This window comes from Netta rufina (genome assembly GCF_964035555.1).
Source record: "Netta rufina genome assembly, chromosome: 1".
Lineage (NCBI taxonomy): Eukaryota > Metazoa > Chordata > Aves > Anseriformes > Anatidae > Netta > Netta rufina.
Genome location: NC_140123.1, coordinates 2,336,177 through 2,407,615, shown reverse-complemented (window position 1 = coordinate 2,407,615; position 71,439 = coordinate 2,336,177). Strand labels below are relative to the sequence as shown.

General features: G+C 47.9%; 2 protein-coding genes across 2 annotated transcripts in view; one reads left to right on the top strand and one right to left on the bottom strand.

The window, feature by feature from the left end:
• MOGAT2 (monoacylglycerol O-acyltransferase 2) overlaps nucleotides 1–4,196 on the bottom strand; it is a gene marked incomplete at both ends in the record, with an annotated part of 16,814 nt that extends 12,618 nt beyond the window's left edge. Inside the window, 1 exon segment of the mRNA XM_084306062.1 lies at nucleotides 4,103–4,196. Coding sequence (XP_084162188.1) covers nucleotides 4,103–4,196 — 94 coding nt within the window.
• A 10,637-nt stretch (nucleotides 4,197–14,833) lies between these two features.
• Nucleotides 14,834–50,010, top strand: MAP6 (microtubule associated protein 6; the record flags this gene model as incomplete). Its single annotated transcript, XM_084288225.1, has 4 exons — nucleotides 14,834–15,585; nucleotides 35,738–35,951; nucleotides 37,116–37,312; nucleotides 49,941–50,010. 4 exons carry the CDS (start codon nucleotides 14,834–14,836, stop codon nucleotides 50,008–50,010), a joined length of 1,233 nt encoding a protein of 410 aa, XP_084144351.1.
• Nucleotides 50,011–71,439: the final 21,429 nt, after the last annotated feature.

The window sequence follows — 71,439 nt, the reverse complement described above, 5'->3', positions numbered from 1 at the left end:
TTTGAATGGGAAGGAAAAAAGCAAGCACCTGGGTGCAGAGCATGGGGAAGCACTGCAGAGCTCTGCACAGTTCCTCAAAGCTCCAGGTCGGGACAAACTGCTGCTGCTGGTGCCACTCCTTTGAAAAGTCACAACCACAATCTCGATAACTCTCAAGGAAAACAGCATCCAACATAAAAGGAAGCTCCAAGGTCCAGACGACGCACAAGCGCTGCTCGGGGAGGTCGCAGGCTGTGCTGCGCCTACCAGCCAGGTCATCACATCTGCTGCAAAGCTGTGCAATGCCTGATTCTCCTTTTATCACGCCGTGCAAAGCTCAAAGTATGCCCTGCACGGTGGAGGAGTGGCTGCGGTCCAGCTCCAGGCACTTATCATCCAAGTTCAGCTTTATCTTGCAGCATATAGTAATTAATTTCTCCCTCGGTTCATCTGTGATGCAACGTTTTTTGGCAGGGCGGGATTTGCACGCGGTGACCTTCACTCAACATTAAGTGCTTGTAAAATCTGATGGCGTTCTGCTTGCTGCAAGAGAGGCACCCATTCCTGTGCCAGCACGGACCCGACTTGCTAACAGACACCCGCATGTCCTCTCCTCAAACTCTTCAACATGAGCAGAGCATCCCCGATCCACAAGGCACTGAAAAATAACATCCCACGGGAGAAAGGGCCAAATCCTGCAACCATTTGAGTTAAGGGCTAGAGATAAGGATCGTGCTGCAGGACCGAGATTTATTTAGGTTCCTACAGATCCCCAGGCTTTCCTGACTCAAGGAAGATGAGGAAATCCACGGGTTTCTTGCCTGCCCTTCCCTCGACCAGCAGCCACTTCAGAGCTGCGCAGATGACAGCCGTATTTTCCTTGGCATCTGCTTTCCCACAAACAACTGTCATTTTCTGGGCTCCCTGCCAGGCGTACACTTTAAAGGATATAACGAACATGGCATTAGGCCCTCGGCCAGGGAATCTCAGCAGATATCTCCCTTCTGGGGCCAAACTGCAGCCGACATACCACCCGCCGTGCCCACGCAGCAGTCCAAAAAGGGCCATCAGGTCTCAGGAAAGCTTCTGGAAGCGATGGCAGCCTGCATGGTGATGGGGATGGGGAGAAACGTGCAAATCCCCAGGTCATTTGAAACCAGTCTTTGAGCCACATCAGGTGCTGCAAATCCAGCAAGGATGGGGACTGCAGGTGCATCAGGCTCACACATAGCAGTGGGATGTGGATATAACATTGCCTTTACATTTTTTTTTTTTTTAAGGGGAAGGGAGGGGAATATTATTTCCAGTATTCGGCCATAGCATCCCTACAATACCCACCTCTCTGCCCCATAGCCCCCTTGTTTGCCAGCCCCAAGCTCCAACCTTTCAGGCCGCCTGGCTTATGTCTTTATGAGACTTTCGAGGAAGGCATCGTCACGGGTCTGAGGGCACCGTGTCCTTGCAATCACATCAGTTTGGTTATCTGGAAATGGCCAGATAATCCTAGGCTGGGCTGAGACTGTCTATAGCCCTATCTGCACTGCCGTGGAGAGCGAGGAGACACCCCTTCAACCTAAAACCAAAGGGCCCTTGGCAAGGAGAGCTCCACGTGGACCCTAAACCTCACATTTTCCGTTCAGGCCAGGCGCCAGGAGGTTTCTCTGCCCTTGTCCATGGCGAGGTGTGTGGATATTTTGTTCTCCAGGACCTGGCATCTCGCATCTCCATGGCCAGAGGGGAGGCAGCAAAGAGAAGGCACATCCACATGGACCTGATGGCCTTCCTGGCTGCCCTCGCAGGCCGGGCACTTTACTGAGAAGGTTTCCCTCAAAGAAAGGGGCCTCCTGAAGGAAAAATGAAGTTTTTGGTGGTGGGCATCCTGGGTTAAGTAGATTTAATGTGAGCTGCAAGTCCCTCTCCAAAGGGAACCAAAAACCAGAGGAGGATGCTCTGCAGGGTTTATCTGCTGAGCAGAGGGGTGCAGAGGTTTCAGGATGCATCTATAAAGGGAGATGAGATGCTACAGAGGTGGAAAAGAACTGGATGGAAAAGGTCTGGGCATGCACTGCTGCTGGCTTGGCAGAGAGGTGAACCCTGCTGCACCAAAACCATGGGTATGCCACATATAACACACATATGTGCCATGGGCTCCACGTGAGCCCTGAGCTATAAGCACATGGAAGACTTTTTTGGCCAAGTCAACACAGGAACCACCTCCCATTAAAGAGTTGCTGGGCCCGACACTGCTGCTCACCCAGAATTTGCTCATTCAGCCTCAAATAAGGGGAACAGCTGCCTTCAGAAAGAGATTTTGGGCATCGCAGCAGCCCCAGAGCAGGTCAGACTCACGCTGCAGCTGCCAGGAGGATTTGCAAGATGCTCGTTGTGGTCCTCAGTGCCAGCCCAGAGCTCTCAGCACAGACGAGCCGAGGCTGTGGGCTACTCTCAGCCACCAAGGGGCTGACACACACTGGCACTGCATGCCCTTTGAGCCAGCTTCACCGACTGGAAGGGTTCAAAGGCTGGCTGTGCTGTGCTGGCTCTGGAAAGACAGCGGGCACAGGACTCCTGCCCCTGCCAGGGGCTGGTTAGAGTGATGGCATTAGCTGGATAGCGTGATGGGTTAGCGTTACCCATCCTTGCACCACAAAATCCCCTTCCAGCAACCATCAGCATCCAAAATAGATGCGGAGAAAGAGAAATGAGCCCCTCGTGGGGATGCATTTGCACAGCCATGGCAACTGCAGCCCACAGCGGTGCAGCCGAAGGGCGATCTCCAGCCAAAGGGCTGCAGAAATGTCTGGCAGCAGGCGGCTGTGTGTTTTCGAGAGCCCTTTTCTGGCTGCAGAAGGAAGCATGGAGCTCCTTTTCCTGCAGGAGGCAAAACCTGCATTTCAAGCAGCTCCACATTACCCTCTGACCACAAAGGGTTTCTCCTTTCTGCCCATCTTTTGGCTTTCAGCTGGCTCCAGCAGTCATCTCCATCACTGAAAAGCCAAGTGCCAGCCTGCTTCTGGTACCAAGGAGGGGCAAACCTACCGTGCAAGTTGTTTTGCTGGAAAATAATCATTAATACTCCTTAAGCCCTGGCTGCATCCATGCTGGAACACAGGGACATGTTTCTGCATCCCTTAACATCACGGCCACATCTCCACTGCCTCCCATCCCTGCCAGGCACCATGGAAGGAAACCTGGGAATAGGGTAGGGAAAGAGCCAAAATGCACCCCAAAATGTCCCCAGTCTGGTTGATCACATCCAGGGCTTCATGTTCCTTTCCAGATCTCCAACATCCACATCTCCTTCTGCAGGGTGGTTTCCAGTGTAGAATCTCGTAGAGTGTTGCTCAGCAGGGGCCAAGCCTTTGCCACAAAGCAGGCAAGCAGCCACACTGCCTGGACCAGTATGGTTGGACCAGGAGGTCTTGGAGGTCTTTTCCAACCTTACTGATTCTCTGATTGCCTGGTCCATCCTATCCATAACTGCACATCTCTCATTTCCAACAGCAACCGATGCCCTCCACACAGCAGTGAGTTTGTCAGGGGCCCAGGTTGCTGTTGTGTTTCCTCTCCAATCTGCCTGGGTTTTCCCCCAAAACTGCTCTTTTGGGGCAGGCAGCAGGGTCTGCACAAAGTGGGGTTGCAAAGTGGAGTCCCCATGTTCTTTCCATTGCACCACCCCTCGGGCAGAGGAATGGCATTTCTCATGACTAATGTCATTTCTTGTGACTAATGCTGAGTGGGGAAGCACTTTAGACCAGGAAAACATGAAACCCAAGGAGTAGGAGAAGCTGAAACCCCCACAAGGCTGCATAAGGCCTGAAGATATACCCAAGCACAGACACACAGCCTGGGGCCACCCTGCTGTGATCGGTGGTGGGAAGAGACAAAAATGATGAGGAGAAAGGAGATGCTTTGGTGAGATGGAGCCACCCATGCTGAAAAACAGAAGCATGTGTGTAGCATCTCCTGCTAGCCACTGGCCCTAACATGGCTTGCGAATCACTGCAGGCTCCCTAAATGCCCCTCTAATGCCTCTCTCCTTCAATCCCAGACCCTCAGTCTTCTTGGGTTGGGGAAAAACCTGCTCTGGTTCCTCAGAGAGGGAAAAGTAGCTGCCTCTTACCTAGACCCAGGAAGCTGAAGACCCACTGGACCACCGACGCGGTCTGAAGCCTTCTCTGCAGCGGCAGAGAGAGCGGAGCGAACTCGATCTTCATCTTGGCTCTGCGTGTGCACCTCAGAAGGAGAAGGAAGCTCGGCAAGTGGCGAATGCAAAGTGCAAAGTCACCCGTCAATATTTACCCAGTCTTACAGTATAGGGGGTTGTGCAACGTGCAATGGCACGGGGAGGAGAGGGACGGTGCTGGGAGGTGTCACCAGCTTTGTGCCAATGTGAAAGTCACCACGTGGTTAGACGGTGAGGGTTTCAAGCTTTCCCCACCCCAATCTAGGATTTAAACTCCTGTCAGGACCAAATTCTGCCTTCATGTGCCTGTCACCTTCAAATTTCACCATATTTAGGTGCTTCCAGGGATCATCAGACACTTGTGCATGTGAGCCAGGCACGACCACAAGTGCTTTATTGCCCCCTTGCCTACAAGCCCCCCGTGCATGGCAGGTGGGGACAAGAAGAAGGGCCAAGCAAGGACAGGACACTTGTATTTGCTGATGATACGGAGCTGAAGGGACCACGTGCAAGTCTCCTCCAGCACTACAGCTTTGGAAAAGGAAAATCCAACCACCCTTCTTGCTGAAGCAACTGCAGGAGAGAGCAAGAGAGAGATGTAAGGAAGAAGGCTATGGGAGCAGTATTGACTGAGGAGGGAGGAAAAATGCTTTTCTGAGGAGTGGCTTTATGATTCAAAATATGTAGTGTGTAGATAAAGCTCAAGGCTGTGCCTGCTGGGCGTGCAAAGGGCTGGGTGGGTTTCAGTGTGAGCCATGGAGGCGTGCAAACAGTGCACGGGTGTTTCACTGGGGTGCACGAGCAGGCTTACGCCTCTGCCAGAGGATGGATGGAGGATGGGGATGGATGGATGGGTGGATGGATGGATGGATGGGTGGATGGATGGATTGGTGGATGAAGGGATGAAGGGATGGATGGAGGGATGGAGGGATGATAAAGGGGTGGGTGAATGAATGAGTGGGTGATTGGGTGGGTGAAAAGGTGGATGGACAGGTGGGTGGGTGGATGGATGAGGCAGATAGGTGTCCATGTGTATCCTTGCATAGCCTTACATGGCTGTATGAGAAAGGAAACACAACCTCCTTTTTGCATTTCTGCCTCCAAGCAGGTACACACGCTGCACCTTTGACAAGACATGTGCATCAAACTCCGCCCTACAATTTTTTGCGTGGAAAAAAATCAGAAATTTGGGAAAAAAAAAAAAAAAAAAAAAAAAAAAAAAAAAAAAAAAAAGAGTCCTTATAGAACTGACAAGCTGCTCAGGTAAACAAAGAAATCATCTCATGGGAGGACCAAGAAAACCAAGGGTCTTGTTGTAACCAGGATACAGAGTAATACAGCTAATAGACTGAACTAAACAATAAGCTGATCTGCTACGAAAGCACCGGCGTACATACAAAGGCGTTGCCTGCTTGTCTAAGGGGCACTTCAAATCCCCAAGCTCACCGTGCCCAGGAATTATGGAACAAAAGTAAAAACAACCCTTGGCAAAAGCAAATCAGAGGTGCTAGCCAACAAATAATCCTCCCCTTTGTCAGGCCCTAGGAACATGCCAAGCTATACGGAATTTACAGCTTTTAGACTCCATTTTCCCGAGTTGTTACAAACCACACCGCTCTGGTAAAACCCCAAGGGCTCCTTTCCAAAAAACACCGGTTGCTTTCATTGAGCTAAATCTGGCCCAGGTGCCGTTTGCATCCCTCCCCTTCCCCATCCTTTGTCTCCAGGGCCTGTCTGCTTTGGAAAGCAAAGGAGGCTTTTAACCCGTTTGGCTCTGTTGCTTGGAGACGGGATGTTTCCTGGTGAGAAACCACCAGCGATTCCCAAAACGCCCTGCAGAGAGCTGCAGGTCCAGGGCTTTTGGTCCTCCTGCACTGTGTGTGCCCCATCGTGACTGGGGAGGTTCAAGGGGGGACCAAGGAGGGGACAGTCCTTGCAGTCCTGCTAGTGGGAAGGGTCCCACTCGAGCCCCAAGGGACACCCAGACAGCTGGGAAGGGTTTTCTGCTCCCAGATGTTTCGGGCTAAACCCCAAAGCTGTTGTGCCCCTGATTCCCTAAGCAGCTCTTTGCTTGTGGCTTATTATTGCAAGAAAAAAAAAAAAAAAAAAAAAAAAAAAACATTTTGGATTTATTGATGTACAAGGCGGCTCCTTGGAAAAGCTGACCAAAGAGTGAAGCAAGGCTCAGCTGGGTAATAAATATTTATGTCCTGCTCTGCCTTGGGCATGTCATTTGCTTTTGGTATCTCTGTTTCCTTAAATCAGGAGAGAAAAATACTTATGAAGGCCTTCAAAATCTTCAGCTTAAATTAGAAAGGGATCAGAGATTCCCAGACAGCCAGGAGGAGGCAAGAGAGATGCAGCTTTTTGCTGTACTCAGGCTACCTCCAGGCCTATGAAGGGGCTATTTTGGCCCATGTTAGCACCCCAAGCAACATCCAGGCCTATGAAGGGCTTATTTTCTCCCACGTTAGCACCTCAGGCTACATCCAGGCCTATAAAAAGGCTATTTTGGCCCATGTTAGCACCTCAGGCTACACCCAGGCCTATGAAAGGCCTATTTTGGATTGCATTAGCAGCTCAGGCTGCATCTAGCCCTATGAAAAGCCTATTTTGGCCCACATTAGTACCTCAGGCTACAATAAAGCCTGTGAAAGGCCTATTTTGGTCCATGTTAACACTTCAGGCTACATCCAGGCCCAAGACTCTCCTCTCTCTGCAGGGAGACACCTCCGAAATTCTCATCCTGCTTTTTATCAGTCCCCTTGTCCTGCTCTGCCTCTCTCGTCTTGCTCTCCCTTCCTGTTGCTGTATTATTTCTGACAGGAGAATGGAAGATGGGGGCGACAAATGAAAAAGGCACTTTTACGAGCTCTGCACTGCTTTATGGAGAGGTCCTGGTCCCATCGTGGCTCCCCTATCCTGGCTAAAGGGTCTTGCTGCCACTGGAGTCCCCTTCACAACTCTTAGTAGCCACGGGATCATCTCTGAGGAAAAAAAAAGATATAGCAACAACAACAAAAAAATAAGACTTTGTGATGAAGCTGGGCTGGTGTGAAACCCCTCAGAAAGGAGCCATGCTTAATACAGAGCATGTATTAAGAGCAACCTTACCTCAGGTCTGCCCCTGCAGTGCCACAATCCTCTTGTCCCTGCTCAGTGGGAAGAGATGATAGGGGAGGAGAAGGGTAATCTTTTATTTGGCAATGAGAAGATGCAGATTTACTCCCTGGATTTCTGTGTAACTTCCAGCAACTTTCCCTTCCTACACTTGGGTGATGATTTGCTGTTCAAGAGCAATTATAATGGTGGGAAAACTTCACTGGCCCTCAGATGAATCTCCAGCCTCTCCAGTACCACCCACAAGTAATCCCTACAAGTCCCATGGTAGCATCTCCTGGGGAATTTTGCTGCTGTTTAATTTACACTTATTAGAAGGGCTTTTAAACCTCAATTTTCTCAGTTTTTATAAGTTTCTCACCACTTCTCCTTACTTCCTGACATACTCGGGTACTTGCACTCATGTTCTATGATATATCTTCAATCACGTTCTCCTTGGCCCTTTCCTGCTCAGGTATTTATAGCCATTTATCCGATCTCCTATGGCTTATGTTTCATCTGAGAACATAGATTCCTTTAATTCCCTCAATAGGTCGTCCTCTGTAATCCCTTTATCAGCGGCCCTTGCAATTTCAGTTGATCAATGTCCACCTCCGAGTACGAGAAGGAACCCTTAAAGCCCTGAGTCACCGCGCTGCGGGCTTTGCAAGTCACCGAGCTTTGCAGATCAGCACAGCAGGGCGTCCCCACGAGATTGCATGGCCAGAAGAGAGCAGGTTCCACGTGGAGACCTGGCTGTGCTCCAGGATCAGGGCTGAGGAGGACTTGCAGGGGTGTGTGCAAGGAGCAAGGCAGTGGCACATACGGGAGGCTCCACTGCTGTCCTGCTCTGCTCTGCTAATAGGAGCTGGGTACAACCCCTGTTTGAGCCTCTTCTGGAAAGTCCAGCACATGTAGGCCCCTCAGTCACACAGGAGGAGCTAGAAGCTCTCTACAGATCACTGTCCTTCTCTTCTAGCCATAGGCAACCCTCTTTTCTTCTCCGAAGACCCTCAGTCATCCATACGGACTCCTAGGTCCTCCCACCAGCCTAATTTCCCCTCCAGTGGGAGGCCAAGACATCAGGAGGAAGCTGAGGACAACCTTTTAGCAACTATCCAGTGGTTCCTCTGAGTCCCATCCCTTCTTGGCCCATCACTATACCAGCAGTAAATGCATCTTCCTTCTGAGGCCCTCCTTGCTGGGGAGCCCCCCACTCACCAAGCTCATGGGACACCGTTGCATTGAGCTTGTTCTTTGTCTATCCCCAGCTCTGGGTGGGACTGAACCCCACTTCTCCCTGCTGCTATTGATTTAATGCAGATCCTTTCAATAAACAGTCTTTCAGACATTACACCCTCCTCTACCTGGTGCAAAATCTCCATCAAAACATCAAAATATGGAATTATTCTCTTTATGCAGCTCTCTGATATGGATTTCCTTCGGCTGCCATCCCCATTCGGCCTTGAAGCACCCCCCCAACATATAGGAATCATAAACAAAGTTGACAAGGAGAACAAGAACTCCCCCGGCAGATCCTCATTCACAGCAGTTGTGTGTGATTAGAAAATGATTTAAGAAGTGAGACGCCACCAAAAAGTCCTCTGTAAGTGGCCACCTGCTGTGCTGTCATATTCCCTTGTCCCTGGTGGCACTTGCTGGGGACAGGAGCAATTCAGCAGTGTCACTGCTGCGGAGACAGAGCCTGCAAAGCTGTGTGGGTGCCTAGGACAGCCCTGCTGTGGCAGGGACACGGAGGCAGCAGAGCCATTTTGCACAAATAGGGGTAAAGAGAGCTTGCTGCATCTCACCAGGGTCGTGTGGAGCTGAATGCTCTTCTCTGGGGGCGTCCAGGTGTGGTCCAGGTCTAACCTCACAGCTGGGGTCTCACCAGCTTCAGCCAGCAAAGCTGATGTCTGGGGTCCCTCTGTAAGAGCAAAGAAAGACTCCTAAGGAAGTCTTTTTACAGCCCTGCCTTGTTCTGGTGTTTAATTATTTATTTATTTTCCCATTTTCACTTCATGACACCTCTTATTGTAGATCTCCCGTGAGCAATGGTCTGAGCTGCCATCTCCTTCCTGGAGATGCTGCTGGAGAGGTTGGTGATCCCCAGGTGCCTCCTTTTGAGACGGCTACTGCTGCTTTTTCCTTTTATTTTATTTTATTTTATTTTATTTTATTTTATTTTATTTTATTTTATTTTATTTTATTTTATTTTATTTTATTTTATTTTATTTTATTTTATTTTATTTTATTTTATTTTATTTTAAATAAAACTATCTTCCCCTTGTATAAGGTCTTGCACTGAGCTTTGTTGCCCTGCTCCTACAATGCCATATCATTACTTCTTGGAATTACTGGGGGATATGCGTGTGCATGGGGAGGAAACATGCACGGACAGCACGTGATGAGATGTCAGCCGGTGATCTGAGACAAGAAGCCGAGCCCTCTTCACTGCCATCTCCAACAGGGAAAAAATGGAAATCTGGGTGAGTTTTCACAGTGGCAGCAGAAGCAGCTTCAGACCTGCCCCAGGCTGGACACCAGTAGCTGGAATTCGACTGAAAGTCATCCTGGCTTCATCTGAGGAGAGGATTCACCAAGTCCCCCATTAATCAGCTCCCAAACCGTGCCCATCAGCATTACACAGGGGTGTCTGGAGCTGTTCCTTACCTCTGCACCAGGGGATGCCAGCAGCACAGACAGGACCCAGGACCACTGCCTGATTTTGGGTGCTACAAAATTTGGGGTTCTCTCCATTTTGCACCCCTCCATGGTACTCTTAGTGTCATGCACGCTTTGCTGAGCGATGCAGATGCAGAGCGATGGCCGTGCCCTTGGCCATCCCCAAGCTCTACGTCCCACCACGCAGCAGCACATTTGGCTGTGGCTGTTTCCCAGAAGAGGCTGGGGACGGGGAAAGCTGTCCCTGCTCTCTGCCATGGTGGCTGTGATTTAAACGCAGAGACATTTTTATTTATTTTACTTCCATGCTCTCTGAGAGAGGTTTGTAGCCAGCAACTCAATCGGGCTGATTAGAACTAATGGATTTTACTTGACGTAAGCGATTAAATTATTTCCATGGCTGATTCCTGAAAGTGAATGAGTAGCCATGCTCCGGGATTTATATATAACTGTATAGTTCACTTCAGGAGACACCAAGCATTTTTTTTTTTTTCGTTCTGCAGTTCCTTGCTTCATGCAGGTCTGCCTGGTATCTGCAGAGCCTCCTGACGCTGCAAAACCTCCCAGAGCAGCTCTGCCCATGTCTCAGCTTACGAAAAGAAGGAGATGGGTGGTGCATGACTGAGCATTTTCATGTGAGGCGAGCCCAGAAAGAGGTTCAAAATCACCCCAGATGCTGTGCACATGCAAATCCCCAGGTCCCAAAGGGATGCGAGGCGTTGTGCAGAACCCCAGTGAGCAAGCGTGCTGGATGCAGGGCTGGGAACACTGCAGCTGCAAAACCGGAGTTCGTGTGGGCTTGCAGCCACCAGAAGCACACCAATGCATCACCTTGGGCACGGAGCTGCTGCCACATTGGTGCAACTCCTCGAGCTGAGCCAGGCTGGGTTCGGTGCTGCAAATACAGGCATAGACTGGCCTGAAGGCAGACACTGCCCCCAGAGCTGGCAGGGTGAGAGACTGGGATGGGAATGGGTCTTAAAAATATTTCTTCCTGCTCCATGATACACTAAAGGCCATTAAGCACACTGATAACCCGTAGTGCAACAAACCCAGCACAGCAGCGTGGATGGAGTTCAGGATGCTTTCCGCGGAGCGTGTTCGCTGTGGGTATCATATCTCAGCCCAAGATGCATTTTACACCCTAATAAATCACCACAGCAGGCTTCAGGTAAATGGAATTAAAGAGAACATTTAAAAATAAGCACATCTTTGAGGTTCAGCAGCCGACAAGCTCGATCCCTTTGCAATCTTGACGACCTTGGGTGGGTTTTCCCATCATAGGGTGATGCTTTTCCGCTTTGCCTTGCTGCTGTTCCAATCTATTTCTTTAAAACTACAGTGCATCAGCTGCAAAAAGCCTTTTGGCATCATACCCTGCAGAAAGCAGTAGGTAAAAAAAGAGAAAAAAGGCAGGACTTGGGCCAGGCAGTCCAATGCCAGCAGTTTCGGGATAAATCTCCCACCACTGCTGCATGGCCTGGACGAGCCGATGGCTTCATCTTGTGCAAAAGGAAAATGCAGCATAGGGAAAGCTGCTTGCAAAGGTGTCATGGCTCCCTCCTGGGCTTGCCTTTATCATAGTGGGTTTAAGAGGAAAAATCAGACTAAACTGTGATTAGCATTTCTGTTGGGGTTACAAAGGAGCACATACCACGCTTATTATAAATGCAACACATGGGGCATTAAAAAAAAAATTGCGATTCCCACCCGAATGCTGAAGAGCTGCCTAAATCTTTAATGACGATCACCTCTTCTAATTGCACCGGTTGCAAAAGCAAGGACGATATAACCCTGGTGGTTAAAGCAATGCTTGTGCATAGACAACTCTATCTGTAAATAATACTGCATTTTTTTTTCAAGGGCAGCTCCTCCATTCAGCCAGCCCTAACAGTGAGGGTTCCGATGCCATCTGTAAAGCAGGTGATATCTATTTACCTACAGGCAAGAATGAAATTAAGCAAATCACAGCAAAGATGGGAAAATAATAATAATACTAAAAACAAACCCTCAGGGCCTGAATCGGTAAGGGTTTGCAAAGCGTTGAAGTAAAGAAACAATCCCAGCACGAGTAATCCTGCCTTTCACTGCGCTCCCAGCAGCTGCAGGTGCTGTCTGCTGGGGATCAGCTTTCTGACTGCAATGCACTATTCAGATGTGAGGGTCTCAGAGGGGTACGGGGTGGGATTTGGGGTTTTGAGTCCATGCCGGGAATTTGGAGGAGCCATTGGTTGGCCTTGCAGCAAATGTGGTTTTGGAAGGGGTGTTTTGCTTTGGTTTTGCAGCTGTAACACTGCAATGAAACATGGAAAAGTTGTCAGGCAAAAGAAAGTAATTATGTGTGTGTGCATTCATGTGTCTCTGCATACATGTGTGTGTGTGTTCAGCTTTATCTGTAAAAAACTGACAGGGAGGGGAAATTGATTCAGCAACCTGCCAATGCAGCTCGTTAAAGATTTGTGCACTTGTGTGCATCTGTATGCACTTATTTGCACGCATGTCTGCACGTGTGTCTTTGAGCACCCATGTATGTGCACATCTGTGTGTGTGCAAGTACCTCCATGTATGAGTGTGTGTATTTATGTAGGCATGAATGTGCATGTAAGGCATGTGTGCATGCCTACACACGTGTGTGCATGCAAGTATCTGTGTGTGTGTGCATGTGTGTCCATCTATGTGCAAGTACGTGTGTGCATGTGTCTGTATGTGAGCATGTGTGTATGTCTGAGTCCAAATCTGTGTGCAAGCACGTGTGCATGCATCTGTGTGTGCATGCACATGTCTCTGTATGTATGTATTGCATATGTGTTTATCTGTGCCAGTGTGTATATGACTATGTGTGGATGCATGTGCATATGCTCCTGTTTTCCTGTGTGAGTGCATGAGTGTGCACTTGTGCCTGTGTGCATTATTATGTCTGTGCATATGCATGTGTGCACGTATGTGTGCATGCATATGTACATGCGTGTACAAGTGTGTGCCCACATGTGTGTGTATGTGCACATGTGGGTGTGTGCCTGACTGTGCATGTCAGTGCATATGTGTGACTGTATGCGTGTGCAAATGTGTTCATGTTTGCATCCCTGTGTATGTGGGTGCATGTGATTGTGCACTTGAATGAACGTCTTGCATGTGTCTGTGTGCACATGTATCCAAATAAAAGTGTGCATGCATGTGCATGTGTGTATGTAGGTGTGTGTGATTGTGTGCACATTTGTATCCATGTGTTTGCACAAGTATACGTGCAAACTTGATCTGTGTACATGTGCATATGCATATGTGTGTGCATGTGTATGCTTCCATAGGCAAGTTTGTGTGCATGTGTGTGCATATATGTGAATTCATGTGGGTGCATAGGTATATGCACGTGCGTAGGTGTGCGCAGGTGTAAGTGTGCATGCGTGTGTGTGCAGACATGAGTGCTGCTGTATATGCATATAGACAGATATGTGCAGTTATGTGTGCATGCGTATATGTGTGCATACATTTGTAAACACGTGTATGTGAATGTGTGCATGCATCTGTGTACATGCATGTGCTTGCACATGTGCACTTGTGTACATATGCATTCATTTGCATCCATCGTGCACATACATGTCTGCATGTGAGTGTATATGCATGGTTTTGCATATGCATACCTGTGCAGGTGTGTGAATGATTGCTCATGTGTGCAAATATGAGCGTGCATGTGCATGAACACAGGAGAGTGTGAGTGTGTGCATGTATGTTTGTGCAATAAGCCTGTGTGTGTGGATGTCTTCCACATATGTATGTCTTTCACGTATGTGTGCAAGTGTGTGTGCCTGCATGTGTGTGTATATGCATGTGGGTATGCATTCATGCACATGCACATATGGTTGTGCAAATGTGCACACAGGTGTAAGAAGCATATGTGTGCACATTGCATTTGTTTGCATTTTTGTGTGTGCACATGCTTGCACGTGTATGGGTGCAGGTGTGTTTGCATGTATGTGAGTGTGCAAGTGCAAATATACACATGCACGTCTGTCTGGTCACACGTCTTGTTCACACGTGTGCCTCTTTGTTGCCTATATGTGTGCATGCATGTGCACAGGAATGAGTGCTCACTTGTATGTGCACATGAGCATAGCCATGTGCAGGTATCTGTGCATGTGTGAGTGTGCATGTGTGTGTAGGGATGTGCATGCGTGCATGTGTGTATGTGTCCTCGTGTGTGTATGTGTTCATGTGTGTGAAAGTGTGTGAATGTGTGCATGTATGTTATGTGTGCACGTGTGTGCATGTGTGTGCACGTGCTTGTGTGTGAAAGTGTGTGCATGTGCGTTAATGCCTGTGCACGTGTGTTCATGTGTGTACATGTCTTTGTGTGTGCACATGTGTGCAAGGGTGCAGGTGTGTTCATGTGCATGAATGTGTTGCATGTCTTGCTTGTGTGATCGTGTGTGTTCGCGTGTGTGCATGTGCGCACGTTTGTTTCTGTGTGCCCGTGTTTGTGCATGCGTTGCATGTGTGTGCACGTGTGTTCACGCGTGCACACGCGTGTTCCCGTGCACGCACACGTGCATTTCCATGCACACACACCCGCCCATCTCCCTGCACACCCTTACACCCCTCTCCCCCCCACGCTCTCCATTTCTCCCCCCCTCCTTGCACACCCGGCCGTGCACGCGCCCCCTCCAGGTGCACGCGCGCAGGTACACCCCTCCCCCTCCCCAAAACCCCTCCCCCTCCCCAAACAGACCCCTCCCTCTCCCCCTTTCCCCCCCCCTCCCCGCGGGCGGGGCGCGTTGCGCTGCGCTGCGCTGCGCGGTGCCTGCGCTGCGCTGCGCCTCCCCGGGCGCGTCCCCCCTTTTCCTCGTCCCCTCTCCCGGTCCCTTGTCCCCGTCCCCTCCTGCGGCCACCATGGCGTGGCCCTGCATCACCCGCGCCTGCTGCATCGCCCGTTTCTGGAACCAGCTGGACAAGGCGGACATCGCCGTGCCCTTGGTCTTCACCAAATACTCGGAGGCCACCGAGCAGCAGCAGCATCCTCAGCATCCCCAGCACCCCCAGCAGCAGCAGCAGCAGCCCCAGCCCGTGGTCCCCGCTCCCCCCCAGCGCCCCTCGGTCCCCATCGCCACCCAACCCGGTGCTGATGCTGCTGCTGCGGGAGGAGGTGGGGAAGCGGCTCCCGGCTCGGCACGGCCCGGCCCGGCCCCGCACGCTTCTCCCCCCGCCGATTCGGTGATGCGGCACGACTACAAACCCTGGAAGGTGCAGCGGCCGGAGCCCAGCTGCAAGCCCAAGAGCGAGTATCAGCCTTCGGATGCTCCCTTCGAGAAGGAGACGCAGTACCAGAAGGATTTCCGCGCTTGGCCCATCCCCAAAAGAGGGGATCACCCCTGGATCCCCAAAGCCGGACCCTCGCCGGTCCTCGGTCCGGAGCGAGCATCCCCGGAGAAACCGGCTCTGGAGAAGAGGAGGAAGAAGGAGGAAGACCCCGAAGCCGAGGAAGAGCATCCCAAAGCCGGGGCCGGGAGGGAGAAGGGCCGGCAGAAGGGCGAGGAGCCCGGGGGGCAGCAGGCGGAGGCGGGCAGGGGCAGGGCGGCTGCCGATGCCCTCAACAGGCAGATCAAGGAGGAGGTGGTGGCGGCGGGGGTCAGCTCGTCCTACAGGTGAGACCCCCCCCCTTGCCATCCCTGCCCACCCGGTGGGATGGGGGAATGACACCACGAAGCTTTGCGAGGCCGGATTTTGGGGGTGCCGATGGGGTACGGGTGGGTGCTGTGCAGGGCGGGGGAATGTGCGGGGTCTTTGGGGAGGGGAGGTTCACAGCTCCGGGTGGGGTTGCAGCCCCAATTTGCCACCCTGAAATTCTTAATTCCCGAAATTCCCACTCCTGAAATTCCCATCCCAAATTTCCCACTCCTGAAATTCCCACCCCAAAATTCCCACCCACAAAATTCCCACCCCCAAACTCGCCCCCTGCCACCAGCTCGGCTATCACGGGGAGCTTTGGGCCTTTTCACCCCAGCACCCAAATCTCTGCTGGGCCTTCCCCGTGCCCAGAAACCCGCTGTGACTCCACCAGCACCGATCCCACTCCCGATGGGACCGGTGGCATCCCCGAGACAAAGCATCCCGGGGACGCGGCGGGATGCGGGTGACGCGCGTCCTTGGGTGGGGCAGCCTTCGGATGCTGCCATATTTAACGCGCCATGGGGTAGCACAGCCCCTTATCCCCCCTTTAATCCCCTCCCTGGGTCCGGGTGCCCAGATTTCACCCTAGGAAGGGACCCCCTTTTGGGATCCTCGGCGCCAAACCCCTCGCCGCTGCGTTTCTGGATGCGTCGGGAATGCAAAACAAAAAGTGGCGGGGCGGCTGCTGCCCTGCCACAGATCTTTGCAAGGGCGTTTTGTGTTTTCCAGAGCTTTCTTTGGCAGAGCCCACCGCCGCCGAGAGTGGGGTGGCGATGGCAGAGAGCGGGGCTGGGGGGGCTGGCTGGGAGCAAAGCCTCACTGCGGTCCTGTCGCTTCTCCCCGTGCCTACGTGCGTGCCGTGGTGGGGATGGTGTTAGGAGAAAGCTCGCTTTTCTTCCCTGGGGAGGGTTAGGGAGCAGGCTGTGCATCAAACAGGTAGTAAATCCATGCGGATTTCAAACTCTCTGGCCAGGAAATGGCTCAAAAATTGAGATTTGGATTATTTTTGGGGCTGTAGGCTGGGGCCAGGCCTGGCTCTCCCCGGGGATGCTGTGGGCGCAGGTTCATCCAGCTGCTGGCGGTCCTCTGAGACACTAGGGATTTTGGGGTTCTCTGTTTTTGCTAAGGCTAAACCCTTTTGTGGGGAAAAGGGTTTTCCAAGCGCGACACGCAGTCCTTTAACCCTGTGATGTTCGACTTGGGGCGTTTTTGTCTGCTCGTCTTACAGGGTGTAGGTTTTTCGGTGCTGGAGGCTATCCAGGAGCTGGAGAGCTGCTGTGCCGCTCTCTTCCACTGGTGCAAAGGGTAATTAGGGTTATTTCCCCTAAATCTTTGGATGCTGATTTTCCTTCCCCTCCATGCAGCCATTGTCACAGCAGAACAGGCTGGGCTGCATATCGTCCCCTAAAAAAAAGGCTCAGGGCAGTGCAGGTGTTGGACTCAAGGGAAACCTGAAGGCTTCAGCCTTCCCCATGTCACTCCTCAGCTTTCAAGACACCCCCAGGGCTTCTCCTTCCCCCCGGCTTCCCCTTTTTTTTCCTTCCTTGCAGCTCATTGCAGGAGGAGTTGTTTGCTCTGCCACTCAGCCCTGGGCCGTAAGCGCCTCTTCATCAATGCATTAGCGATGTTGTGGCTAATTGGTCTCATTTTCTGCTCAATTTAGGCATCTTTTAAGTGTTGCTTATTGTCTGGGTTCTCCTTAAAAGCCCAATTCCCCAAATCCTTGTTACTATTGAGAGCCTTGCTGCTCCCAGGAGCCCCTACGGGGTGAGCCTTGAACCTCTCCAAGGCTGGAGACTCCCCAAACCTATTTGGGCAACCTTTTGGGCCACCCGGCAGCCAAAACCATCCCCTAATGACCAGGGAGCAGCAAGGATGGCTAACACGGGGCTTGTCCTCTGTGCCCTTTGCCATGCTCGTGCAATCACCAGCACGGGGAGCAGGGGGAGATTTCCTTACAGCCCATTGCCACCGCTGCAGATCAGCGTCATGGGATGCTGGGAAGCAGCTCAGGGGTGGTGAAGCCAAGGAGTGTTATTCTGATGGTTTTAAAACCACATCAAAAACACAAATTCCCCATGTTTTTTAGTGTGTGAGCCCAGGTGATTTCAGCAAGGCTGGAGCTGCTGTGGTAGGGCTGCACGCATCTGCAGGAGCCTCAACGTGCCCCGGGGATACTGCAGAACAGCAAGGGAAATGCTGGGAGGATGGGCTCAATCCTAAAGGTTTCCATGTGTGGAGTGACTCTTGGGGCAACGAATGGGATGGAGCCCTTGGGATCAAGGTTTGGAGGTGGTCGAGTTGTGCACGATGGCATCTGCTGGCCAGTTGGTGCCTTATGGCTGCTCCTCTTCTGCAGTGCCCCTGTTTGGTGTCCTGTTTTCTTCCTGAGGAGCTGGAAGCCACCGCTGTGGCCTGTTGTGCTTTGGTGTGATGCGGGTTCCAGCACCAAGGTGCTTCTTGCCCCCAGTGTCCGTCCCCAAAATATTGGCCACCCAAGCAATGCTACGGGGACAGTTTGCGTCTCCCTTCACCACCCTCTTCTCTGCTCCTTGTGGTGGCCTGTGGACCTTGAGGGACCACGTAAGGACCAGGGCATCCTTCAGCAGCTGGGACAACTAGGGTTAGGTGGCTGATAGGATTTTTAGGTGGACAGATGGGAGCCAGGACCTGGCCTGAGGACAACTCCTGGAAAGGGCCCCATCCTTGTTGCTGGATCAAGCCCTTTCTTGTTCAGCTGTCTGGTGTCTAGGAGGATCTGGTGGCATCATGACGGGGTTTCATCTGCATTGGGTATAAAGTGGCCCTGGTGACTGCAGTGCTTGAGCTTGGGAGTGGGCTTTGTCCTCTGAGCTCTTCTGGGTGGAGCAAAGCAGGGATGGAGGTGATGGGGAAGAAGACGATGGGAATGAAGATGATTGGGATGGAAACAATGGGGATGGAGATGATGGGGATGAAGATGATGGATATGGAGATGATTGGGATGGAGGTGATGGGGATGAAGATGATGGGGATGAAGACGATGGGGATGAAGACGATGGGGATGGAGACAATGGGGATGGAGACGATGGGGATGGAGGTGATGGGGATGAAGACAATGGGAATGAAGATGATTGGGATGGAGACGATGGGGATGGAGACGATGGGGATGGAGACGATGGGGATGGAGGTGATGGGGATGAAGGTGATGGAGATGAATGAACTCCCAGGCTGGAGCTGACCCTGGGGGTCTGGGAGCGGGGCCAGGAGATGACCAGATGTGCAGACAGTGGTGTTTTCTGGGGAGAGTGCAATGCTTTGAAGTGTGTTTGGCAAAAAAAAAAAAGCACAAAGGAATGAAGGTTTCCCATTTTTTTTTGCAAAACGATGGAAAAATGTTAAAGCTAGATGTATTCTGTTTTGTTTTGTTTTCCTCCGTCTTGCTTTCTTCTCTTAACTTCTTATTTTCATGAAAAAAAAAAAAAAGAAAAGAAAAAGATGTAATAGGTAAAGGGAAAATATCACCCCTTTTGCAGAAATTAGAAATATTGCTCCCTTTGTGTTGAAACGAGTAATAAGGCAATGAATTTTCCCCAGAGAAGTGATATTGAGAAACCTCGTTTTCAAGTTCTTCACCAGAAAGATCTCTTTTTTTTTTTGACCAAAGCAATTATTATTTTTTTTTTCCTCCAATTTCTTTTCCTATCAGAGGAAATAAAACAAGGGAGGCTTCAACGGCCAAATTGGAACTGCCTCTGGTATTAATGAATTGCCTGTTGCTAATGTGCTGCCATTCATCTCAAGCCCTGGAGGTGCTAAGGATGTGGAGCAAAGGGGAGATCGCAGAAGCTGTGGAGATGAATGACTCAGTCCTGGGCACCTGCTGGGTCTTTTTCTGAGAAAGGGGAGATAATTCGGAGAGGGATGGCCACACGGGAGGGCTGGAGCAGGCTGTGTGGGGATGGGGAATCCATACTGCATCATTATAGTAGTGGAAATATGGGACTGAAGGACCTCCCAAGACCATGTGGTCCAAATCCCAGTCCTGAGGAAGGAGATGATGTTTCTAGACCATGCCAGGCTGATTTTTATCCCATCTTTTATTGAAAATCTCCCTTGGAGAACATGCTCTACCATGGTGAGCTGCTCAGCAATGCTGTTCACACAAGTTTGGTTGGAAATTTGCCTTTGTCTTCTGAGATTTCTGATCAGATCCATGGGCTATGTCTACATTAATAAATTAAACAGTGCCAGGACACATTCCTGGACACAGGGACGTGATCACCTGCACCCTTCTCCCATGTGTGTTTCCTAGGCTGGGTGTGGGATGGGGTACGAGCCAAAAACTGCTTCCAACACACAGCTTGGGTGCAACCACCTTGTTTTGGGGGGTTAAAAAGTTTAATCATGTAAAGGCTGTCCCAGTTTTTCCCATTTTTCTGAGCAGTATTTCCCCTGTTTCTGCTCTGTTACATCACCTCTGCAGGGACCTCTTGGCACGTAGGACTGGTTGGGATGCTCTGGACCAGTAAATCAAATCATATGCATGATGTTCGGTCTTTTTCAGTAACACAGGGTGCCACTCTCAGAAATTAGGGGTTTTTACTTGCACGACTCCAGCTTGAACATTGTGCCAAGACCTGGTGGTTCGCAGGCATCATCTCATCTCCAGTCTGAGGATGGTGATGGCCATGGTTATGGTTTGTTTTTCTGTCAGCACTGGGTTATTTAGTGCTTTTCTTCTCTCTGGGGGTCCCTGCCCAGTATCCCTTAGTCCATCAGGTTGCTTGGATCTGCAGCTAGCAAGCCAAAGCCTTTTAGATTCTGCTATATTCCCTGAACCAGCCCTTCCCCTCCAACTCTTTCTGAATTAAATCAGCATTTTTAGGTGCAGACGTGGGGTGTTGTTCATGGGTTTGGCGAGGAGATCCCCATCTCCACCTCACGTTTGTGCTATCAGTCACCACAAGAGAGGCACCTCTTATCACCAGGACATCCACATCATTCTTTTAGGCAGTCCCAGCCACAAAGCTGCCATCCCATAGCAAGAAATCCTGGTGTTTAGTACTACTACTACCTCTTCACCCCATTTCGAACACAGCAGTCAAGGTCAATCCCTTTCTTCCTCCGTGATATCCCCATCCTCCTCCACGTTGGCGCTGCCTACAGCGTTGTGTCATCAGGAGGTCTCATCACTATTGCCCTACTTTTTTTTTTTTTTTTTTTTTTTTTTTTTGTGCTGAAGTCAACCTTAAAAATGTTAAACACTGCTAACCTCCTTCCAGGCTGCAGCTCAGCCTCCCAGCACTTCGCATTTCCCTCTCCCACTTTCCCTTTCTTGCTGATGTTCACGTTCACGGGCTTAATTAAGAATTTCCCACGTGGCCCAGGATCGAAGCCTTCGGATAGATTTCCACATTCCCTTTGTCTGCTAGGTCGGTTCTTGCAGCAGAGGATGTGCCAGGCACCCCTGCTGCCCTCCCAGCCGTGGCTGTGTCTGATCAGACCACCAGCCTCTCCCGCAGATGCTGCAGGGCAAACCCCAATTTCACTCAGCAGCCTCAAGCTGCTGCTGTGAAATAAACAATAAATAAAGCTAAGAGGAGAGGGATCATCTAATTCAGACAGCAGGACTATCCCCGTCCTTCGTTTGCCAGATAAATCACAAAGAGCTGCTGTAAATTTGTCTTCTCTCACATTTAGAGCACGACCTCTGCTTTTCCTGTCTCCTAAAACCTTCGCTTTCTGAGTGCTCCTGCACTCCATCCTACATCAATCTTGCTTTTCTTTGCCCTTAGCTGAACGCATTCGTGGCTCTCCCTGGTGCTGATAGCTCCAGGTGAGCCTTGTGCTGTGCTGGGCTGAGTTCGGATGGGTTTGGGAAACCCTCAGAGGCTGGAAGCTGGATTTCTGTTGATTTATAACTCAGCGTCCTGAATATCCTTCAGATGTCCTCTCTCTCTGGGTGTATTTATACACACACACGTGTACAGGAGTGTTCAGCAAGGTGCTGCTTTCACCTCTACCTGCTCTCCCCTCCCCGCATCCAACACTGCAGGTGCTGGGTAGCAAACACGTTTTGCTTTTAATTAATAGCTCCTTTTTTTAATTAATAGCATCCTTTTGGATGCAGCCCACCTCCTGCACAGCACCATCCCTCCCCATGTCCATCAGCATTTACACGTTTTTCCCCCCAGCCCCACCAGGTGATATTTGGGGAGCAAACGCAAATTTCAGGCTGAGATGCTCCCCGAGGTCGCTGGCACCATGCTGATGTTGGGCTGCTTTGCTTTTCTGGCTCTTTAATAGGGCTGTGCAGGTGCTTTTCTGCTTATCTTGCTCAAAAGGGGAAAAAAATGAAGGTGTTTAAGGAAGACAGTGGCATTTTGGCAAAGAGCTATATATTAATTGCAAACAGCAGGGCTTCTACTCCTAGAAATCAATAGGGCTCTTCCCCAGAGCTCAAGGGTTGGTGCTGGGTCTTAGCTCAGCCCAAAGCCTGGATCAGGCCCCCTTGCTCTCCCCAGAGCCCTGCAGGACCAGCGTGTCCTCTTGCAGATCCCCTCTGCCTGCAGGTTTGGCAGGGAATTCAATCCTCGTGCCCTTGAATTGATGGCTCAGATTTCCTTCTCCACCCTCATCCCAACCCTGCTGCATTTACAAATGATATTCTTCTTGTGGGGGTGCTCTGTGCAAGGGCTAGCTGTCAATTAAATAATGTTCATATGCAATTAGTCATTAGATAGGCTTTTTCTTCCACTTTGTCCTTTTTCTCCTAATTTCTTCTCATAAATCCAGCTAGGGGGGTACTGTAGCTGCACAAATGGAGGGGAAGATGGGCTGAGAGCTCATTTCCCAAATAAAGGGATCAAGCATATTTCTCCTAAGACGAGCAGACACCTTAAGAAGAATGCATTTATGGGAGACAGAACAGTTTGGGTTTAGGCAGAAATCCAGTTAAACCATCTAAAACTTGGCCTTGAAAACATTGGAGCTGGCCAGGCCAGGATGTTGCAGTGAAAAAATGTCAAATTTAGGGTTATTCCGATATGGGGTGAGGAAGCCCTTTGGGACCAGCCCTGATTGCTGAACCTCAGGCTTTTCTTTTGCCTTTTCTCATGAAGGTGGCCACGTTTCTGCTCTGGGACAAGCAGCTGTGCCTAAAAGAAACTTGTGCATCCTGCTTGGATAGGCTGGAAACACAGGCAGGGCCCCAAATCCCAACTTGTCCCATTCCCAGATTTGGGAAGCAGTGGGACCCAAGGTTGGTTCATTGCAGAGGCGTTGAAGGAGAAGCTGCAGGTGCCAATTCCCAGCAAAACGGGGGTCCTTTCCCCAGCCCACGTCCCCTGGTGGGCTGTGGAGCTCCAGCAAGCCAGAGCCTTGGGTGGGAGGTTGCAAAGATGCTCAGTGCCTTGCAGGCTTTTTTTGCAGCTTGAGCAATGCTTTGCTGCCAGTGCAACAGAGCAAGCTCTGTATTAGTGGAGTTATTTCATCTAAGGGGGTGATTAGATGCAAAAGTCTGATTTTTTATTTATTTTTTTCCCATTTCTTGCTGTGTTTGTGGATTTTTGAGCTCTTCCCCAGACCTGTTTGCCACGATTCTCCTTCATGTTTGTCCTGGGTTTGCTAACTAACCTGCTGATGCTTGTCAATGGAGGAAAAGCAGATTTCTCATCTCTGGCCAGCTGTGATTTGCCTCTCCCTGATCACTGCAAGGGCTGGAAACCCACAGAAACCACAGGCACCTCTGGTCTTCCAGTGTCTTTTCAGACACACCTAGCAGCCTTTCAGGGGTGCCATACACATCACCGTCTTGTTCACAGCCTGCTGGGGATGTTGTTCCCATGCAGGATCTGGAAATCAGGCTTTTGGCTATGTCACGCTGATGTTTGAAGGTTGGGAAGTCAAACGGGATGATCAGTGAAACCCTAAGGGAGTGATGATGTGGTGCTTCTGCACAGTGCTTCTGGCATGATGCAAAATAGGAGAAAACATCTGTTTTATATTGTTTTTATGCCATGGAAAGGGCTAGCATGTCTAGAAGTGGTCTGCTTCTGCACAGGCTGCTTTCATATCCTCTTTGCTCCAGGCACTGAAATGCATAGAGGATGCATTTTATTTTAAGTGCTCAACATGCAGGCAAACAGTTCTGGTTGTTTTAACTTGATCCTAGATTTGGATTTCAGCAGAAGGTGAAACGAGGGGAATCACTCTGGCCTTGGTTGTTATGTTCTTCCTCCCTATGCTGTGTTTGGAGACATGGAGACACCCCTCGGGAGGGTGGAGAGGTGCTGCAGGTGTGCCCAGAGCTCGTGCAGGAGCAAATGAGCACCCCATGAGGCAAAAGCATGCTCAGAAAACGTGAAAAAATAGGAAAATAGTGCATAATTCTCAGCGTAAGACCATATGGAAAGGGAAGATATTTATTCACATCACTGATGTGCAGCACATAGGGTAAGGGACACCCGCCACTGAGTCCTTATTTTGCCTCTTGTTTTCCCCTGGCTGGCAACAGCAAACTCATTTTTGGACAGATCTTTGATATTGTTTAGATGATAACAGTTGCTGTGTGTGGGCCTTTGCTATAGTCTGTCGTTCCCAGTGGGCTAACAGAAAAAAGGCTGGCATATGTAATGTGCTGCAACCCTGATGCTCTCCTCCTGCTGCGGGAGCGCAGACCTTCTGGGTTGGCTCGCGGCATGGTGAAGGGAAGGGGCTGCTTCATCCCTTCTGAACAGGGTGTAACCAGCCTTAAATAACCCCCAAGGAGCTTAAATTTGCAGTACTGCCTCCCTCCTGCCTTTGTAACTGATTCCTTCCTGCAGTCAGGAGATGTGCTCTTGAGCTGAGGCCATCGCTTGTGCTTGGTGAAATCATTTTGTGTGCTGGAATCGGAGTTCAAAGAGGTCTTGGTGTACTGGAGACAGAGCCTGAAATCAATAGGAGAGGAGAGGGTATGACATAAAGGCAGAAACCAGCAGTAATACTGGTACAGGTGGGAGGAGCCGGTGCCGGAGCAATCCTGCAGGGAATCACAAATTAGATGTCAGTAATGTTATCGCGTTGAAAAATAGCACGCCTAGAAAACAGTAGTAATGATAAAAAAGACTCTTCTTGCAAATAATGTACTGGGCTGTGGATAGAGGAACGTGACGTGTAAGATATAATATCTCCATGTGGGGAAAGTCTTACACAGATTTCAGCTCTGTATTTTGGCAGAGGACACCCATCATATTGGTCAGGAGGGCAGAAAGCATGGAGACTGCAGAAAGCAGGAAAGTCCTGAATTATTTTGGGTAGAAAGCAGAGCACCAGAGCAGCAGGTCACTGCTTTGAGTATACAAAATATAGCCATCTGTTGGGGTGCTTGGACCTGCTGTAATCAGCATCCAGAGGAGCAGGGCTTAAATGCTGAATGCTAAAAACATACTAAGAGATTTGCTGGAGCAAGCCCAAGGTCTGAGAGGTGTTGCACATCTCTGGAGAAGCCAGCAGGACATCTCTACAGTCCATCTCTTTGACTCCAGGAAAAAAAAAAAAAGTCATTACCATTCATTCCCTGCATTGATTTTCTGTCTGCAGTGACCTTGGTGCTGCTTGCTTTTTTTTTTTATGCTCCCCAAGGCACGGGTTGGATCGAGCAATTATAGTTTTAATAAAAGGTGCCTGGGTGTACACACGATGATATTTGATTCATATTATCTTGAGGGCTTCTGCTGCTCCTCCACCACTTCCCCACTACCCTCTGTCCTCCCTGCCTTGCTCCTGCTCCTTTACCCCAGGCTGGGGTACAGCTCTTGAAGTCTTGTCCCATGCTGGACCTTGTGTTTCCACAACTAAATAGCCAATAACCCATTAGTGGGCTTGAAACGTGTTGGGTTACATAGCTGGGGATCTGAAGTGAAAAACATTATTGCTCAATGGCAGGGGTTAATATGGGACCATTGCCTCTAGCTGAAAACCGCTGCATGGGGAGAGCCTGCATGGAAAACCACACAATTTCTGCACATGAGAGCATGCCCATGCTAAGCTCCTGGAAATCAATGGAAAAAGCCCTGTAGTTGGGGCAGGATCAGGGTTTGGTCCAACAGAGCAGAAGGAGCATCAATTGTAGGCAGGAATTGGCCTTTTTAACCCAACGTGACAGCTTCAGGGCAGTCATTTTTCCCCACCCTCCTTCGGGCTGATTTTTCTCCTGGCTGGAACGTAAGTTATATGCAATATTTAATTATTAGTTAATATAAACATTTTATGAACTGTTACAAACGGTGAATTATTTATGGGAGGGGAAGGAGTGCTTTTCCCGAGCCTTTCTGCTCTGTCGGATGCAATAAATATCAATCTAGGAGTGTGTTTAAAACGTGCATGCCCTGCCTGCGAGACAAGAGCGGTGCCTTTGTCTCATCTCTCAATTAAGTACCTGCTTAATACGCTTGTCCCTAGCATGTTTTATTTCTCGATTAAGCTTGGAACATCTCCAAAAGAAGAAGTATTTGCAGATCATCTCATTTCCAAACGGGTGTTATTTACCCAATGGATACAAATGGCTCCAAGAGGCTGTAAACTTTTGCTGTGTGCACCAGAGTGCTTAGTAATAACCAGTCCCCCTTCCAGTTCTTTGCAGATGAGCTGTAAAACTTGGGCTTTTAATTTATGTTATTCCCCAAATTTACTGCCTGGGAGGGTTTTATTTTTGTATTTGCTTTAGGAGGGGAATTACAGTGCCCGCATCCATGTGCTAGCAGCCAGGTGTCTGGCAGGTAGGGCTGGGACTGCTGATGCTTGCAGAGAGCATCTCGTGGGCATGCATTTTTATTCAGTTCCACATTTACAACATCCTTTTTGGCAAGCAGATTTACAAAGGTATTTTTTAAGGCTATTCTAGTGGAGCAGGCATGAGCCTGAGCTGCTCTGGGAGCTCTGGACACACAAGCATCATCCCAGCACCGTGTCAAAGCCCCATTTGCAACCTCCAGGGAGGTACCAAGAGACCCCAGGACATCAGCACCTTGGGTGATAACATCCCATGGTCTTCCAAAACCATGTCAATACAAAATGCTCATGAAATTGAGAACAGAATCTAAGTCTTCCATTTTTTTGGGGCGTTTCTTTCCAGCCTGTGCATCTCATGGGGCTTTGTTTTCAGCGCACAGCAATCCTAAATCTCCTCCTCTGGCACATGCAGCTGTGTCGTGTTTCATGGTGGAGACGCACACACCCTGGGATTTTCTTTCATCTCTTCTTGGTTTTAGCTCCCTGGTGCGTGTTGCATCTGGAGATTGAAATTCACGTTTGTGCTTGGCTTTCTTCTCCAAAGGGAGTAAATCCCACACCTCGCCTGCTGCTCCTTGCTGCATGCTGTGCCTCCAGCATGCAGGCACTCTGATTTTGTGGGTCTGTGATGGCAGTGGTGCATTTACACCAGTATTTTGGCATTTACCCCAAAAGCAGTGCTGGCAGTGATGCTTTTCATCAGTCACTGCATGTAAGCGCCTTCGAAGGGAAGACACGACCCATTTTGTCTACGCTTTGCCTTCACAGCTTTCCACTCCTTGTGCTGCAAGCACTGGAGAAAGCCTTGAAAGCAAGCAATTAATTATAAAATAACCTTTTTTTTCCAGAGCCTGCTTCCTCATCTGAAGCTTTCCCAGCCCTCCTTACACTCTTTTATTTCATGACAGCTTTTGCCGTACCAGCAGTGACCAGTAATTACTTCGTGCACTTACATCGGTCCGTGTTTTAGTTAATTAGGAGGAGATTTTGCAAGGCAGCCATCTGCTCCTCTGCCCTGTGCTGTCTCTTTTCCAGACTCCCCCGAGATGGCTCTGATGGTCCCAGCACTTATGGGTTTGGTGCCACGGGACTCGTGCAGTTGTTTGGGCGCCCGAGCCGTCCCCGCTTCATCATTAGTGACGCCCAAGTGATGCTGATGGTTTCCCAGGCTTGCAGGGGGGTGGTGGGGAAGCAGAGAGCATTTTCTACGCTCATTTTCTACAATTCACCTACTTTTGTGCCACCTGCAAGCAGGGCTAGCTTCTAAGGAAAGATGGATTGACTTTAAGCAGAGTGGACTGAGTACTGCAAAGTTAAATGTGATGTGCTTTAATGGGATAATATCATCAGAAATAGGCACCTAATTCTGGTCTCCGTTACACCTGTGCAGCTCCAGGGACTTGTGATGCTGGTTTTGTCATTTTCTACATGGGAATATTGAGCCTTGTCCTCTTCTACTCTTTCCAAAGAAACCCACAGCGTCCTAAACCCAGACTAGTCTTTCCATGGTGCTCTTAAAGTCTCTTTTAATTCCCTCATGTACAATCTGGAGTGGGAGCTCTGTACCTTGCCATCCAGAGCGTGAAGCACATATACATCAACATTTTGCAGCCCCTGAAGTGAGACTGTATTAAGGGTCAAGATGGAGGGAAATCTGACTCAGCCCTTAACTTTTTTTTTTATCAGCTTAATAATGTTAAAGTCAAGATCCTTTATCAAGACTCAGCTCTCTTCTTTCATCCGTGCCCTTTGCACTCATCTCTATTATGCTTCTGCCAAAATAATAGTTTTAATTTTAACTAAAATAGCACTCAAAGGGTGCATTGCATGGGAAGGCATAAAATAGAAAGCAGAATTCAGCCCTCTGTCAAAGCCAGCAACTCTCAGGTCACTATGCATGCCAAAAAAAAAAAATAATCTTGTAAAGAAATATCACAAACTCAAATACATGAACGAACATTTTCACAGCAAAAATGAGTGATCGGACCCAATGTAGGTTAATCTTGCATTCGTCTGCTCCGTGTGTTGCACTGGTGGTAGCTGTGTAGTTGTCACCCAGGACATCACATACAACGTGCTCCCCATGCCTGGCTTTGCCTGCTGGTGTTGTGTGCTTGGCGCGTGGTGGAAATGCAGCTTATTGAGCTGCAGAATCATTGAGCCTGACACAAACATCATATTGTATCTCTTTGGGTACAAACATGCCTGCTGGATGGAGGAGGTATGGTGTGTCATGGGTTTGAATTCCCTTTTATGTTCTGAGAATATGGTATCATGCATCAAAGCCTATATACGTATTTGGTTTATTTATTATTTCTTGTATTTTACTTTGTAGACTAAATTGGGATAAAATCAGTCGATTTTGGAGCCCAAGCATGCGTGTGTGCTTTGCTCTCGCAGATGATATTTTAGCTTGGAGGATCTGAGCTGTGGCAGTAGATCACTTAGGAGGTACCTGGTTGTTCCTACACCCAGGTTTCAGTGCTCTAACAAAAAACAAGAGGCCGTTCACATTGTAGCTTGGCCTCTAAGTTGGGCTGCAGACTCCTCTGTCTGTTCGGCATCGAGGAGACAGATCCGTCGGTGTGAGTGGCAATTTGGGCTGTGACTTTCCATCAGGATCTCCATCTGCTCTGCTGGAGTATCAGAGGTAGAGGGGATGCTGCCAGGAGATGCTGGGGTTAGCCTGTGCCCTCAGCTGCCATGGGCAGCAAGGAAGAAATGCATAATATTCAAGATTTTAGATTTTCTTTGCTTTGGACTTTTGGCAGCATGCTACTGCTCTAGCACAGTGCAAGGAAAAACTTCAATGCTGCTTGTTCTTGGCTTGAAATTTGCCATGGAGCTCGGTTCATGGCTCTTCTACTTCTCAAGGGATGTTCAAGGAGACCCCGACCTGAGCTCCTCTTTCCTGGCATGGCCACCCCACAGCTGATTTTGCCCCGTTGCCTCTTAAACATTTTGAAACCAGATGGCTATGTCTTATATGAAAGCCTACAGCAGCACTTATAATAACTGACTAACTAGTTCCATAATTTTTCATGGTTTTTTCATCAAGTCCTAGAACCACCTGGTGCCCAAACGGCATGTGAAGGGTGTGCAGATAGAGCCGTGTAGTGGCTGCTGCAGCGAGGAGCGCAGAGCAATGCCCCAGCTCGGCAGTGCCGTGGCCAAACAATAGCTGCTATTAAAGCTTCCCCCTGTTCCTCCTTTACCCCCTTCGCCACTGGATTTATTCCTGCTCCCATGTCAGGATGAGCAATTACCCTGTCACGCAGGCTAGAAACGAAATCAGAAAGCAACGCTAATTTTGAGCTGCATTAGAAATGCAGAAAGAAGGGAAGTAATGATTCCCTAAAGGGAGGAGAAGCACAGCCAGATGAATAACATCACCGCAGCAGAAAGCTGGTGCTTCTATTTCATGTCAAACAGCCATTTTCTGACCTTCCTTTGGAGAAACCCATCCTTCCGCATCGGCGGTTCGGATGATAATTTGATAAAAAATCAGACAAAACCTTACCTGTCATCCCCGGCACCACCCGTCTCCATCTTTTGCCTCAAGGGCAAGCCCTGCAGTTCCAATGCAGCTGAACTGCAGCATCGCTAACGCATCCCCAGGCTGGAGAAGGGCCAGGATCTCGGGAATGGGAGCTGGCAAGGAGCTCGAGTGGCTTCACACCAGAGCTTCCAGGAAAAGTCAGGACAAGGGGGCGTTTTCCCCATCAGTTGGGAGACCACAAGTGGAAAAGGTCTTTGTGAAAACACCCTCAGAGAACGGGGCTGCTACAGCAACGTGTGTAGAGCACCTGGGAGCAGAGCTGGTGTCAGCAATGCTGATGGGTGATCTCCCCTTTGCCTTGTTCCTATAAGTCCCCGGCCCCTCGGTGATGCCTTTGTATTCCTGCTGCTGGATTGGGCTGGTTGTGCTACGAGTCTGTGAAATACAGTAGCTTCACTTGACCTAAAAAGCTTGGTTTTCCTCAACCTTAGGACGTCTTGCTGTGCCAGATTCCCCTCTTAAAAATCACGTTGTTGATTCACTTGCAGCTTTTGCAATGTGGTCTGCCAGGCTCTGATTCAGGAAGTCATTTATGCCCGTATTTGCGTGTAAGGAGCAGCTAAGAGCCATTGTGCATATATTGGAGGGTTTTGCTGAACGGAACCATTTTTAATTCATCCAATTTGTCTTCAGACACTTGAAGTAAGGTGCTGAAAACATCTCTGCACAAGGAGTCTCATTGATACACGTGTCCATGCCTTGGTGGTAGCTGGGACCTTGTGCACATTGTCTTGCGAGGGAGGCACTGCTCCGGTTTTTGCAGCCCTTCACATCTCCCTGTGGCAGCACTTTTCCCAAACCCCATCTTGCTACAGTCTTGTGTCAAAGCATCCATGCCACGAGCCAGTTGGTTTGTTTGACCTTGTGGAAAGTCGTACAGTCAGCTGCCCGTGTGGAGGGATGAGACACTGCACGAAGGAAGACAGCACAGCCGTATTTTAGACCCTTGGCAAAGTCACTTGTAGCCAAGCGAATGCTGGAGTTGTGCTGAGTTTGGTTACAAACCAGCTAATTAGAAACCCGGTATCATTTCCATATTTTCCTCCTTTTTTTTTTTTTTCCATCCTCAGCAGGATGCATGAGCTTGTATAACATCAAGAGAAATTTAGAGAGGCACAAACTGGCAAATCCCCCTAGGGATGCGATTCGCACCAGGAAGGTTCAGGTCTCACTGCTGCTGGTTTTTGCCTCTCTCCAGACCTCTAGGTGGACCTTTCCCTGTTTTTCTTGGCATTTCAGCAGTGGGATGGCCCGTTGTTACCTTCCCTGGAGTCTCCACTCTTTGTTTTGGTGAGCATTTACCCACCAGGAGGTAGAGCTGTAGCTGATGCTGATGGATGTCCTCTAGCTGGCTCGGACTCTGCGTTTTCCATGTCTGCCTTACAACAGGGATTTGGGGGAATGCTGCATGCCTACAACTGGAGTGAAAGTGGGAGTTCACCCATTTTTAGCATACCCAGACCTCTCCACACTGCTCTGTGTCCCAGGTGCTGACTGTTCTTCTCATATCTCTATCCCGAGGCACGAGAATCCTCTGGGCTGTTAGCACTGGGGCTGGTCTTCAAAATATCTGCTGTTCTCTGAGCTCCTTGGCTCTCTGCATTGTTCGCTGTCGCCTTCAGCCATATATCTATGAGGTTTCAAACATGAGCAATAATCCTGCATCCTTGGAAGGCCGAGCTGCGTGGCCCTTGGGCAATGCAATACCCATGATTTGTAGGCTGCTGATTCAAGCAGCTTTCATAAATGGATTGCAGCACGCTTCTGTTCTGCCAAAAGACTTGACTTCATCCCTTTCAGTACATTAATCATCTCTTGCTTGTAGCCTGCTTCAGTCTGTGCTGAAGTTGCCCTGTTGAAGGCTCAGCGCTTTCCTCTTCTACACCAGGTCTAAACAGGGATGTCCACGGACAACGGTCCCTCCCCAGCCTGCTCACACTCACTCCATTGTGCATTGTCAAAGCTTCAAATTCGTATGTTAATATATTGCATTGTTTTAGCCTTTGTGCACAGCTCATTAGCTACTGGTTTGTCCAGACTGGTTTGCTCTGTGTGTGTATATGAGCGTGTGCGTGCATGCATGCATTAGAGGTTGATTATTATTGTTTGAGAAAAAAAATAATCTCGGGCACCAGGAGTTTCGTTACACCATTCACAGTCCCAGCGCAGCCTTACAGTAAATTATTGTGTACAAAATAATAGCACGGGCGTTAGAGGATAAAGCTGTCTTTAAGCATCCACAGAAGAGTTGGAGACAGGGCACTTGATGCAGCAGGCAAGGAGCGGGTGTTTCTTGCACTTGCGATGGCAAATTTTGTACATTGGCAAGAGCATTGGGATAGGAGTTGGCTGGAACTGTCCTCATCACCAAAGGTGGGTGGGATGGGAGGTGGGGTGAAATGGCTGAGGTCAGTGTCTTGGGGTGCAGGGGACACGCAACATGTCAGAAAGTCAGGAGCAGCAAGAAGTCATCCGGGTCCAGGACTTTGGATTTATTTCTCTAGGAGGCATGAACGTGTTGTGCAGTTTGCTATTGCACCCAGGATCTCAGCACAGAGCAGTAATCCTTTATTCCTGAAAATGTCTTAGGAGTTGGTCGTGTTTTGGCTCTTGCAACCACTGAACAGGCTTATCAATAAATTGTGGTCGTAGGAGGATACTCAGCCTGGTTATATTGAGTCTGAATGGAATTTTTCCATTCACGTTAAAAAAGTGAACAGCTTTAGGGTCAAAACATGCATGTACTCTTCATACGAGCAATTCTTTGTGAGCAGAATAGGGAAGTCCAATATTTTCTGGCTGATCATGGCCAGAACCAAACAACTGGAGGGAGGCAGGATGTTCCTGCAGTGTGGAATACCTCCTGCCTTAGCCCATGGGTTGTAGAAACAGCTAAGTGCTGAAGAGTGGTGGTAGCTATTATCTCAAAAATGTGTTGCTGAAATTTCCATTGGTAAGACTAAATATTCTCATTGTCCATCTAAACAGACACAACTTAATTAAATCTCATTATATGCTGCACTCCAGTGACTGGCAGTGAGTTGCAGACCCTGACCAGGCATTCCCATTGATTTTAGGTTCCCCACTCTTTCATTCCACTTAATATCTCTTTCCCTATGTTAGGAGAAAGAAAGGAGATGGAAAATATTTGGGAGTGAATAACACATTCTCAAAACCTGCAGTTCCAGAAAGGCAAAATTATTTGAAAATCCCAGAAAAATTCACTACTTAGTTTGGCTAAAATGCATATATATATTTCAATTTAGTGGAATATTAATGAGGAATGTGATTTTCTGAAATATTCCTTCTGAAGCAGTTTCAGTTTGCCATTTTGCTTCATAATGGTAGTCAGAGTGTTGTCCTGGACAGAATTAGAAAAAACAGGAAAGAAAACAATTACAGAAATTGAAGAAGAAAGTTAACTTTTGATTTTAGAATGAATGAAACATTTGAGACCAATCATACCATAAAAGACTTTTTTTTTTTTTTTTTTTTCCCAATGAAAAATCTGTGTTTTTCTGTGGGGGGAGTTGAACCACGGTTTTCCAGATGAAACTAGAAATGGCCCCTCTGCAGAGAACTCCACCAAGAAGTTCCCAGCCTCCCTTTTCTGTGCCCTTCATTATTTCACACGTGCACATCAGGGTGAGGGAATCAGGCTGGGTTTGGTGCCGGTAAAACGGCTCTCAGCAGAACCCATTTAGCATTCTGTGCTGGTTCTGAACAAACATAACAAACTCCCCTTGGAGTTCTTTAAAAAGCTTTGATGTGGTTAAACCTGGCCCCATCTGCCCCTTCATCCTCCCTTTGGCTCTGCTCTGGCTGCAGGAGATGCAGGCAATGAGTTCCTACATGGCTTTTGGTGAGCATCTCCAGAGAGCTTGGAGCTCACATCAACCTCATGGTTTGCTGCCTATTAATTTGCAAGACTTCCCATCCCATGCATCTTCTGGTCACGTCTGTGGGGTTAAACTCCCATTATCTTCCCTGGGAGTGTTTCCTGCTGAGCTGGGCTTGGAAAGGTCATCTAATGTCTCACAAAGTCTTTTTTGTTGTTGTTAAGTTTCATTTCTATTTCCATTTGAGGTCAACACTGAGTTCCCGATTGATTCTAATTATACTTTTTAAGGCTGGGACCAGAGCTGGGCAGAAAATCAGGAGACTTGTAGTCTCTATTTCAGCTCAGCCCCTCCATGTCATGCCCAGAGAGCAGGTCTTAAAATCTTCCTCAGTGAAATGAAGAGCCCTGAAAATCTTAAGCTTGGTCACAGCTGGTCCAGGATGGCTCTGGTGGGACTCTACAGGAACATGGCCCAAGGGATCTGAGTGACAGATAGACGTGGACAAAGAGAATTATTGTACAATGCTGTAGCCTTTAGAAAGCAGTTGAAAATGTACTTATGGGACAATAGTGGGTCCTAGGAAGAAGCTTCCTATCTTCTGTGGAGTTTGGGATGGAAATTATCAGTGAGGTTTTCACATCTTTAATCCAGTTCTGTAAAGATGTTTCCTTTTGTCAAGCCTTCCTATGGGAAAGCTATTCCAACAGTGGGCTGCAGAGGGCTGTCTGTGGAGGAATGGGTGACGTGGTGAACAGCAGCCAAAGGAATATTTGTGTATTTCCTTCAGTGCACCGCAGTTTTGTAAAGAACAACATCCTTCAGACAGGCAGTATCCGTGCAAGTATCCGACAAGAGCTTTATTCCCCAAGGAAAAATCACCCCTTTGCAGAGGGCTCCTGTCACCACTTTTAGGATACCTCCTGGAGCTTGTCTTGGAGTCTTAAGGATCTTAACACACTGCCTGGAACCATGTCTGAGCACAAAGTTAGCAACACGTGGGGGGTTTTCCATCTCCATTCTTGGATGAATGGCAGTTTTTAGAAAGAAAATGAAATGGGTTGCTTAAAAATCAGAGACGTGTTGGTGCTGTGTTGGGACAACTAAGAAACATGTTGATGCTATGTTGGGAAGAATTAAAAATGCAAGAGAAGGATGGGAACCAGAGTGTGATCCCAGCAGATGCTAAAAATCTTTGAAACATGTTGTTGTTGTTGTTTCAAGCAGTTGCAGCTCTGTCCAAAATAAATGAAGGACTTACTTTTTTTAGTAACTCTGGAATTTGTCTTCATCTCATACAGAAGAAACCACAGCCCACAATATCTGCTAACCAGTCCATTTCCTCATGTGCTAGGATTTACATCTGAGACAGCTTTATTTTTTATTGCTCTTTTATAGAATTAACAAAAGCTGTTGAGCATAATTTGGTGAAATGTAGATGAAATGGTGTAGATGTGATGTAATTCATTACTTACACTCATGAGGGGTGGCTGTAGGAAGTTTTGTCTCCCTACACTTGTACCTTGCCTAGGGGGAAGCGTGGTGAGAAGTGTGTGTCCAGGGTTGAGTTACCAACATGCAGCAGAACATGAATTTTGAGGTTGTTTTCTCAGTATTTACTTCCACCCTAATGACAAGAATAAGGAACTGTTTACAGGTAGCTTCAGGGCAGAGGTGATGCCAGAAAATCATCAATGGTTTCATCCACGGAAGTAGCTATGGGTTGTCCAGTGCCTGCAACTGGCTGACTTTAACAGATCAAATAGATCAAATTTAATTTGAAGTTTTCCTGATGTATTAATGTGTATAGGATGAGGTTGAAAATGAGCTGTGAGATCCTTCTTTTTTTTTTTTGGAAACCTGACTGGATGAGGGCAGAAGCCCTCCCAATTAGAGCAGTGGGGAGGTTGTTCCCACATCACCGCTATTTTCCTTGTTTTAATTCCTGAACCTTTTTCTTTTTTTCATCTTCAGAAATGAGTTCAGACCATGGATAGACGTCAAGCCTGTGAAAGCTATAAAAGCTAAGGCCCAGTACAAGCCGCCGGAAGAGAAAATGACCCACGAAACCAGTTACAGCGCTCAATTCAAGGGGGAAACCAGTAAGCCTGCTCCAGCCGATAACAAATTCCTGGAGCGCAGAAGGATACGCACTCTCTACAGCGAACCTTACAAAGAACCTCCAAAGGTGAGAAACACAGTGGAAGGGTCCCAGGACCATCACTGCTCCTGGTGGGACGTGTCCAAAGCAGTAAGGCTGGGCTGAACCTGCCTGTGCTCATTCCCCTTGCATGGCATCTTCATTTCGGACCAGCGGGTGCATATAGGGTTCCACCTTGCAGTTGGGGTCTAGTGGAAGTTGATGCACTTTGGAGTCAAAATTTCCCTGTGGCAAGCTGTAAAGACGTGAGGCACAAATGAAGTAGTTTTGCTTTGTCATTTCCCAGGTCATTAATCTGGATTACTTTCTCTTTTCCCCTCTAAAGCTATAGGCACACCACATTACACTTTACCCCAGGAACAACCTGGTAAGATCCAGATCTAGATCTGCAATTAATTCAGAGACCTCCTCAGGTTTTGACAGCCAGCACTGTTGGCTTTGGTTAGATGGAGAATGTGTCAAGAAGGGCTTGGGATGAAGTCTCATCCAGCCTTTGTGTTCTAGCAGCAACTGAGGATTTGCATATAAATGGAGTCAGTCCATGCAGTATTAAACCTAGGACTATTTGTCCTTTTCAGAGTTTGTAACTGCTTAGATTTGTGAGGTCTCAGAGGAATAGCATGGAGGAGCTGAAGGCTTCTGTTCCTCCTTAATTTTGAAGCTGTTCTCCTTACTTTTGGGGCTGTAGAAAAGGGGGGGGTGCAAGACACCCTTGTAGGGTTTGCTCAGATGCCACTGAGTGTCCTGCACTGAGATGGAGGAATCAAGCAAGAAAGGCAAGGATTTGTACCTCTCTTCATTCTGAGCATCTTTTCTTGCCTTTGAATCCAGAGAGACAATCCCTCCTAGGCTTGCAAAGCCCCTCCTGAACTCAGAGACAGATGGAGAAATTGATAAAATGTCTGGTAGCATTCACCCCACTCTTTACCCTACTATGCCCCAATTCGGATGCAATGGGCACGGTTCTTCTGGCTTCAGGGACACTGTGACTTGGGGACATCAACACCACGAAAGGAGCTGGCCATTTGCAACTCAGCATGCGCCCAGCTCCTTCGTGGCAGGGCATAGTTGAGTAGATAAGTGATGTTCGTGATGTTTCTCATCTAAACTTTGTTTTCCACCTGTCCTTGTGTCTCTCTCTCCCTCTCTCTCCATGTCTCTGTGTTGTTTTGTGTGTCACCCTCCGTGCAGGTGGAAAAGCCTAGCGTAAAGCCTTCCAAACCAAAAAAGACCACAACAAGCCATAAACCCCTGAAAAAGGCCAAAGACAAGCAGATTGCATCGGGCCGGGCCGCCAAGAAAAAGAGCGCCGAGACCTCCAACACAGCAAAGCCAGAGGACAAGGAGAAAAGTAAAGAGATGAACAATAAACTGGCTGAGGCAAAAGAGTAAATGTCACTGCACTTTCCTTTCTTTCTCTTTTTTCTTTTCCTCCTTTCTTTCCTTTTTTTTTTTTTTTTTTTTTTTTTTTCCTTTGATTAAATAAAGGCCACAAAATTAATTAGAGGCTTCTAATCTGCTTTTTGTTCTGATTGTATTAGAAGCTTTTCTGTTTTATTTCCGAGGAGGATTAGCGAATCCTTGTTTCTGAGGTCAGGTTGTTCTGCTTTGCCTGCACAACACGGCTCTGCACAGAGTGAGGGCGAGCGCAGGAGGGATGTGGGAATGCACAAGCGGGGTCGTAGGAGATGAAGGGTATGGATCAACTGTGAGTACGTCCAGCAGCCTGTCCCTTTCCTTGGGCTTGGTCCTTCAGTGCTTTGACAGCATGGAAGTGCCCGTCGAGGGGCTGTGCTTGCATCCCACGAGGTCCTTTTTGGGGTAGGTCGTTGTTCAGTCACCTCCCACTGGTGTCAGCAGGCAAAAGCCCTTGGAGAGGATCAGAGGTTCATTTGTGGTGCCGTGGATTTGCCATAAATCTGCTAGAATTGGTGGTGTGGCTGAGAGCCATTTCTCCTGGTGAAACCGGTGGGAGTTTTGCTCCAGAAAGCAACGGGGAAGGAGATCCCATTGCAAATAAAGGGCCCAATCCTCCCCCAGCCTAGCTGTGGTTGCACCAGGGCAGCTTCGCCCCTCAATGCCACTTGAAGGCCTTGATTCAAATTAAGAGGGAGAGAAGGTGCAGAGAGCAGCGAAGACTTCCCAAGAGCGTGGCAGGCCAGACTAGGTTATCAGCAGGTTGTTCTTCCCCGTTGTTTCCCCTAGGATATGCATCTTTTTAATTGTTCCTGGTTTGTTTTGTATCGTGGTCCATTTTCTTCACTTCTGGGGTGCCAGTAGACAGCGCTAGATTCCAGAAAAAGGTTTAGTTTGCAGGTGTGGCCTTCCAAGGAGTAGAAAGAAATGAGTCACCAAGGTTGTTTTTGTCAAGGTTGGAGGCTGTTAGCCTCTGTTGTTTTGACTCTACTAGTTGTTGGAGCTCACATTGGCTTGTAAGCATCCTAAGAGGGCCATAACCCAGTTGCTGGGATCCCCAGACTCCCTTCAAGCAAGATCTCGGGTTTTTAATCTTACTGTGCCCAGCAAGACCTATTTGGAAGCTGCAAGAAGAGGGGGACCATTTGTCAGCAAGCATGGACTAGCCCAGCAACTTCACGTTGATGAGACTGGGTGGATTTCCACAAGCTGGAGGGCCAGACTGGCACTAAATACCCCAAAATTAGGGTCATTGAGTCAGTGGGAGCTGGGAGAGGTATGGCCCCAACCCAAATTTATGTGCCTAATTCCTGGGTTGGGTCCTAAATACATCAGGATTAACCCTGATCTGACCAAACAAAGCTGTTAAACTCTGCTGTCACAGTTGTGCAGAATAGATGGAAGTGAAGATGCAGGGTCCTTCTTTGTTTCTGCAGCTCAATATTTCCATCCTAACACACAGTCCAGCTTGAAACTTCGAGAGAGCAGACAATTGGGAAGAACGAAGAGAGAGAAGTAGGGCAGGGAGGCGGTGTAAGAGAAGGGTTTCAGAACTGTGTTGCTGTGAAGATGTTTGAGTGAGGAAAGTCTCGCTGTTGGGATATTTGAGAGAAGTGAAACTACCTAATAGGAAAAGGGATGGGCTGGGAAGGTGCAGAGTCCCGTTTTTGGAAGCTCACCCCGTTAGGATGGGATCTCTTGGAAACAGGCGTGAGTGGTGGGCTACAAGGCTGAGAGACAGTTTCCAAAGAGGAGGGAAGCTCTGTGGTATACAGATAGTGACATTTGCTGGCCTTAGTGATGAATAAATGCCAAGTTCAGTGTATTGTGTGATGTGTCCTGTTTGCCTTGCGCTAACAGCCTAAAGCTTTGAGTATAAGTAAGTGTAGTGTTCTGAATTCAGTGGTGTATTTCCAAGCTTAGCTGTGTTAGAACTGTGTGCTATGAGCTAGTCAGGTTGTGTATGTGGAAAATATATATTCATATATAGAAATATATATATTTAAACCTCCGATGTTTAGGAGGAAACCAGGGAAATCCTCCAGGAAGTAAAACTGTGGAAATCTTTGCGAATGTAACGCATTTTCGATGTGCATGCTCCATGGAGACGCTGACCTGTCCATAGTGACCATTGCTTTTTCTGAGTGCTCAGAAGCCCCTGCAGCACTGCTCGAGTGCAAAGCTCAGCTCTGTCTCCAGAGCAGCTCGGCGAAAGGCTTGCGCTGAACTCGCGGAGGGGAACGCAGCTCCCAGCTCTTCCCACCCCATTGCACAGGGGGCAGCTGGCCAGAGGAGCCCCAGCTTCCGAGACTCTCTGTGGTTTCTTGGCATTTAGGTGCTTCATCCATCTTCACACTCTTCAATAACGTCCCTTCTTATCTCAGGATATAGCAACAGCCGTGAAGATGACGTGTGGCAGCAGGCAGAAAATGTCAGGAAGGCACGTAGACAGTTGCCAACAGCCCAGCACGCTGAGCTCACTGCACACATAGAAAGACCATGCAAAGCCACGCTCCCAGTTATTTTTTGCCCTAAGTTTCACATTCCAAGTAACAGCGCAGTTGCCACCATTTCACCTTGAATTCGGTGGTAATTTAGTCCTTGAATTCAACGGGAACCAAATTTTGGCCAAGGGATGTCAGTAAGAGCCATGCTCCGACCACCTAACCCAAGCGTATCCACAGCCTGGATCAGCTACTCAACATCCCAGTCCTCAGGGTTGCTTCTTCTCCATGAAGAGCACCCATCATGGTGTATAAATTAAATATGAACAGTGAGTGGTCAGAATGTGGCCTTGTATTTCCTTAATACACAAAGATTTTAGAGGTTTCTGACTGCAAAGCTAGACATGAAGGGCTTGCTGGTGGTCAAAGCGCCTTCTTTAGTGGAGTCGCCTTCCAAGGGCCATTTATCTGCCTGGTTTGGACGCCTCTCTTTGGGAGGGATGAAGGATCCTTGGAAGGTTTCAATTTTTGCAGAAAGAGCCTGGGAAACCATCAGGGCCTCCACCTTAGAGAGCCACCAAGTAGGGGTGTGAATCCTTCCTTTGCTCCATTGCAGCAGGTCCTCAGCATACATCCGAGCACGTGGTTTAGCATCACATTTAGTGCCGGGAACCGCAGTAGAGTCAGGACTCAGGGTGAAATCCTGCATTGCTCAACCTCCCACAGACTTTCCGCCCATCCGGCCCACTCAGGTTTATCAGAAAGGAGACAAAATCTCTGCCGTTTCAAGTTCACTTTGGACTCTGAGCTTGTCGATCCCACTGGGAAAGAGTGCTCTGCTGTTCTGTGTTTCCAGCTACCACAATGCTGACTCTGTTTCACCGCTAACATGTACTATGTTTTTGCTTTCCTTGTAAAAAGAAAAAAAAAAAAGAAAAAAGTAATGTTTTGCTTTCTGCCCTGTGAAAGTTCCTATGCTGTCAGTTGCTTGCTTTCTCATTTTCACTGTATTGTACTGTTTCTCCTTTCTGCAAAAATGGTGCTAATTGCTTCCCGAGCTCCTGTTTTCTGACTGCTTTGCACACCGATCACCTGCTTCTTCATTTGCAACGCGTCTGGTGTAAAAACACGGCTCCCACGAATTCCACAAACTCTTGCCTCTTGGAGGCAGATAGGAAGTGTCTAATTAATATTTTGTGGCCTGGGTTTGGTTGCATATCACAAATTGTCTCTTGTAATGTGTTAAGCACACCTCCTCGTGGTGCTTTTTCATTCTTGCTGTTCGTATGAGAATGACACAGACACACACACAGACACAGACACACACACACAAATTAATGTATAGCCAATTGATTGTGACGTGCTTGTGATCTTTGCTTGCTCAAAGGGTTTTTTCTTTTTCTTTTTCTTTTTTTTTTTTTTTTCCAATGATAAATAAATGCTAAAGACAAATACCACCTCCTTGATCTTGTTTTCTCGATAAGAAGCACAGCTAAGTGAAATACCCTCCCAACCGTAATCAGGTTTGGATGCCCGCCCTCCATGCCTGCCATAGGGACACAACTGAGCTGTTGCAGTCTGACTCCCTTTAGGTGCCTGCTGCCCTCAGACTAGCCTGACGCGAGAGCTAAGCGTTTGCAAAAGGTGAAGATGGACAGTGAAGTCATGTGGACGGAGCAGGTAGTTGGCTTTTATTTTATATACGCATACCACGTGTTGAGCAGAGCGTCCCTGCGGTGAGTGCCCGGCACGCCGGCTGCTGCTGCACCTCGCTCGCGTGCACGCTGCAGCGGAGCAGGGAGCAGACACCGGGCTCCCCCGGGAGCTGGAGGGAGGGGAGATGCTGTGACCCCAAGCGATTTATTTACACGCCCTTTCCCAACTGCCTACAGCTCTTGCTTGTGCCCCGAATCTCCTGAAGGACCCACGAGGGGTCCGAGGGCTATAAATCCGTGCCAAAAGGAGGTGGCAGATGCTTGGGTTGAGCACTTCCAATGCGCAGCAAGCCTGGCCAGCTTTGAACAGGCACTTGGCGCTGTGGAAGTGCAAAGCACTGACTTGTGTATCGGTGGGAGTGCTGGCTGTCTGGGAAAATAGTGGTTCAGAACAAAGCAGGGCTGAGGGCACAGCTTGGTTTCAAAACGGTGAACCCTACTCTTAGTTTCATCTCTTTTTTTTTTTTCTTTTACCTGGCCTGTAAGCTCCTACCTGCAATTTTTTTATTTTTAACCATGTTTTCTCTTTTAATGGATATTCCAATAACATCCCCACCTACCTGGGAAAAATTGCCCGCTTTGGGGCTGTGTCCTGAAATCCCTCCTCCAGCATCGTGCTTCTGCCCTCCATGGAGCACTGACCCTTCTCTGCATTGCCGTTGCTGGGTGCTATTTTTCATCCCTGCCTCGTTTACAGCTCACTTTCTGAACTTATTCCATCTGGGACTACATGCTAACAGCAACGCTGCTTTCTGATGTCCTGCCATATCACTCTGCCTTCCCTCTCCCTTCCCCACCGGCCTCATCCATTCATCCATCACTCATAACTACAGGAGTTCTGAAGTGTTTCGGCTGGGCTGTAGCTCCTGGGATTGATCATTTCACCCCTCCACAGCTCATCCTGGAGAAAATGTTCACTCTTAAGAGACTGGTCATTGATGGGGCTTATCTGTGACAGTCCATGTTGGCTCTCAAAATGTCTCAGAGTGTCCTTCCCCTGCTGCAGCATGGATGTGTGGTCTGGTCCCACCCAGGCAACCACACACAGTGCTGGAAAAAAATCCCCTTGCTGCCCTATTGCTCTCTGAACTTGCTCAACATTGCAAAGCCTGCACACTTGGAGGGGCTTTGATGGTTTTCTAGGAGAAAGTACCTCCTAGATGCTTTTCTAGGAGACAGCAGGGCCAACTGGGCTGAGACCAAGCATTTGGGACCTGGGCTCCCTTTTCTTCAGCCGTCACTGTCTGAATCCACTGCTACTGACTAACTCATTAATCTTTGCCAGGTCATTAGTAACAGGCACTGCCCACCCATTCCCAAGGGCTGTTGTGAGAAAGATGTCTCCACAAAGCGCTGGAGCTGAGTTATTAAAAATTAAATGTTTTGTCTTAGTAGGACATTTAGCTTAGCTGTGCTGGCTGGGTGTAATCCGGTGCTTTCAGATGCATCGTGTGCTCACACACCTGGAAGACTTGTGCAGGGGAGGATGAAGAGGTTGGGGATGAAGAGGTCAGTGCCTGATGCTCTCCATCCCTCCCTTTGTGGGACACTGCCATTCCCAGCATCGGATGGGAGCTTGTGTGGCTTGGGCACAGGACTGAGGTTTAATTCTTGTTGTTCCCAAATCTCTGAGCTTCCTGTGAAAACACTGACCATTACCTTACACCCCTGACTGGTAAACCAAGGTCCAAGGATGAGCAGGGGTATTACATCAGCTGACACATCAGCCCTTGTACAAATGCTTCTTGCTTCTCAGGATCCTTTGGACCTGGGGTTTGTTTAGAGGTGTGCCAGCGCAGGAGAGAAAGGGACTCTTTAGGAAGATGTCCTTGCAATAGCTGGCACCTCCTGGCATGCAGGGAATAACCATCATTCCCAACAGCAACGCCAATGTGAGCTGAAGAAGAAGAGCTGTGCAGGAAGAAGTGTGAAGACATGACCATGTTCAGCACCACAAACAGAATCTTGTGTGCTGTTGCAAAATATCGTGATGTGCAGACACCGACTTCAGCTCTTCCCCATTTCCAGCAGCGTCTCGGTAAGTTTGATCCAGTTGGGGATTTCACAGCCTGCCTCCATTTGCCCTTATCCCCACGAGGTTTCTGGGCTGGGAGTGATTCCAGTAACGCAGCTGAGCCTATTCACAACTCAGATGTCTGCAGTGAGGGATGGCATGGCTCTGAGTACTTCAGGACTGGCTGTTTATTGTGACCTGTGGAGATTGCTTGTAACCAGATTTATTTTCTGTTTCAGGGCGCCTTGGAAACAGCTGCCTGGTGAGGACTGTCATGAGGAGGAGATGTGAGCCCGAGGATGAAAGAAAAGCCTGCTAAAGGATGCAAGGCACCTTTGTGCTGTCTGAAACGCCAGCTTTCCCTGCAGGGAGCCTGCTCCAAGGAAATCAGTCGCCAGAAAATGATGGATGAGGAGTAGTGACAGATCCCAGGGATGTGTGAGGGCACTGGGGCATCATAACCATAACCCCCTCCTTCGCTGTCAGCAATTCACTGGTGCGAGAGATGGAAAGGGGGGAAAGCTTCTGAACCCCCCCTTGTTGTCATCTCCCCACCTCCCACCCCACCCTAGCCAGAGCCATGCTGCAATCCCCAGCCCTTGAAAAAAAAAAAGAGCTGATTCTTTCCATATATCTGTGAGGAGCATCCTGGCTTGTGTCAGGAGCAGTGGGGCCAGCAGGGCCAGGGAGGTGCTCATCCCCCTGGGCTCTGCTCTGCTGAGGCCGCCCCTAGAGTGCTGGGTTCAGCTTTGGGCCCCTCACTCCCAGAAGGACATCGAGGCCCTGGAGCGTGGCCAGAGAAGGGCTCTGAAGCTGGGGAAGGGCCTGGGACACAAGTCCTGTGAGGAACGGCTGAGGGACCTGGGGGGGTTTGGGCTGGAGAAGAGGAGGCTCAGGGCAGAGCTTATTGCTCTCTGCAACTGCCTGAAAGGAAGGGGTGGGGAGCTGGGGGGCGGCCTCTGCTCACAGGGAACCAGGGCCAGGAGCAGAGGGAACGGCCTCGAGTTGTGCCAGGGGAGGCTCAGGTTGGCAATGAGGAGACATTTCTGCTCAGCAAGAGCGGTCAGGCCTTGGGACGGGTTGCCCAGGGAGGTGGGGGAGTCCCCGTCCCTGGGGGTGTTCAAGGAGAGGTTGGACGTGGTGCCTGGGGACAGGGCTTGGTGGTGACATTGGTGGTAGGGGGTGGTTGGAGCACATGATTCTGGAGGGCTTTTCCCCAGCTCCTTCCCATGCAGTTTCAATGCCTCAGCACCCCACCAGACCCCGTCCACCCTCCACAACATCTTCCTTCTTACCTTCAAACCCATTTTCCCTCCATCCTCCCTGCCAGCTTCTGTCCCACAGCTGCTTCCCCAAACTTTCCAGCACCCCTCAGGCATCCCAAATACCCAGCTCTACCAGGGATCTTCCCCTTCCCCTCCCTGAGTTACTGTCTGGTGTCTGGTCTCGTCTCTTGGACTGTAAGCCTTTTTTCTTTGCCTGTACTGTGTGGTAGCATTCGCTGCTTGGAATAAACAATACCTCACCCTCCGACGGCCCTTTTCTCTCTCTCATTTCTTGGTGTGGCTTCAGTGGCTGTGTCTGCAAGTGCCCGGTGTGTCTGTCCTCGTGGCCAGTCCTGCAGTCGGTCCTGCTACCACGGCTCTGTCTGTAGTCTTTTGGGATGGCTCTGCTCGTCTTTTTGTTCCGTGGTGCCTCTCTTTCTTTTTTTTTACAGCCACAGGGATGAGCTTTGTTGTCTAAGTGGGAGCCTGGACTTTTCAGAGCTGCGTGGCCGTCTGTCCTTTGCAATTTTGATGTATCTGAGAAGAGCTTGGCCTTTCTCCAGAAATGTCCTGAGATGACAGGTGGTTCAACAAATACATCAACCGAGGAGAACAAGGGAGAAGTCTTGTAGCCCAGGGCAGAAGAAGCTGATGTTAAAAGAAATATATTTCCTACATGTCAGAAGAAGCCAACGTGGAAGAAATTATGTTTCTCGGCACAATACAGAAAGCAGTGGGCAGAAGTGCATCGCTGGAAAGCCAAGCAGATGCACCTCTCAGGGAGAGACGCAGAAGCTGGCTTAGCAGCAGGGCATGTTTCAGAGATGGATACACAGGAGGCTTCTGGAGGTTCAGAAGATGTCCTGAACATCTTCTTCTTCCATTCCAGGCTTGGACTAAACCTGCCCACGGTCCCTTCTCCCTGTGAGTACAGCAGGGACCCAACTGTGACAAAGTCCCTGGTGGCCCCTTGCTCCCTCCTAGCTCACTGCCAGCCTTCCTTGTTCTAATTTATTGCCTGACAGTGCTGTTTGGTCCATGCTGGCTGGAGGTTTCAGTGCATGTCACCTTGCCAGAAAGCAAAGGAGACTCTTTCCAAGCTGAGCAGACAGCCAGGCTCACAGTGTGGCCATCAGTCTTTGTTTCATGGGCCAAGACCTAAGTCAAGGCCAAACTGAAGCTGTTTGGGCATGAATGGGAGAAGGATCAAGCAGTGCTTGGTCCCCTGGGCTTCCTTCTGTGATGTTCTGCCTGACCTTGGCTGTGCAAGAGCACACAGAAGAGACAAAATGTATGTGGAGGACCAGTCCTCTCTTTGAAAAGCCTGGAGATGCCATCAAGGACAAGTAAGACCTGCAGCTGGGTTGTGCTTGACTTCTCCAGGCTCTAGGGATTTCGGTGGAGATCCTGGGGAGATGCAGTGGGAAAAGGGGATCACTTGGTGTGGGCAATACCTCCCATGTCTGTTCCCTCCTGTTGTGCTTTCATTATGCCTCCTCTTCCTCCAAACTCATACTCTAGGCTCCAAAAGTGAAGTTCTAGAAGAATGTAAAATAGCAGCCAAAATCTCATCTGTCCAATGTTAAGGAGTGAATGTATTTAAGACCAGATGCATGAGTGACACTAGGTCTAAATTAGATCTAGACCCAGGCTGAAGCAGTTCATTTTCCTGCTGTACCTTGCAGGTTTAGCTCCCACTGCTCGGTGCTGCTGCTTTTTCCAAGGGAAGTGACGGAGACCAGATGCTGAGTACAGCACTAAGGCTTTTTGCCAGGACAAAGAAGACTTGTATTTCGGTCACTGCTATACTGAAAGCAAACTTGGTGCACAAAGTACAATAAAGCATTCAGGAGAAGTGACTGGCCACGTTTTCTAACCTCATTGTTAAAGTGTGTGCCCAGGAATTGATGAGTTTATGTCTTCCAAGAAACATGAACCTGTCACTGCTCTCCTGGGCAAGCCCCAAAACCAAGAGGTTAGTTCCTCCCCAGAGGACAGCCGTCTCCTCACCTGAGTTATCTGGGAAAGAAGAGACAGATTTCTCATGATTCTTTGCAAAAAATATCCCTTTGGTGTCAGACTTCACAGATACATGTGCCTGGAGCTATGTTGCTGTTCCTGAGCCACCACGAGAGGATTCCTTCTACTTCTAGTTGCTCTTGAAAGCATTGTTTAATTTTCCATGTGCCTGGAGTTGACTCTGCTTTATGACTCCCAAATAGTTAAACTGCTTTGGATGAAGATAATTTTGCAGAAGAGGATAAACATCACCATCTCTCTTTCGAAGTGAGGCCACCAAAACCTTTGGAGAAAAGGGGGGTGCCATGAGCAGGTCCCCCACATCTGTGAAAAATGGGAGGTCTCTACCAGGACCTATCATCGATGGAAGCAAGTCTGGAACCCAAGGCACAGGAGCACAGTCCTTGCACGGGATGTTGCCCATCAGAAGTGTCTGGAGGTCCTGGTGTGCTCCCTCCTTTTACACCAGGGCCAGAGAAGGGGAGACCATGCAATATTTGTCTGTGGTGGTCATCCACTGTCTCTTTCCAGACACCAGGTGCTGCCTCTGGGAAATGAACCCCTGCTGAATTTTCTGCATTTCTGTCTCTTGGCCATAACCTGAGTAATGATCTGTCACCTCCAATCCATCCGTTCTCCATTTCTCACCTTGTCACACCACGTAATTAACCTCTCCGACACAAATGAGTTGCGCTGGGCAATGGCTGGCTGCCGACAGCCCTCATGCATGCAAAGATCTCCAGCCTATTTCCTCGCTTGGCTGAGACAAAGACCATTTCTAAATGTTGCTGCTTGTGTGTTAGGACTTGTTATGGTTCAGGATTTGGCTTTTTTTCCAACCCTCTGATTTTCACATTCTTCCCAAGGCCGGTACCCAGGGCTGGACCCCATTGTGCAGCCCCACAGAGAGCAGCTGGGGCTTGTGAGAGGCTGTGCAATGCTGCATTGTCCCTGGGTGCCAACGCCTGGGGAAAATAATGCAGTTACCTCCCCCTCTATACTCCTCCCAGCTTAAAACAGGTTCTGAATGAGCTTTACTGGGAAGGACAATCACACGATTATATGAATTCGATGCAAACAAAGAGGAAGCCAGGGGATGGGGATGGGACGCAGCCTTTTCCTCCTGCAGGAGGCTGGCTCCGAGCCAGCCTGTGCTAAAGAATCACAGAATCACATCTACATGGCTGAAGGAAGCACACACTCATGAGGAAAGGGCCAAGGAATTAAAACAGAGCAGTAGCCACCCTGCAGACATGCACGCTATGCACCAGCCTTCCAGGATGCCTCAACAGAGGCACCCCAGTGAGGCTGCTGGAAAGGGTGAGTTCCCCTGAAAACTCCAGCAGAGTTGGACACCAAACCCAGGGAAGAGCTGGGATTAGCTTGGCATTGCCCTGCTACAACCTGGAGCACCACACAGCAGAGAAGACCTGAGCTCGGGCCCCATAGGTGCTGCATCACCCCATAGCAGATCAGGAACAGATACCTGGTCACTTCCTTGGTGCCTGGAGTATCTGAGGGCAGCTTTCCACCTTCCCAGTGGTGTGTAGGTGTCCTCGGACCTGCTGCCTGATGGCAAGGATGTGGTTACCTCTCCAGCCTTCTCCAGAGACCAGCAAACAGGTCCTGCCCCAGCAGATGTCCGTGCATCGGCATCACGGGGCTGGTTGGACCTGGCGTGGACAGCTTCACAAAGAGCTGCCCTGAATTACCCCTCATCCTTTTATTTAGGGTGCTGGGCTCACCCCATTCCCAGTTAGGCAACCAGTAGGTTGGGAGGACTCCTGCACAAGCAGCCCCAAACAGTGAGCACTGGGGACACTGGGGAAAGGCTTTGCCAGCCTCTGCCAACAGCTTCTGGTAATAAATGTAAGCACGAAGGGCAGGACAAGGGTGAGTATTTAAGCAAGAGCTGTCCTCCCGTGGCTCTAAGCATGGTGTTGCCCCACTAACCTCTTGCACAGGGCAGGTTTGTCTCAAGTGTCTTGTTTTCTTCTCCTGTCATTGACCAAGGAGATGGTTATACCATCTCTTCTCCTGGCCCCGGTGCCAGCCTCGCCTTCCTCTCACGAAGATCCAGGCTGGGGTTTTTCCCTACACAAAGCCAAGGGCAGGCTGGAGGGGACACGGGGGGTCTCCTTAACACGACCACCACACAAAGATCCATTTTAAAGCTGAACACGTTTCTCCTGCTTCTCCATTTTCTTTCTGCAGCCTCACAGATCCCTCCCCATCCATCACACGTCTCGCCTCAGCCCTGGAGATCCTCCTTCTCCTTCCTAATGAAGATGAATTCCCCCATTTCCTACACTTTCCTTCCCTCTGCACCCCCTCCACTCTCTTCCTCCAACAAGCCCTATCCTTCCCTTGAACATCCATCCAGAGACTGTCCCCACAGCATCTACCCTACCTCCAGAGCCTTGTTCCCACCTGCTCCATCCAAGGCCACCCCAAACCTACCCTACAGGAGCTGTAGTTTCCCCACAGCATGTGCTGCATAATGCAAACCTGGTGCTCATGTTGATGCTTCTCTGCTGTTTTACCCCAGGGACAGAGCTGGCCCTAGGGATCCTATAACAGATCCTACAATAGATCCTACACCTCGGTGTCACCAGCACCTCCTGGTGTCTCCAGGGGTCACAGAGGTGCTCTTGGATGGGGTTTAGCACATGTTAGCTGGGCTTTCTTTCCTTTTATTTTTTTTTTTTATTATTATTTTTTTTTTTAATGGGCACTGGGCACTTCCTCAGCAGCTCAAGAGCTCCCCTGCGCTATAGGGCTTTCCCCACCTGCCTTGAGGGAAACAAACTGCTTCTTTGTGAGACAATTTTACAGCGAGGTGCTCTTTCGATGCAGGTTATAATCAATTGGCAAGCATTTTTCATAGCTGACCCATGGTCCTGGTCCCAGCTAAGTCAAGGGCTCCAGCCCTACTGATTTTATGGGCATCCATGGGTTTTGGAGCAGCTCCTTGCAGGGACCAGGACCAGGCTCACCAACCATCCCCAGAACATACCAAACACGTGCGGGCTGCATGGGGAGTGCTCTACAGAGCCAATTCCAGCTCGGGGAGGACATTTCGTCGTGGTGCACCACCCTGTTGCTCTGCCAGCATTGCAATGATGCTCTTTCTCTGCTTGCAGGACCCCTGAAAAAAATCCTGGTGCTACAGACCAAGAACCAAGTACCTTAGTGCAGGACCAATGCACATGAAGCTGAGCACTTTCTTCCGAGCAACGGTTGGAGCAAACGTATAGTCTGCATGAAATGTGTATCGTCTGGCTGGCATATAATAAAGCTGATGATCAGAGTTGAATGATAATTTCTCTTGTCTCCCAAGTACTGAGAAGTTACCAGGATCTGTATAATGCAGTTAGCATGACTGTGCCTTGATTTATTTTCAGTAAAGTCGGAAAAAGAAAACGGGTCCCGTTCTCCCTTTATTCAGTGCTGTGGAATGGCGCTGGTTTCATCGGTCTCTCTCCTTTACACAGGCAACAGGGAATTCAGATTCATGGATGGAAGAACCATTCTGGGTTTCAGAGATTATCCTGGAAGCCTAGTTGGCAGGCTCAGCAGGTCTTTTCAAAATCCTTGGAAGCTTTTTAATGCACAGTAAATTCTCAGCCACAGTCAGGAACACACATTTGGATGCTACAAGGTCAAAAATGTCTTGTGCAGCATCTGGAAGAGCGTCTGATCTCCCTGCTATTGCATTGTAGCCAAGAACATCTCAGGCCTTTTTTTTTTTTTTTTTTTCTGAGGCTTTTAACATCCAATTTGTTCCATTTGCCATTTATGGCAGATCCTGTACAAGACACCTTGATGGCAAATTGGAATTAGAAATCAGAGTTTTTGCTGAAAAATTGTAAAGTAGAAACTAGAAATGTAGGATGAATGTTTCTGTTTCATGGGATTAATAGGTGTGTTTTGCTATATCTCCTTTTCTGGGTGAGGCTGCCTATGTCCGTATGATTTATGCAGCACATAATGAGAGATGTAGTCCAGCCCAACAGCCCTGCAGATGGCCAAGAGCACAAATCATCCAGACTTTAATAATTACCTCTAGGTTTAGCCTGAGGTGTTGTGACACTCGGAGCAGGGATTTGTTTCACCTTGCCCAAGCACTAACTTTAAGCAGAAGGATGTTTTCCCTCCCTGAATTGATTACTCAAGACAGCAGAGGAGGGGAGAGATGGGCAGCTTCCATGGAGCATGGCAGCTCCAAAACCAGAGTTGGGTTTGCGGGGTCCAGTTCAGAAGAAAACTGACTTGGGCTTGGAAAAGTTGTCCAAGTGTTTCAAAATGTAAACACAAGCACCTGGACTTGATACATCTTCTTCTCTTATGGATGTGCTCCTCATATACAGACTCCTGCTGTGCAGGAGTGAATCAAGAGTAATCCCAGCCATGGCTGGATCAGCTGTAGAAGGAGGTCTGACTTGTAAATCCAATCAATCTTCTCCTCCTGCAGAGCCCCTTGGTTCCTACTGCTGGTCCTTATTCATATTGTGCCACTGCTGGGACACCCCATGACGGCCAAAATCCCAAGGGTGCCAAAAGCTGCACAGGCATGGGACAAAAATGCTGGGAGCCACCCAAAAGACCTCAAAAAGTAGTAATAAAAATGCCTCGAGCTCCTGATGATTGTGTTGTGAGTTCTCTTTGGCAACAGGAGGTTGGAAAGATTCCCCTCTTCTCGCTAAAGGGATAAAATACAGAGAAGTATTTGTAGCAACAGGGCTTGTACAAGCCAGGAAGAAACCAGAGTAAATCCAATCACTGAACCATTGCAAAGCACCTCTGAGAAGATGTGAATAGCAACTAATGAAATATTCAGCACAAAGGGAAGTAGATTACATGCCTGTGAATAATTGCACTGAGCGTGTGCCTCGCTTACTAGCTGAAGGGGCCTTGTAACACATGATTAAGTAATTAACTTTTTTTTTGTGTGTGTGTGTATAATTACCATGATTGCACAATTATTAGAGAGGAGCCTGGTCCAAAGCTGCAGCGCCAGACGTCGGTGGCCTGCAGGAAGTTTTGCTCCAGATTCCTGCTGCTGGTGTCCCAGGACAGTGGGACCTCGTGGGCATCTGGCTGCTCCTCTCTGATGTCCGAACACTTATTTCTGATTCAGATTCTGAGTAAAAAAAAACCCAAAAAAAATGTCAGCTGAGGATCTTATCTATATGCCATCATTCGCAGTAATCCAGATATCCATGGTGGAAATCAGAATAAGCTTTTTCCCCCGAAGGTATCTGATCATCAGGGAGCAGAGAATTGCAGGGGCAGGAAACCCAACCCCAACATTCACCAAAATTCCCCCTTTTTCTGACTCTTCAGCTCCCTGAGGTAGCTCAGCACATAGTGAGGGCAGGAACACACAGCCACCAACATTCATTTCTCAAGTGAATGCTGTGAGGAAATGTTTCTGAAGGGGGAAGGTGAGATTTCATGGAAATAGGTTTTGAAATGGCAGCGTTGATTTAAACACTGACCCAAATCAAGGCAGATGTCCACTTTAAAAACATTTACGTAACTCATAAATAACCTTGTGTGTGTGTGTGTGTTTTTCCCAACAAAACTAGGCACAATATTTCAGGCTGACCAAATACAAAGATTTAGGTTTCATCTCATATACAAATGCAATGCAGTGATTTAACTCGACTGCCCCCCTCGCATCCCAAATTTTTCATTTTACCACAAGCTGGAATATTAAGAAATGCTAACAATTCCTATATTCTGACAGATTCTGTTTTCCATCGCTAATATTTCCCTCCTCTTCCTCTGGGTGACAACTGCTACCCTCAGAATCTTGCTTCCTTTTGCCTCTCTTTCCAACTCACTTTGCATCCCGCACATTTCTCCCACTCCACTTCCTCTCCCACTCCACTTCCTCTCCCACTCAAAAATAATCATCATATTGCCCACTTGGTTTATTGTACACCATTTCTTATTGTGCTCCTCTTTTTAGATTGCGAAGTGTTCAGTGCTGGGAGTTTTCCTCATTTTGGGCTATTCACCACTCTACTCGTCTTTCACTTATCTTGAGGTGTTACTGTAATAGACGTGATTAATAGGAATTATCCTCCCACCAACAAGACTAATTTTGCATGACTGCTTTCATCCCTGGCGTGCTCAGTACATCCATACAGCCTTGGCTGTGCTTTGTATCAGCAGTGGTGCAGATGTGTAAGGCTGGTGGAGGGGAGGGAAGCCCCCAGGCGAGCAAAGCCAAGGCTAACATAAGAGCAATGCAGGAGACCAGAAATGAGAGCAAGGAAAGGAAAGAAATATTTCCAGATCAGAAATGAAATGAAGTGGAGGGAGATAGAGGCAGGAGGCAAAGTTTTTTGCCCCCCAGGACCTGGGTAATAAAACCGAACCATAAAGGACATGACCCCAAGAGAGAAAAAGAAGATAAAAGTGCTCACAAGCGTGCTCCAAACTTGATTTCACCCTTTGCAGGTCTCAGGACGCACGGCTTGGAGGACTTGCACAACATTTCAGAGAAAAGCACGCCCAGGGCTGAGGAGACATACAGAGTTCACAGAAGGCACTGAGGGCATTAACGTGGATTAATGATGCAAAACTCCTAATCTGAAGGGTTATTTCCATGTAATGAAGCGTGGCTGAAGGAGCTGGGAGGTTGGGGGGAGCTGTCAGGCAGATCCATCAAGTACCAGGGCAGAAGCAAGCAGGGATTCAATTGGGATTTCGGGCCAACAGCATCTGTGGTGCAGAGGCTGAAACTATTGGAGCTGCACCTCCTGGATTTGCCCTTCTGATTTATGGGCCAATTCCTCAGGAGGGTGTAAATATCCTCAAATTGACTGGCTGTTTGCTGATTTACACCAGTCAGGGTCTGGCTGAATGAATGAATCCAACAGCTTTTTCTAAAGCTGCAAATAGCATCTTTTACTATAGTATTTTGCAACGATTCGTAGGTGACACGCTCCCTTGTTTCTTCAAGGCTCTTAAAAATCCTGACCTGAATTATTTAACCTCCATTCACTCTCCCTTTCCTCCATTGTCTTCTCTCTTTTGTTTCCTTTGCCTTGATGTGTTTATCTCCCACTCTGTCATTCCAGTCACTTCATTTCTTCTCCCACCCTCATACATCTTTCATAATTTCCCCCTTTTTGCTCCAGCAAGGGGCAGGTTTTCCTATGTGGTGGCAATCAGCTTTTGTGACATATCTAGGTTACTGTCAGGCCTCCTTCTCTGTGTAAAATGCCTTTCATTTTTTATGAATCTGCTTTAATAATTTATCCCCTATCAATGATGTATAATGAAATCACCATCCTGAAATGGCTTTTCTGTGTTGGGGTAATGGAAGAGGGAGGGGCTGGAAGGTACAACCCCCGGATGGTATTTTGGTGCAAGATAAGCCACAAGTTTCAGGGGAAGAAGAAAGATGAATTAGCTGAGAAAACCCAATAGTTTGGGGTCTTATCACCCTCACCACAGCACGAATTGATGTTGCTGCTACAGATAACTGTGAAGCAAGGCTGGCAGGAGGTGTGTTATTTTTATTAGAAGAGGGAAGTGGATTTCACGTTGAATGTCAAGGCTGGTGGCTCCTTCAAACCAAATAATACTGTGGTGTCAGACAAAACTGGAGATGTCTGAATCCAGATAAATGAACCACTGCCCTTTAAAAAGGACAAGGACACGAGTCTGTGATCACAACATGGATTATCCCAGGAGGTGTGTATGAGTTGGAATTGTCTTTTCTGGACCAAAGTCCTATGAACAAAGTTAAAATCTCTGTTGGTCTTCGAAGTACAAATCCCACTCCTTTTGGAGGAGTGTAACTTTAAAGTAAGTTTTAAAATGGTCTTTTTTGAGTGCTTATATGGTGGTTTCCCATTTACAGGGTTTAACTACCTTCACAAGCTGCCCAGTACAACAATAACATGTGTGCAAAGCTCATCCCAGTATTAGACATGAGACATCTTATCCTAAGAAACGCTTTTGGTAATGCTACCTGCAGAAATGCACAGTTGTCCTCCCTCCTGAAAGCAACCCGGCAGTTCAGAAGGGGGTGACTAATGGATTTGCTGGTTCTGTTTAGATACACACATATTATTCATAATTACCTCAGTGACATCTTCATTTGTCTTAATTTGCGTGGCATTATGGAAATGATGTGCTGGATTTCCTAGTGAAAAGTGTGAGGAAAAGTTTAAACTGAAGCTGTGCCTCAAAGCATCACTACAAGATTTGGGAAAACCTTGGTGCTCCTTATGCAGCCCCACTCTCCATGTTGCCCATCACTTTTCCCAAGCAGGGTTTGGGTTCAAGGCACTAGAAAGCTTCACAAATGTATAGATATGAAAATATATGCTCTAACTTCAATTAGGATAGCCTTTCGGTTTTGAAGATTGGGTTCAAAGGTTTTGGGGATGGAAGATGGAAAGCCACTTCCCTTCATGATAGGATATTTGTTATATGTTTCTTCGTTCACCCAATTTTCTCTGAAATGGCAGACATCTATCGCTAAGGGAGCTATAATGGACAAGAAGGGCGATGCATCTCTTCCAGCCTATATAATCCAGTTGTTCGATGCTGGATTTCTAGTTGCCTGAAATATATCATACCCTTTACTGAAAAACAAAAGAAAAAAAAAATAATATATATATATATATATAAATTATATATATATCTAAATATGCAATGCTAGCTTTCCAGTGTGGGGAGGGAAAGAAATTTAAAAATCCACCTTTTGTTTATATGCATATGAATTCCCTTACATTCAGTGCATCTAGCTGAATTTTTGATCGAAAGGGTGAGTGATGATGGTCCTCATCCACACTCCCCTGAGTGCAGAGCATTTCTCATCTACAACATCCGAGCATCCCACTTTGCATGCTTCAGATGTTGAAGTCACTTCATATTATACATGGTAGAAGTCTCCCCAGCTTTCTCCTGCAGCAAGATAATTTCAGATATACACGTGAAGCAAACAACATTGTTGGAGAAAAATCTGTTTCCAAACTTGCCAGATTGGGAAAATTTGTCACAAAGCACCTTTTGACACATTAAGCTGAAAAATGAGGTTTATTATAGCCTGTCTCCAGCAGGACCCATGGTTCTGTTGCTGCTGGTTCAGATTCCTGCTGCAGGACATGCTGGCTGGAAGAGCAGGGAAGCACCAGTTTATTATGGACATGCACCCTATCTGAAGGACAAACTGAGCCTGGCCTTAGGACAACACAAAATGAAGCAGGGTTCGATATATTTATCCTCTGAAAGAGATTCCAGACCTTCCACCAGTCCATATTGTCCTGGTTATTCCATTGTCCTGGTTATTTTTCAAGTGTTTTTGCTACCTCTCCACTGATCCAGCTAGAGCTCCAATAACTCCAGTATACTGGAGAGACGACCAGTTGAATCCAATAGAGAAACCCCATGACTGCCACTGTCCCTAATGGGACATCGAGGTGGTGTTGCTCCATACTCAAGCTGGTAACCCAGCTTAATTCAAGAGCAATGGTCACAACAGCAAAGCTGTGCTATAGTTTGCCTCCATGAGGGGATTTCCCCTCCAAACAACCTTGGAGCATTTTTTTGTCAGTCTGGTCATCCAGAAGACCCCAGTCCTGCAGGTCCTGATGCCCAGCTGGGATCTGCATGGCCCGTATGCCTATGTAAATGAATCATAGAATCATTAGGGTTGGAAAAACCCTCCAGGATCATCTGGTCCAACCACCCCCTAACACAGATGTCACCACCAAGCCCTGTCCCCAAGCACCACGTCCAACCTCTCCTTGAACACCCCCAGGGACGGGGACTCCCCCACCTCCCTGGGCAACCCGTCCCAAGGCCTGACCGCTCTTGCTGAGCAGAAATGTCTCCTCATTTCCCACCTGAACCTCCCCTGGCACAACTCGAGGCCGTTCCCTCTAGTCCTATTATTAGTTGGGTGCCACCACCCAGCCTTTGTGTGATTGTTGTGTCCCAGACCAACCATTAAACACAGCAAAAATAATAGATCTTTGTTTCTTCAAATTGAATTAATGCCAGTTTAATTCCCCAGCTCACCTGTCTGGGCTAGCAGCAGTAAAGGTTCTCCACGCTGCCTGTTGTGTAGTACGAGGCCCATCTGGCAGAAGACGAGGCTGCCTTCGCTTTGTGCAACCAGGCTCAGATTTTGGAACAGTTGCATAAGGAGGAAATGCGACGTGTGGGTGAGAGCACTCGTGGTTTGGCTTTCCAGTCATGCCCAAGTAAAAATAGGTTAGTGGGTCTGCAGGAGCAGGGAGCTTGGCCACGCTTGTCCTGATGATCCCTTTCTGGGCAGGTTCAGAGGCCAAGGTGTTTCAACCCTTCCCAGTTATCCCCTGAAGAGAGCTCAGCATTAATTAATCTGTCTCATCCTGGAGGGCATCTCATCTTCATCTGATGCACTGGGTGCTGGACAAGTTACCACATACCTCACAGGGCTCTTCTCCATGATGCTTAAAAATGCATTGCTTTATAAGTCTGCTAATAAATAGCCCCAGTGAATATCTAGGTGCTCCTCTTGATGGCAGTGCTTTCCCCTTTCAAAGGATAACACCAGCCCTTTTTCCCCAGAAGATCACAAAACTTGACTGCCCCTGGTGACCTCAAAACCTATTCAGATCCCCTCTTCCCAGGAAATCTCAGGCCACGACCTCCTGCATTTTCCCAGCTTCTGACGTAGCTCCTGGCTTTATTAACACATTTTGGCTGCACGGCCCCAGGCGAGCCAGACTGCTCTGTGTGACTCATCATATTTTTTGCAGGCTGTCTTTGTGTTGTCTGCGAGTGATTTGATATTTATTTGCAGATCATGGAGGAAAATGTTGGACAGTGTCAAGCCTTGTTGCAGGCGCTGTGGGTCTCTGCAGCCACCAATTTCCAGCCAGGCAGGTCACCCAGTTGGTACCTCCTGGCTGAACTATTGCTACTCAAATTATTGACTATTAATTAACCTCCTTTTGTTGTTGATTACCCAGAGCTATTTGGTCACTGTCACATCGTGGAAATACAGCATCCAACATATATTCTAAGAGTCTTGATATCTTTATTCAGTGATGGCTCTAACCCCTTGCTAGCATTCCTTCAGTCCCATTGAAGCTCCCCTGTGCTATCCCTTCCAGTCATTACATATTTTTCCATGAGTCCTTCAGCTTCTATTTTTCATTTTCTGCCCTTCTTTGCCATAGTAGAATCATAGAATCATAGAATATCCTGAGTTGGAAGGGACCCTTAAGGATCATCAAGTCCAACTCTTGACACCGCACAGGTCTACCCAAAAGTTCAGACCATGTGACTAAGTGCACAGTCCAATCTCTTCTTAAATTCAGCCAGGCTCGGTGCAGTGACCACTTCCCTGGGGAGCCTGTTCCAGTGTGCAACCACCCTCTCTGTGAAGAACCCCCTCCTGACGTCAAGGTGCCCACCATCCTTTTTGGCATTGTTTTTTTGCATTTCTAATTAGGACCACTGAACAGAGAAGGTTTTTACTCTGGGCACTTCTCTTCCATGTTACAAACCAAAACATTTTAGACATCTTACTAGCTCTGGATGGAAAGGTCCTAAATACCAGCCATATTTCCCCAGGCAGAATTTTTCCTCTCTGTTCATCTCATTTACCCTCATTCTCTGTGCAGAGAAAGGCAACATTTCAAACAATTTATTACTAAGCCAAGGCAAATTTTTAGAAATCAGCAGGGTAAATGTGGTGTACTTAATGTGCTTAAAAACACAAGTCACAATCTATAACTCTATAATCTACAGGATCACCCAACAGGGTGTGGTTTGGATTTTGTTTAGTGCTGATGTTAAGCAAGCCAAGGGGATGTTTGTACAGACAGGACTTCATTTTCAGAGGAGCTGATGGCCTCCTGAGATGTTTTCAGCCGACAGCTCTGAGGACCTCATGGGGACATGGGCACATCTGAAACATCAGGCAGCTGAATGAAGGCTGAGCGCTTCGGAAAAAATCACCCTGCCACATTTAATCATGAAAAACAAACACAGGACCAGGGGGTACCAGCTGATGCCGTCTCCAGTGCTTTCAAGGAGCTCTGTAAAAAGTGCTCTTGGAAATGTACCTTTGCCTTGGGCAGTATATTAAATAGGCAACAGCCCCACTTATGCACAGATGTTTCCATTTGGAAGTGTGGGACCTAATAATGATGTTAACCACAAGAAATGATGTGTGGTCTCTCTGCCTCTTCCTTCTCTGTGGTTTAGATGATGAGCAGAGATGGGGGCAAGGCTGGTGAAGGAAGAAAGGGAAAAGAGGCTTTTACTGGTGGTCATGGTTTTGGTGGAGGGAAAGGAATATGGTGGCATTGGAACTGATGCCAAGGAGTGGCACTGACACCCTTGTCCCCTCCAATTCAGGAAACTTGGGCATTTAAACAAATACCTTGTGTGACAAGAAATGCCAGTGAAGTCTTCCTCCCTCTGTTCACTACCTCGTTATCGACCAGGCACTCATTTTTGTCCTTTCTAAAATTGTCTCAATTAAGGAACAGGAAATGTGGCTTTGACATTTTGTCTTAAAATGTCAGCTGTCTCTTTTGATAATAATTTGGCTTCTTTTCCAAAATCTTCTCTGATCTCAGTCTCTGAGGGTGGCAGCTGATTCCTGAAAGTGCTGGCACAGGCTGAGCCCACCTGGGATGTTTTCAGCACTCCCAGCCTTGAGTCAAGCCAGAAATGCAGAAAATGGTCCCTTCCTCTGGTTTCTCTGCATTTACCACTTCCTTTCCAGCACAGTATTTATTTTTGCAGTTCTGTTCTTCCCATTTTAATATATATTTTTTTTAAACCCTGAAGAAACACCAATGTCATAAATATGATGCAAAGTATGACCTGGGAGCCAAAACCACCATTACTCTGTTCCTCAGTCTGCCATTCATTTCATACCTGGTCTCAGCCATATTATTTGATGTTTTCATTTGTTTCAGTAGTGATATGAGTAGCGATAAATACAGAGCAGACCTAATTCCTTTTTTTTTTTTCTCTCTCTCTATTGTGCAATGTTGTTATGAGGATTTGTCAATGTTTAAGACTGATAATTATTATGAGTTATTCATGAGAAAACCACAGCATCAGGCTGCCTGAAATCTGTGACAAGATTTCATTTAACATTACAAAAATCAACAACAACAAAAAAATGGATGCAGCTGCAGCAATTAGCATATTAGCAAGTAGCATCAGCTCCCATCAGACTGCTGACAAACAGCCCTGTTCCATGGGCTTTACCCTTCATGGATGAATCCTACACCCTCTCCCAAAATATATGGGTTATCACAGGAGAGACCAAGCTGGAACTGATTTTTAAGACTTGGTCCTAGAACACAAAGTCCTTGGAGGCAATGCTGTCCCTGTTCCTTGACTCCTCTGGTTCACAGTCCAGCCTGTGTCAGGTTTAACAAAGGGGTGGACCTCTGAGCCAAGAGGTGAAAGAAGGAAGCCCTCAAACCAATATTGGCCAAATACCTGGGCCATATAAATGCACAGCCCTGGGAGATTCAAGTTGACCCGTGGAGCAGCCCATATTTCTCCACAGAGCCTACAAAATGTAGGCTGTTGCATGCCTGAGATACCCAAAATCCAGGAGGACCATTCCCAGTTCAGGATACAAGGCCTAGGTTTTTGGCACCAGCCTGTAGACGAGTCATTCATAGAATCACCAAATCACAGAGGAGGGCCAGGACCTCTGGAGATCTAGTCCAAGCTCCCTGCTCCAAGCAGAGACACCTGAGCTCTTCAGATGAGAGATTTCCCAGTCCCTGGGGCATCTTTGTGGCCCTTAGCTGACTCAGTCCAGTATCTCCACATCCTTTTGTGCCTCTGGTGCCCCAGACTGGACCCAGCGCTCCAGGGGTGCCCCTCCAGTGATAAGCAGAGGGGAAGGATCCCCTCCCTCAGCCCGCTGGCAGAGCTCTGCCTGATGTCCACAAGGTTCCTCTGCCCACCTCTCCAGCTTGGCCAGACCCCCATGGATGGCAGCAGGTCCATCAGCTCTATCACCCACTCCTCCCAGGTTTACACCACCTGCAGGCTTGCTCTACCCACCACCCAGGTAATTAGGGCAGAAATTAGGCAGCACTGGTCCCAGTATCGACCCCCAGGGTCAGCTCTAGTGACCAGTTTGGGGCTGGGCACTTAGTTGCTGATACAACCCTTTATCCCCTTATCCAGTCTGCAATTCACCAGTTTGCCTATAATATTGGAGATTATGGGAGACTGCATCAAAAGCCTTGCTGAAATTGAGATTACCAACGTTCACTGCCTTCTGCTCCTTCAAGTCAGTCATCTCGTCAAAGAAGGCTATCAGTTGGCTAAGCAAGACTTGTAATTCCATGCTAATTACTCCCCATCACCTTCTTGTACTTTATATGCTTTGGAAAGGTTTAGGATTATTCAATCTACCAAGCTGTGCTCCAGAAAGACCAGCCAGCCTGTAGTTCCTCCTTCCTGCCCTTCCTGAAGATTGGAGTGACATTTGCTTTCTTCCAGACCTCAGGAACTTTCCACAGTCACGATGACCTTCAAAGTCAGTCAAGAGTAGCCTTGCTATGATATCAGTCATGCATCCTTTCTTTAGATAACCCTTTGCAAATGAAGCCACTTGCATCTGCCCCTCTCTGCTCCTTTTCCTCCAGTGGGATCTCCCACTGTGCTCTCACACTGCTCAGCAGGATGGCAAAATGCTTTGCAGCAGCAGAAGTAGGCGAGTTCTTGGTATTAACACTTCAGATGTTTGGTCAGGCCAAAGTAAGGAAAATTGCTGTTATTTCTTTAGCATGCTTGGGCTGATCCCCAGCCACATTACTCATTCTAAACATCGTAGCAACTTTTTCTGCATACTTTATTCTGTTCTGACCAAGGTGTGTACACATAGATGTGAAGAAGGCAGAAATAATTTTCATTTTAGAAATTAAGCTTTACAAAATGTGATTGAGAGATGTCATATTGAATTATTATTTTTTTCTATGCAGTTAGAGTGTTTCACTTTGAAAACATCAAAACAATGATTTTCCCCTTCTAAAAACTCAACAAACGAAAGCACACACCTTTTGCTTGGCAAAAAGGTGAAAAGTCTCCTTTTTGAGAAAGTCTCCTACAGTCTTTAATCTGGCTCTGAGAAATCTTGAAAATTGCTGTTTTGTAAGTAAATTTTCTGGCTGAAAAAGTATCACTCAGTGCTCCATTTGATTCAGATATATTAACATCAGGACATCAGGGTGAAATGTTTTTTTTACTGCTAAGATCGACAAAAAAACACAGCAGGTATTCAGTCACGCATAAGCAGCATGATGGTAAGCTAAACCAGACCTTCCTCACATATTTGAAGTCTTTTTTTTTTTTTTTTCTAAATTGATCTTACACCTTGTCCACCAACAGAAGAAGTGTTAGGAAGGTGTCTAATAGGGCCCAGTTAGTAGTTAGCTGGGATGATGGAGTCGAACCTTTTTTAGTACAGGTCAAAGGAGCCACAGACAGAAATGGCAATTTTGGAGGCTGAGGTGGGATATCTGTAATATGTGCGGCTCTGGAAAAGGTCGTAAAGGAAGATAATGTCCACCCAGCAATGCCTGGGAGTCGGATAGACAGAGACACATCCACCATGGCCCAGTGTTGGACCTGATCCTGCTTCAGGCAGGTGCTGGGCTGGACATGGTCAGAGGTCCCTTGGCCCAGCATCCCTATTAGCTCTTCATGAGGCTTGTCCCTGCTTTAGGAAACTAGGTCTCCAAATATCACCTCTGTAAAAGATGAGACAGAGACGGCCTGTGCAATTATTGATCAAAATTAAAGCGTGGCGAGAACACTAGAGACAGCCCAGCTCATCTGTGAAGCGGAACGGGCTGCTCAGCCTTCATCTGTGGCAGATGAGAGCTTCTCTGGCTGCCAGGAGTGAGAGGCAGGATCTGCTGATGCACAGCAGGCAGCTGATTTACTGCAGAAAGCTCCCGGCCCTTAACTCTTCCCTGCCTTCCATGTCCCGTCTTGGGAGCATGGGGCAGCCCAGGGAGCTTGACACAAGGGGCTGCAGGGCTGGACCATGGCTGGTTGGCCTGGGCAGGATGGGTGGGTGGGCAGAGGCCAGTGGGATGAGGTACAGCATGGCCAAATGCCGGGGCCTGCATTGCTGATTGATGATCTCCTGAACACGAGCCAGCAGGGTGCCCAGGTGGCCAAGAAGGCCAACAGCATCCTGGCTTGTGTCAGGAGCAGTGGGGCCAGCAGGGCCAGGGAGGTGCTCGTCCCCCTGGGCTCTGCTCTCTGAGGCCGCCCCTCGAGTGCTGGGTTCAGCTTTGGGCCCCTCACTCCCAGAAGGACATCGAGGCCCTGGAGCGTGGCCAGAGAAGGGCTCCGAAGCTGGGGAAGGGCCTGGAGTGATGGGCCAGGACTAGGTAGGTTGAAAACTGCACCACCACAGCTCCTCTGTCTTTGGGGACGCACAGACTCCTACCATTCAGGAGCAGGATCCACCCCAGCATCTAATTTCTCAATTTTTCTACCCAAAACAGGCTCCAGAGGAAGGCCCCCGCCCCTAAAGACAAAGCACTTTTGCAGAGCCCAGCAGCACGTCCAGGGCCAAACAGCTTCACAGCCTCAGACCTGTGCAGATGGGTAGGATTCATTCCTGGGGCAGGTTGCTGAGACTAGCAGAAAGCTGAACCAAGCATTTTGGGTATGTTCCCTGTTTAGGCAAAATACAGGATGAGCTGATCTTCTCTTTCTCCTCTTTTTCCCCTCAATGAAAAATTTCAGTGTGTTTCATTTCTGTTTTGCAGAAGAATTTGCTTTCCATTTGGAGAGCTGGTGTTTATTATTCAAAGCCATCAAATATCCTCTAAAATCACAGCACTCACAAAATGAAAAAGGAGCTATGAGATCATCCAGTCTATTCATTTATGAGATTTATTAACCTCTGGTAGAGACATCTATCACTCATCCCTTTAGGACAAATCTTGAGTTTGTCTTCCCAAATGGATGTTTTCATCTCTCTGGCCTTAATTTGCATCAGCCTTTGGTGCTGACACATATGCAAACCTGCTACGTGCTCCAGACATGGATGTTTGCACAGAAGGCTGCTCATGTTTTGCTGTTTGTGGTTCCTGCTGAAAGCTGGGGGATGCTGAGGGGCTGGAATAGACACGTCCATGCAATATCTGAGGGATGTCTACATCTGAAAAGCCCCTCTACCCCCTCGTCTCTCCCAGCCACTCAGGGGACCCTAAACTCCCTAAATGAGACCTTCACGTGCACAGCCCCATGCTTTCCTCCTTCCAGGTCACTGCACCGTGGTGGTTTAATTGCAGCTGAGCTGCTCTTGTTTTTCTGAGCTCAGTGCAATAACTGTGGGCACTTTGGATGAGGGACAGAAGCCTGCTAGCAGATACCTTAACTCAGCTCCTCTAGGGCACAGCGTGCATGCTTTCATCCACACCAAGGGCATCAGGATGGGTGGGAAGAGCACAAAAGACACCTATTCAGCAGGGGCATGCACAGAGTTACTATTGCACCTGCAGTAGGCACCCTGGCTGCAAAATAATGAAGCAGATCCTCAGGACAGCACACTTATCCTTACTCCATTGGATAATATATTAGACCAACGTCTCCCCGTTATGGCTGGATGCCATTGAGAGTATTTCTACAGCATTTATGTGCTGACACAGGAGGCTGACATAATGAAGAAAAATAAAAAAAGAAAGAAAGAAAAAAAAAAAGATGATATTCTTCTCAACCTTCCTGTGGTTCTGTGGACATCTCTCACCTGTGACACGCTGAGATGGTGTTAGGGCATCTTGTGCTTTCTGGCTTTTGGAGGAGAATCTTTGGACGCCTCCTAAGATGGGCTGCCCATCAGCATGCACTCAGCTGTGCACCCTTGCTGTGCAGTTTGTCTTGCGTTTCCACATCAGTGAAGACCTTGAGTTAAATTCAATCACAAGGAAGGCACAGATACAAGGAGCTACAAAAAATGAGCTAATTCAGATTTCTTTTGAAAATTGAATTTCAAAATTTCATGAGATTTCTTTCACAGAATGGTGGCAGAAAGTTGGTCTTACAGCTGGAGCGAAGAGCAGAGCATTACTGGGGCTTTGCAGAGATTTCTTTATGGCCACAAGGTCACCTATTCTTTCTATGCTTGAACTTGTCCATTTAAGCAGGGCATGCCTCAGGCTGTTCCTGTATCTAAAAATGCAGCAGGACTCATTAATCCTATGTCATGTTCCTAAAAAACACCTTATAAGGATGTGAAAGGGTCTGTAGTTGTTAAATTTGGACCAATACGTGGCTTCAGTGACCACTTTCAGCAATGAGTTCCCTGATGGATTATATCTTCGTTAAAATGCTTCTCTTTGATGCATTTAATGCAGATATCCTAACCCTTCTGTGAAGAGAGGTGGAAGCCACTTTGTCAGGAACTCAGGTTCCTTGAACTTGATGTATGGTCATTCATTTTCCCTATTGGATTCTACAGGGCAAAATCAGCCCCCCTTGTCTGACCACTTCTGATTCCAGCATCCAGCCTCTGGAAATTTATTTCTCTTTTTTTTTTTTTTTTTTTTTTTTTTTCCCTGAAAAGCTGATTTCTGCAGCCAGAAATTCCAGCCGATGCCTTTAGCCCGGTCTCTTCCTGAAAATCTCCCAAAACTCAGCCAGTCAGCCTGGAGGTTCACTGCGCATGCTGGCTAATTACCTCCTTTCCTGGCTCCCGCGATTGTTTTTCCATGCTAATTAGCCTTCATAAAAGCCATTTCCAGAGCAGTGCATGAAGGCGGTCAGGGAGACGGCATTCGTGGAGTGCAGTTTCCATGGGACCGGCCTGGGGCTGCAGCAGAGGGACTGGACTGGGGTATTTATAATCCCAGCAGTAAACTTTCCCCTACACGCTGGGGAATGTGACAGGCATCCCATTCTCTGTCTCAATCACCACCCAGCACAAGGAAAGGCTCAGAAAAAATCATCTTTAACCTTATTGGAGTGAGCAGCTTGTGCCTCTCAAAGTGATGCACCTTCCCCCTGGATGTTAATGGGGTGAGGAGGGGAGATTTTAAGCCAAGCCCAGTTCTTGGGGCATCACAGCTCTGTGGAGATGCTCAGAACAGCCTTTATTTAGGATTTTTCTGCAGGAGAGAAGAGAAGCAGTGCAGGAGGAGCTATCCTGAAGGGCACACCATGGTCAGCAAGTGAGGAGGATGGATGGCTTCATCACACTGAATTCCCCCACCCTCTGGGGAGGTGATGGAGGAAGGAAACCCCACTGTGCCCTGCAGACCTACAGCCCCCACCTTTGGGCACAGGATCAGCTTGATGCTAAATAGGGATGCTGAAAAATGGGGGGGAGTCTTGATTAGGAACCAGAAAGGAAGTAGGGGTGCCAGGACACTTGGCCAGCTGAGCAGGGACTGCAGGAGTCCTAGGCCAAAATTTACCCCAGCAGACCACAGAACCTATGTGTAAAGTCTAAGAAATTGCTTAGAGGCTAATAAATTTCTTAAACACCAAACAATCAATGAGGCCTCCTTTCTTTACAACTGCACCAAGGAGGGAAGGGGTTTGTAGGGTCTGGGTTTATCTCACAGCCTGGTGAGGTTGCAGCCTGCTACAGCTGGATGAGAAGAATCACAGCAAGGGTCTGCTCTTAGGACAGGACCCCACGTGTGCCCAGAGCTGTCTAGGAAGGTCCTTATCTCCAGGAAATGTCTTTGTATTCATGGAAAGGGCTTGGGATGAAGAGTCTGAGGTCATCCCAGAGACCCTCCGTATCTCACATGCCTCCAGAGCCTCTTTGAACCAGCTGCAAGAAAAACATCTGGAACCCAGGGCACTCAAGGGGTGCTTAGGACCAGCCCTAAGAGAAGGAAGCAAAAACACGTGTTGTATGGCCATGAGCTGGCTCCTGTGCATTTCTGAAACCATTCACAACAACAAGCTCAATGATAGTCTTATTTGTCCCATTGATTAAAACAGACACTTTGGGGAAAAAAGAAGAAAAAAAAAGAAAAAAAAAGAAAAAGAGACAAAATTTATAAGCTCAGGATTCGGTCCTTGAGCATTCTGATTAAAACATGTTCTGGGTAGACTGCTTCTTAGGGCATTAGGGTTGTGACTCATTTCCTTATTATTGCTCTGATTCACTAATGAATATTTGCGTTCTAATATCTGCCCGGGTTTGTGCTCAGGTTTCCTCTTTGTTTCTCTGCATTGCTGTTTTCAATCTGACTCCAGCTCAGCAGAAAAATCAAATCTGAAATGCTAGCAAACGTCCTCAACTCAATTAAAACTTTGATTTATACGGTGCTTCTGCTTCTTCAAGAAAGGCCATATATTTTCCTGATATTAGGGGGAAATTACTTTGAGCCTATGAGAAAGCCAAGTTCAAGTTATGGTTATTGCATATTTCCATTAGCAAGGCTCACTGCTGCCATGAGATTTTTATTCTCCTGCTCTGCTTGAAGGAAATGTTGAATGAAACCCTGGGATGTTTGGAGACCAAGATGTGCAAAGTTTCGTCCTACCTGACCCCACTATGCTTTTGTGCCTTGGCGCAGCAAGAAACATACATTGTTCCCCTTCAAGGACTTTGTGTATTGCATTTAAACTCTTAGCTGAGATTTCCAGGCCTTCAATCTTTTTTATTTTTCTGTGAGAGTTTCATCTTGAGCGGTTCACCCATTTCTGAGGATGGGGGCAAGGAGAAGGACATCATCTTACAACACCAACCTCCCTCTCCTGAGCTGCTCCCCTCTCCTTTCCTCCCATGCCAAGCTTTGAAGGTGCAGCTAAAATCTTGGTGCCATTCTCTGCTCATCTCAGGGAAAAAAAAAAAAAAAAAAAAAAAAAAAACTGTCTAAATTTACATGCTTGGGTCAAAACTACAAGTCTTAGTTCAGACTTTTTGCTCAGTGGGAAAATGTAGCTGCTGCTTTCTCCCAAGGTGCCATTTGTGAAGGACATGTCCCACTGACCCCCTGCACAACTCATTCACCTCTGGCCATCACAACCACATCCCTTGGGTATTTCACAGCTCCGATCACTTCCCAGCCACTTTCCAACCCAAAAAGTGTCCAAGCAATTAGGAAATGAACTACACTTTGTATGGAGTTATGAAGGGGGAATAACCAGAATATTCTCCTTTACCAGGAACCTTATTGCTCTAGAAAAGCACAGCTTTATGGTGATGACTACAAACCAAACAAAACCAAGAAATCAAATTAAGCATAAAGATAATTAAAACAATTCCATGTCAGCTTGCAGGTACTGCTGGCAGCCAGGGCCAGCCCTTGATGATGTCTCTAGACTTGAAAATGGAGCTGTATTTGTGCATGTGCCCTGGGTTTCTGCTCCATGAAACACATTTTCATGGCTTTAAAGCTCATTAGTGGTCCATGAACTCTGGGTCAACATTGGATCAGCACAGCAGAGCCCGTGCTTTACCACCTGAGCCACTTCTGGTCAGATCTGCTCATTTCTGAGGCTAATTTCTTTGCTGATGCCTCAGAACAGAGCCATAAATCACACCCAAAAGCTGTTAAACACAGCTGACGCCTTCACCAGGCCTTCTGCTGACCACAGGCAGCTCTAATGGCCAGGCTGGGGAAGGTTTTTACAGCCAGGATTCTTCCCCCAATTGAAGGACAGACACATTCGGGCTGTGAGCTGCTTCTGGCACAGCAGCAGAAGGCAGAGAGGAAACCTCCACCCAGCAGAGGCTTGGGAGAAAACAAAACCCAGTGCCCAAACCTTTTCAGAGGAAGCATATTTCTTACAAAGCAAATAACTTCAGGGTTTGCCCACAGCAGCACAGCAGGGATAGCCCGAAGTGAGCTCGATCCTCTGGGAAACCCCAGGTTGGTGGGAGCTGATGGTGTCCTGATCATATAGAAAATTAAAAGGGAATGCCAATCTATGCCCTGCAAATAGCCAGCAGTTAGAAAAGTGGGATAAATCTGTCTGAGCAGCTCCCCAGAGGGCCTGTATTTGCAAGGTTTTTCTCTTTACAGGCACAGCCATGAGAATCCCTGCCCATTCAGGGTGGAAATTCACATAACGAGTCCGCTGTTTTGATTGCGGACCGTATGGACCTTTGCAGCTCCATTCCCTAATACAAATCTGTTCGGATTGTCTCAGCTGCTCAAGTATTTGGTCATTTGTGCTGGCAGAACTGCCTAATTGTCCTTCTTTGTCACGGCTCTTCTGGATGGGATTGGGTCTTGCCAGCAGCAGCGAGCGAATTTATAAATCAGAGCATCTGCCAGAGGCACGGCCAGATGTTTTCTCATCCCTAACCCCACGGCTGGCTGCGAAATTAAGTCGCAATTCATTCCCATTACAGCATCCCAGCTCCATCTGAGCAGAAGTATGGGGATTTGAATCGAAAGCCCTGGCCCCTAATAAATCCTGCCATGGGTTGTCAGTCACTTTGCCTCGGTGGCTTCGGCAATTAAACACGCAGATATTGTAGAGCTGTTGGACAGGTATTGGAGAGCTATTGGAGAGCTATTGGAGAGCATCTGCAGGCTGTCAAAAGTGAGGTGGGCACGGGGCATGTTCTGGCAGAGGCACCCAGCCCCAGCACCTCTAGTTTGGGCTGCAGGTAAACCACTCGTCTGTTATGGAATAGGGCAAGGGCTTAGGTGTGAGTCCTCTTCTTCTTCTTTCTTTATCTTTTCATTGACCTTTTGATTTCCTGGTATTCACACTAAAGCCTTTTGCTTCCTTCAATAATTTTCTATAGTACAAGATACAACTTCTGTCATCTCCTCTTCATCCTTGTTTATGGCTATTTTATACCAGCTTTTCCTTTTCCTTTTCCTTTTCCTTTTCCTTTTCCTTTTCCTTTTCCTTTTCCTTTTCCTTTTCCTTTTCCTTTTCCTTTTCCTTTTCCTTTTCCTTTTCCTTTTCCTTCTTTCCTTTTTATTTTTCCTTTTCTTTTTCCTTTTCTTTTTCCTTTTTTCTTCATCTTTTTCCTTTTCTCTTTCTTCTTTTTCTTCATCTTTTTCTTCATATTTTCTTCATCTTTTTCTTCATCTTTTTCCTTTTCTTTTTTTTTCTTTATTCTTCATCTTTTCTTTTTTCTTCTTTATCTTTGTATTCATACTTTTCTTCATCTTCTTTTCTTCACCATTTTCTTTTTATTTTTTTTTTCCTCTTATTTTTCTCTTATAGTTTTCATCTTTCCTTTTTCAAATGACGAGAGGTTTTAACCAAGAATTATTTCTTATTTCTTGAATACGAAAAGCTTTTATCATCTTCACAAATTTACTCAAAGAGACAGCTCTTTCCTACAACATTCCACACACTTAACTGAAACAATAATATTTCTCTGAAAATCAGCCCTGCATAAACAGTGGCTGCAGATAGAGGCACACAAAGGTGAAGCCCCCATGCAGTCCAATGCCAGCTGTGACTGCCCTCAATTTACCCAAATTAAATGTAAGCAAGTTAACATCCCTTGTCCCTGGACTGTCATCAGCTTCCAATCAGTAATTCATCTTCCCCCTCTGTTCCTGCAGCCGAGAGCACAAAGCCTTTTGTGTAAAAAAAGAGCATTGACTCTGATTTCATGAGCTCTACCGATGGCTTCTTACCAGCTCTGTGAGCTAGCCAGGGTATGTCTTCCATACTGAAGTCTCTTCTAATATATATATTTTTCTATATACATCATAAAGAAGAGCCTTAAAAAAACTTATTCTGAGCCCCACCTTGATCCAGCAGCCAGCACAGCTTGTAATCCTGATGCTGAGCTTTCCGTACCTCTGAAAAAATCATTATAATTATATGTAATGCACATAATTACTTATATCAGAACTATATATAATTAACTAAGTATATCTCTAATGCTGAATGCCATCACACCACTTCCCTTTGCTCACTGCCACCATCCTGGGAAGGGGATTTGTGTCCTGCTTGTGTCAGTCAGCTCAGCAGGATTCAGGAGGGTGATCAGATCCAAATTAACAGCTGGACCTGATGATCTTAGAGGTCTTTTCCTACCTAAATTATTGAATAATCTCTGATTCTATGAAATTTTCGTCAATTCCTCCAGCTTGCTACCTTGTTTTCTTCTTTCACACATAGGATTGAGAGGATTTAAGAGCTCACTTGGACACAGTGACTGTAAACTCCCTTGCAGGAGGTATCATTGCCAGGTGAGAGCTCTTCATTTTTATGTAGTGTAATTTTGCTCCAAAAGTAATTCCCCAACATCCCAGCCTTGTCTTCTGTGTTGACCTCCTTGCCCAGCCTTGTCAGTATGATTATTCACCTCTGTAGGATGGTGAATCTCTGTTCTTCCTTGGCTTTGCACTGCAAAGACATCCCCCAGACACGATTTTTGGCACAGCAATTTTTAACGCGTGTCAGCAACTTTTAATGAATGGTGTTTTAATGTACGGTGTTTTAATGCATTTTTAAATGCTGGTGTGCAATGGGGAAAAGAGCAGCAATCACGGAAATCAAGCTTGGAAGATGCACCACCTGGCCAAGCACATGGAGGTAACCAAATTGGAGAATTCTTCTCCTTCCACTCCAGCCTGCTGGCAGAGAATGAATCCACGTCTGCAGAGGTCCTCTCCTTCTCCAGAATGAACCCACTAGCAACAGAAAGGTAAAGCAGACGAAGCAAAA